This window comes from Alexandromys fortis, unplaced genomic scaffold (assembly GCF_014885135.2).
Source record: "Alexandromys fortis isolate MF-2015 unplaced genomic scaffold, M_Fortis_MF-2015_v1.1 scaffold_55, whole genome shotgun sequence".
NCBI classification, from domain to species: Eukaryota; Metazoa; Chordata; class Mammalia; order Rodentia; family Cricetidae; genus Alexandromys; species Alexandromys fortis.
This window is the reverse complement of record NW_026067936.1, coordinates 10,791,719-10,857,269: the sequence shown is the minus strand read 5'-3', so window position 1 is coordinate 10,857,269 and position 65,551 is coordinate 10,791,719. Positions and strand designations below refer to the sequence as shown.

Genomic DNA, 65,551 nt, shown 5'->3' with positions numbered 1-65,551 from the left:
AGAGAGAGAGAGAGAGAGAGAGAGAGAGAGAGAGAGAGAGAGAGAGAGAGAGAAACTAGGGCACAGTGAAACCACCAAACTAGACTGCTCTGTGGGTAGAAAGAAAGGTTTCTTGGGATCAAACTGCCAAAGCTATCTCAGGAGCTGGGGAGGAGGAGGGTAGAAAGAAAAGCAAAATGGCGAAAAAGGAAGCAGGTTTTCTATGTCAGCAGGATTGGGGTTTTAAACTGACACAGCCTGTCCTCCTCATTGACGGGAACTAGGTGCCCTTGCCCAGAGCTGACCTTCAGAGAAGATTAAGGGTGATTCTTGGTAAACAGAAACCCGTCTTAAGATCCCTTTTTCTGGTAAACCAAGAACCGCGTTTAGGCTTCTGTTGACCCAGCCAAAGTCCTTCTGTTTTGTTTTCCCCAGCACTGCTTTGAAACTAACAGTGGGTACAGCACTTTTAGACTGGACCAAGCCAAGCCGCCCGTGAGCTCTTCCTCTCCCACATCTGTTCACTGTGCGGATGCACAAGGTAACTGGATGCTACCTTCTCAACACAGCAGAGCCTGGCTCCCCGGACCTCTTTCAGGTTGTGCAACAGTTCTAAAATATTCTTCCAATGTACAGTTGGTGGCCTTTGCTTCGTGAAATGGATCTGGAAACTGGAATAAGGCCAAAAAAAATTTTTTTTTTTTTTTAAAAATGGTCTTGGTTTGCCACTGCAACCTGATCTTGTGGTTAGCAGTGGGATCCCTGCCATGGTACTATGTGTGTCTTGGCCCTGTCCTTACTTTGGGGTGCTGCATGTATTTATTTTTGTTTCAGAGCAGACTCTTCCTGAGGTACGTGGCCCACTTTGAGAAATGTGCCTCTTCTCCAGGAAGACCCTTCTTGATCCCAGAGTTGATCGGAATGGCTCGAATAATACGGAAGGAAAGATAATATCGACCTTTGGTGTCAAGAAAACAGTAACTTAGAATCATCTGTTCAGCCAATGAGACATTATTCGGAATATTCCTATCATCCACTACTCAATTCAGAGCATAAGCAATATTCTGCAAATATTGGAAAGTTTATGAATAATATTTTCATAAATTATATTAGTCAGGAAATCCACTATGTACTAATTAAAAATGCAAAGGAAAGAAAGTAAAAATGAAAAGAAATTCTATAAAGAAACAAATACTATACATTTTTATTTATTTTTCCTTAAATGAATACATTAAAAATTATGTTTTGAAGTCAAACCAAATAGTTACAGTAAAGGAAAGGGCTCAAGCACTTTTTAATTTATTCTTCCTATTTCTACACTTTGTCTTTCATCCATTCTGTATAGTGAGGCCACCATGGTCCTTTGAAAGTAAATGCTGACGTAATCATGTCCCATTTAAAATTTCACAGAGACTTACATACATCTTACTGACAGTAAGATCAAGACTTGCTTACCTAAGAGGCTGGAGAGATGGCTCGGTGGTTAAGAGCTGCTCTTCCACAGGACTCTGGTTTGATTCCCAGCACCCCTATGGCAGCTCACACCTGTCTGTGAGTCTTGTTCCAGGGGATCTGATACCTTCTTTTGGATTCTGCCAGGACGGCACGCACATGCCGCAAAGACATACATTTAGGCAAAACACCCATACACATAAAATAATAAAATAAAATTTTAAAAGATTTGTTTGCCCAAATTATCTCCAGAATCTTTTCTCTTCGTTCTGGGTTTTTTTTTTCTTTTTCTTTTTTTTTTCCCTTTTCTTAGCAACAGTAGACATGTCTCAGTTGGGGTAAAATACCTGGAACATAACCAAGCCATATCACCCTTACCATTTGAGTGTGTAGATTGGGAACAATAAAGATGTGCCCATTGTACTAGCATTAGCCACTTTTTGAATCGGTGTGGCAAAATACCTTTAGGCTGAGTTTCAATGAAATTTTTACACTTCATGGCCAGGAGGGCACTGTTGCAGGGGCAGTCGAGTCTTTGGACTCAGGATCTTGCTGCAGTTTGTTCTTACACAAGAACAGCTCTTCACTCAGAACCAAATGTGGGTTAACTTTCAAAACCCCGCATCCCAAAGGCTCTATGACCTTCACAATAGCATCACAAGGTAGACACCTGACACTCAAGTATGAGCCCACGAGGGACATTTGGATTCAAACTGCAATGACAGCCATCATCACTGTCTACCTGAGAACTCTCCTCACCACTGAGATGAATCAGTGTTCTGCTACCACAAGGCAATGAGTTCAAATCCCCAGTACCCAAATAAAACACAGGCATGGGTGATTGTGCCTATAACCTCAGCATTCGGGGGTAGGAACAAATAAATCTCAAGAGCTTGCTAGCCGTCCTTCCTAGCTCAAACAGCTTCAAGTTCAGAGGGAGAGCCTGTCTCTAGGCAATCGGGTGGAGAGCAACAGAGGGAAACATCCTTCATCCTGTGTGCTTATACACAGACATGTGTACTTGTGTGCCTATCACACACACATACATCACACACACAACATACCACATACATGCACTTAACTCATTTCGTCTTCCAGATGTGCTCTGTAACATTTATAGAACGACAAGAGTAGTCCTGTAAAGTAAAGAGCCATTTGTAGTGTCGAATAACACATCTCCCAGTGTACCCACAGGGGAAGCACGGACTTCCTTGAGTCTAGTTTTCTTAAATAAGAATCACCTGTCTATGGAAACACTTGCACTCGTGGGCTGATCAGATATGGGTGGTAACAGTAGAAAACTTAGATAAATTGGCCTCACCTAGAAACAGAATGCACATTTAAACTCTCTTTAGCCTTTGAGTGTGGTGGGGTTTTCTTTTCTTTCTCTGTAAGACTTTTGCAAATGGGTACTTTGCTTAGATGTTGCTTCCTTTTAACGTGGCCTCCCAGAGTGCCTGGCCACTGAATTATCATAAACAAGCCATTGGCGGTCCCTTACTGAAGGTTTTTCTGTTACTCGAGAAATGGCCTGTGCTGGGGAACACCACTACTGTGTGACTCTGTAAAAGCTATGCTGAACCACATGTTATATTGTCAATGGACTTGAAAGCCACGATCCGACAAGATCCTATAGCCTGTGTATATGTACACAGAATGTACTGAGGGTTCTGCAGGCAGTGTTGAGGCCTGTGACCTCAGTGTGTGTGTGTGTGTGTGTATACACACATATATGTGTGTTCATATATATGTATGTCATATAGTTTCCGTGTATGTCTCATATATCATATATGTGTCTCATATATACATATATGTGTGTGTATTGTGTACACACACATGTATAGAGAGACTCCATCCCTCACCTCAGAGTTTCAAAATAATAAAACAAAGTCACCGTAATTAGAGGCCACACACAGGTGTGGACACATGATTATATACCTAGAGAGTGGCTGACACACTACTTATATCAAGTCCTGCTATGGCGAGAAATCCTAACGAAATGCAGTCTCGTAAGGGGGGAGACTATGAGAAAGACACTGTGGTGTAATGTTAGTATAAACGTTTGCTCCAACATTTGCTGACACGTTAGGCTATGTATCACTCAAAGCTACATGACTGCAATGACTCAGACCTCAGTTAAGCTCCTTCAAAGCCATAAGTCACTGTGTCTGACTACCTCCAGACAGGGGAGTCTTGCAAGAAAACTTCACCCAGGTCAGCAAGCCATCAGCAAGTGGGTCTTCTGTTATTGTTTGTTTTTATTTTAACTATGAAGAATTTTAAATATACTTCCTTAAATCAACGCATGTATGGAAGCAATGGGAATTAAAGTCAGGCTTTCATCAAAAAGCACAATAGGAGTAGAGAAACCTACTACAGACCTGCAGGAGACACACTGCCAAGGGTGAGCCCCTTCTCGCTAAGAGATACCATCGGAAGGAAGCTGTTGGGAAGTGCTGAGCTTTGCAGTACTTCTCTGGTCCCATCACTTAGCATAACATCATTTGGTGCTCTGGGTATTGATGTTACATAACATAAACATGCTTATGTAAGGGACTGGAGCTGGGCGCTGATCAATGCCTTCAAAGCATATATGTTTACGACTGTGCTTTCTACAGAGGATGCTATGTCTAATGGCAAGGTATTCAGAATGACATCACAACACACTGTGGATATCTATCTATTTCATGTCCTCTCCTGACACTGTCCCTTCTTAGTGCATGTGTCTATCTGTATTACAACCAGTCCCGAACTCTGTGTATCTATGGGACAAGCAGTTGGTTTGTTTTCTCTGTGCAAAACAAAATTGTCTATACTTGTCTTGCAGGTAGATGGAAAAGGACAGAGATGATGATTGTCCATCTTTTGACCCTTTATGCCAGTTAAGAAGTTCCTGACATGGGTATTCAGATTGAAGCCATCAAGGACAGAGTGTGGCCTGAGATCTGGAACACCCCTGTCTTTGCTTTTCCATGCTCAACCTGGACCTCAACCCACCCCACACCTCTTTTCCTATGGGGTTTCCCCTATCTATCTATCTATCTATCTATCTATCTATCTATCTATCTATCTATCTATCTATCATCTATCTATCCCTTGTCCTTTGTGGTCTAAAGCCTCCGTCCTGTCCTTTGCTGACCTTGACCTCCTAGTAGCCTCAGGGAAAGGATAGTAGTGCCCCACCCAGCATCTCTCCACCTACTTAAGAGGAAGTGTGTTTAGTCTACTGACACAGATATTAGCTCACCCCTCTGGGGCCCATGGGTGATTTCGCCACCATCTTTCTTAAATAAGAAAATAAATAATTAAAACAAAAGATATTACGTGTGGACGTGCATAGTTTCATTTTCCTCTAGGAGTTTATCTCTAGACCAGGACACTCATCCAGAGTACAGTCTCTGTGAACTGAATGGGTTTTAGAAATGATCTCAAAACCCCCACATCACACAGCCTTCCAACAGCTTCTTTCCTGGGTTTCCAGAATCTAAATGGTTTACTGTCATGATTTTCAGTCTTCCTTCGTGAACAGTGTCCGATTCACACCAGCATGGCTGTTGCTGACTTTCCCTGTGCATGAAAGGGCTCTCTATTCTTTTGCATAGATGCGTCCCGCAGGTGGGATTTGAGAATCATAACAAAGCATGCTCCTAGCAGGTTGTTTAGGTAAACAGACACCACAGGTCACTTAGTAAACTCATCTATTTCTGGTCTTATTTGAGCTATCTAGCTATATTTGGAGCCAGATAACTTGGCTAGATCAAATTGAGGGGAAAACAAACACGCAGCTGTTTGGTTACCTCGAATGTACCAAGCTGCCCGGAGAGGCTCTGTCTAAATCTGGAAAGCGTCTTCTGTGGGTGACGCTCGTGTTGATGGGATAGTGAACAATGATAAAACAGGGGCACGTGAACTTCATGACTCTGCTAAGAGCCAAAGGTGCTTGAGTCAAAGCTAGCCTGGGACTGACTCTGCTCCCAGAAGGCCTCACTCTTCCACAACTGGATTAGAAGTATTGTCTTCTAAGAAATATGGCTCTGGATCACTGGTCTGGAACTTCCACAAAGATTAGTGAGCAGAATTCTGGGAGCTCACATGCACTAGGTTCTTTACGAGCTGACACACGAGCTGGGATGCATTCCCGTCGTTCCTATTGCTATCAGACTTCGCTGGTCAAAGCCTTTCTGGCTGTAAGACATTTTATTCTTTTAACGTGTCTGCTTCTGTTTGGTTTCATAAGAGCTGATGAGGTTAAGCTGAGACATAAGAATACAGAAACCACAGATGACGTCAATCCGTGCACCTTCTCACCTAGTGTGTTGTGTGCTGAGAGAAAGGCTGAAGGATTCATGACAGAAATGCACCATTGTCTTCTTGTCTAGCTTTAGTGTTATTATAGTTTTGTTTTCCTTTGCAGTGTTATATTGTATCCATCATTCTTAGGCTGGTTCAAGACCAAACAGTACATCTTATTCATTTTTGGGATATGTGCCCCACTTAGCTTCCATATCCACTCAACACAATCTGGAGTCAACTGGGAAGGCGAAGCTACAATTGAAGGGTTACCTAGATCAGTCTGTGGGCCTCTCTATCGTCTTAATTGATGATTGACCTGAGAGGGCCCAGCCCACAGTGAACAGCACCATCCCTAGGCTGGAGGGTCTGGGCTGTATAAAAAACCTAAAACCTAGCTTGGCGTAGACCTGGGAACCAACCAGTAAGCAATATATATGGAGAGAGAGAGAGAGAGAGAGAGAGAGAGAGAGAGAGAGAGAGAGAGAGAGAGAGACTCTGCTTTAGTTCCTGCCTCCAGAATCTGCCTTGAGATTCCAACTTCCCTCATGGATAGAGTATTATTTGGAAGCATAAGCTGAAATAAACCCTTTCCTCCCCAAGTTGCTTTTGTTGGTGCTTGTTACAGCATCAGCAAGCAACCTCAGACACTATGGTATGAGTGTCAGTACCTTCTCCAAACTCTGGTGTTGCACCTTACTCCTGTGACTTGATGAGAGGGCGGGGCTCTTAGGAGGAACTTAGACCATGGCAGTGAAGCCCTTTGTGTGACTCTGGTGTTTATGTTGGTTAGTTTGCACGTCCCAGTGACAAACACAACTTAAGTGTGAAAACGCGTCCTTCCCTCTATGGTGTCACCCATCCCAGAGGGGAAGTGGGTGACAGATGAGCAGGCCAACCAACAGTGGCAGGAACTAGTGGTGGCAGGAGTCCATGGCAAAAAGAGCCAGTCACACGGAAGCGGGACCAGAAACAGTGAGCAGGCTAAGGGCAGAAGTGGATACGACCTCCAAAGGCTCCCTGAGTGATCTACCTCTGCCACCCAGGTGTGACTTCATAAAGACTCCATCAAAGCCAGCTGAGCGCAAGTATCCAAGAACAAGAGCATGCCAGAGATGTTACAAGTGTAAACTGGTCTTTTGCAGGAGGCATGTAGAGCCCCTTCTTCCTGTGGTCATGAGGAGACACAGCCAGCAAGATGTCATCTATTGACTACTGGCCCTCACCAGACAGCAAATTGGTTTATCATTATTATTATTATTGAAAAATTATGGTATATTCTGATCACGGTTCCTCTCCCTCATCTCCTCCCAGATTCTCCCCCACCTCCTTTCCCATCCAACTCCTTCTTTTTCTATTCAGAAAACAAACAGATGGGTGGAAAAAGCAAAAAAAAAAAAACCCAGAAGAAAACAAATCAAACAGAGGAAAAAAATAAAGAAAAGGACAACAGAGAGAGACAAGGAAACCAGAAACCAGAAAAAGATAACTGAAAGACAAATAAGGTTTTCAAACAGTGCACAACACACGACGAGACAAAACATCTCTAAAATACCAGTGAGCTCACTTTGTGTTTGCCATCTACTGCTGGGCATGCGGCCTCTCTTAATCATGGTTTGGAAATGCAGTAAGACTTGGAGAAAACTTAAGTTTCCTTTGTGAGCAGTGATCAACTAGAGATGGCTTCTGGGTCAGGGGTGGGAGCTTATGTCCAGTGTCTGTTCCCCTCCAACTCCCCACTCAGTTCTGGGACCACATCTGGTTTGCATGTGTTGCCTTGGTCTCTGAGTTGATGTATGCCCTGCTGCATCCAGAAGACTCTGTTTCCTTGGTGTCCTTCATCGTCTCTGGCTCTTAGAATCTTCCTACCTTCTGTTCAGCACAGTGTGGAAGGGGAAGGCTTTGATGGAGACATCTCCAGTAAGTCTGAGTGTTCCAAGGTCATGCACTCACTGCACGCCATCCTGTGGTGGTGAGTCTCTCTTTTAGTTCTCATCTCCTGCAGGAGGGAGCTCCTCTGATGATGGCTGAGTGGGACACTGGTCTATGGGTATAGCAGAATCAGACGTCAAATCTTTAGGGGCTTTGATTTTGGATTTCCCAAGCTTCTATAATATGAGCAAGGTATTTATGTTTTTTTTTTAAAAAAAAATATTTTGGTTATAGCAGCCAGAGCAGACTGAGACATTTGGTTTCCAGGCGAGAAGAAAGAGCTCTTTGTGTTCCGTAATGTCATTTACATTTAAGAGGATTCTCTTTAACTACTTCTTTTTTTTTTCTTTAACTACTTCTGAATAGGAAAAGAGACACAACTTTCTTTTGTCCAAGGCTCTTGAAAAGGCGTGACCTAAAGCAAATGCTGACGTGAGTTATCTGGTATGTTCCTCTACTGGCTGTAGCCCTTATCTTGATTCTTGTCTCTTCTGACTTTCTCAACTACTGTTTTAGCATTAAATCCTTGTCTTGACTCTGATGTGTACCTTTTCATCTCCTGGCTATGAACTGCTATAATTTAGTCTTGAATGTACTTAGAAAAGACCATGGAAAACCTTGTTCCCAAGATTGCTAGGTAGATGAACATTCAAAAGGTAGGGCCTAATAGAATATCTTCAGGTTGTTGAGGGTATGTCTTTGAAGGAAATTCCAGGTCCCTTGTCCCACCTCTTCCATCTTGCTTTTTGGGCATGAGGTGAGCTATGCCCTATCCCCCACCATGATAGCTTCCTAACCTATGATGGGCTGGGATCTCCAATTGCTGTAATGATGAAAGTTGACTAACACACGGACTCTTTTACCTTGTGAAGTCATCAATCACCTCTCCCATTTGAGCAGTGAATTTGTGGACCATCTTGGGATGCAGAGCACTTGGGCTAACCGGGTCACTGGGGCCTTCATACTTTCTTTGCTTGATCTTCTTTCCCACCAAAGTCCCCCAAGCCCTGTTGACCTCCTTCATCTAGCCTTTTAGGCACTCTCTCCACGTCACTCAGTAGTTTATAAATTGCAGCCCTAAATATTTCATGATGTATCCAATAGGCCAGGTTTTTAAAAAGTAATTGTGAAGAAACTGAGAATATGCAAGCGAAAAATGTCCCATGTGCTTAGGGGTCCAAGGGAGGCAGCCCAGCCAGGCTGTGCAATCTTGGGAATGTGTGCATGAAACAAGACCGTGTGGAATAAAGGCAGCACCAAGGGCATCTCCCAGGACATCCGGGAACTTTCCAGAGGACGTTTACTCAGTGCCTATCACCAGGACTAATTATTCCTTTTCAAGCAGGCTGATATGGAAACTTTATTTCTATGTGTGTCTCTTGATTACAGTCACTATCGTGAGTCCCGGCACATCCTTGCCTCTGTTCGCATCCATCTTCTTTCTCGTCGTGACCATGTCCTCAGCTTCCATGAGAAAAAAAAACTGAACAGCCAAGCGAACACGTTTCTCTATGTTGTAGCGAGCTGCGTGGGGTCACACCTGATGGAGATGTACAATCAACTCCTGAGATGGCTAAGGCCTGACCTATGCTATGATCACGCAATGATTATCAGCTGCCTGCATATGCGTGAACCTATGGGCAGTGCCCACCTGGCAGTTCGGGGTTGGCAGCCCATGCCTACTTAAGGGCTGGGAGAGGTTTGCCCAGGGAGAGAGGAGAGAGGGAAAGAGAGAGGAGAGAGGGGAAGAGAGAGAGAAGAGAGAGAGAAGGAGAAGGAGAAAGATTACTGTGAATAAAGTCCTGAAAACTGCTGCAAGAAGAGCTCCGGTGGTCGCGTCATCCTTGCTGGACGAGGTAGGGGCGTGACAATATGTAGTCTCAATTTTTCTATTTAAAAGAAAAATCTGGGCAGATCTGAAGATGTAGTCCAGGCTGTCCTCAGACTCATGATTCTCTTGACTCGGCCTCATGAGCAATTGGATTAAAGTACACACCATCTCAGTCAATACCCTGTTCTGTGTTTTAGGCACCCAATAGAGAGTAGAGAGAGACTCAGATAAAATCCTCAGTAGAATGCGTATTCTTTGGGTGAAGCAAATAGGATAAAAGTATATAGTAACTTGGGAGAGTTATCAAAGATAAAATATGGGAATTAATGGGGCAAGGAAGTTACCAGAGGAAGTGGCATCTGTGCAAAAGCCAATAAAAAGAGAGTGGTGTAATCTTGAGGGTGTCTACAGAATATCCCAGGCAAGGGAGACTGGAAAAAAATAAAAAAAAAAAAACCCTATACAGGCCTTGAGAGGTGTGAAAAATGGGGAGACCAGCAGCAGATGAGGCTAGAGACATCAGGAGGGGGAGCAGATGAGGTTAGAGACATGAGGAGTGGGGAGCAGATCAAGGGCTGACTTTGGGGCACCGTCATGCCTTGGCGTTTTCTTCTGAGCAGGAAGCAGAGGCAGGCTGTGTTCTAAGGAATGTGATCTTGGTTCGGACACTTCAGCTGTCTTGCTAGCGCAGAAGGAAGCGGTGGAAGGCCAGAGGCTGGGGCTGGGTGGAAGGTTCTTGCAGTAGTCTGGGTGAGAGGTACTGGTGACTGGGGACAGGGAAGAGATAGGGGAAGATGAAAAGGAATGAAATTCTGGATGCAGCTTGAGGGAAAATGGAAAGGAATCTCTGGAAAACGAGTAGGTAGTACTAGGAAGGAGGTTGGGATACTCTGAGCAATTGTGACCCCTATGGGTACCCCAACAAATCTCAAATCTTCAAGTTTATGCTAATATTCTTAGGAATGTAGAAAGTATTTCAATATAACGATGCCATTAATAACGTGAAAGCCTTTGCCCAAATTATTAAGGCTTACTTTATATTTTTTCTGAATATAACTTTCTTTATATATGTTTCTACTGGGGATGAAAAATGTCTTGTACCTAAACAATGACGAAATAGTTGTTTTGAGTTTAAGACAAAAGACGCTATTGTGGTGGGCCAGGATCTTTATTGGAGTTCTAGGGCAGGGCCAAGAGGGAAGACTTGACTCAGGATTTATTCTGAAGGTAGAGTCTAGGGATTGTCAGGCTGGCCAGATGGAGGGAGAGAAAGAGATAGAGGGGAAACACTGAGGCCCGGTCTGACTCAGCTACTATGACCAAGTATCAGGGATGAATTAGCTTGTGAACCATGGTTCTGGATGCCAGGAGTCTGCGGTTGGGAAGCCTGAACGGCTGAGTCTCTTCCAGGTTACAGACGGCCCAGTTTCTTCCAATATCCCCACCTAACAGTGTCAATGCAAAAAGTACAGCCTTTGCCTCAAAGGGAATAAAAAGGCTGATTCTGTTACCAAATATGAGTGGCCATGGTCTGAGGACACATCCTCAGGTTGCCTCAAATCCTAGGTTCTAACATGGTAAGAGTTTCATGAAACAGTTACCATACCAGAACAAAGGAAGCTATGAATCAGAAAACCTTTTAAACACATAGCTGGACACACTTTGTAGACAGATTACAGGAAACAGGAGATCTCAACTATAGGACTCAGATGCTCTCTGGTAATATTTTTAGCTTTTATGTTGGTGAAAGCTAGGGGTCTGTACATTCCAAAAGGACTTAATCTAACGGTTCTAAGGATTTTACATTACATACAGGAGTGGCAATAAATGGCTACTCAGGTTTAAGGTAGCCCCCGATAATTTGGATTTAAATCTGCAACATTTAAACTCTCCATTGAAATTTTAGTCATTCAATAAGACTTGTAGGCTAGTTAATGGAGGTGTCCTTCTATCTCCAGCACTGGAGCAAAAACAACAACAATAGTAATACTAGCAGTTAACAATAGAAAGAGACCAAGCAAGCCCTTGGGCCGCCTATAAAAGTTCTGTCACTTATGAAGGCTCTATTGTCACATCCCAGTGACTTCCCAAACTCTCCACACCACCACACGGAAGGCTATACTCCTCCTGAATTTTAAGAAGATGCTTTCAAGACACACCCGGAAGAAAGGGGAAAAAGAGGTGTTCCAGTATGTTAGAGCCAAAAAATAGGTTCTTGGTTTTAACAGGGATGCAGACCATTAGATGGCATCTCTCATTTGTGTGTGGGCTCGTTCAAAAGTTACCTATGGATGCCTTACTCTTGCCAGAGACTCATCAGTGAAAAAAAGGGCAGAAATCCCAGATCCCAAAGGGCTTGTGTTCTCGGGGGCAGTGTGTGTGTGTGCATATGCATATGTGTATGAAAGTGTGTGTTGTGTTCATATAATAGCAATAAGGAAGTATGTGTGTTCAGATGATGATGGTACTGAAGTGTGTGTGTGTGTGTGTGTTCAGGTGATAATGGTACTAAGGAGGCAGAGAATTACCCCGGGGATTCATGGGTAGTAGTTCTTAGAATTTAACTAGCATATGAGGTTCATCACTGGGCTTATTTCTTTTTAACAGCCCAACATACCCATTTGAATATAATGAAATAGAGTAGCGATTACATGCCTAGTGCTCCCGGAGTCTTTGCAAGAGTTAGGGCAAGTGCTTCTCGCAGGGATAGCAAGCATTTTAGTTTGTGTGGTAAAGTGGTCCTCAGACAGGACCACTTTCAGCCTGAGCGGTAAAACGGTCCTCAGACAGTTGTCTCCGCGAGTCACCGGGTTTAGACGTCTGCGCAGGATCACCTCTATTTAACCTGCTCAGGTTGTCCTCATTAGGGCTTTTGCTTAGAACATCATCGCAGCGATCATATACTGTATTTTTAGCATCTTATATAAACTTCCTTACAAATGCCTGTTACATAACAGGCCCCCCTCCCCCCAGGCTTGTCTCCAGCCTCTCCCAGATTTATGGTGGGGGCAAGCAGCTGTGTTGGGGTTAGGGGATCCCTGGCCAGTGGCTGCATAACGCTCATGTCCCCGAGGCTCATCCCACCTGCTCTGAGCAGAGCTGAGGGTGCAGCAATAACGTACAGCTCTCAAAATACGGTCCCCTCCCTTCCAGCCATTCCCTTCTGTTCCGTTTGCATCAGGTGTCATGCTGCTGTGTTCCTGAGCTTGGGAAAACTGTTCCCCCTGCCGTAGCTTTCACATGAGCCTCTCCAGCAAGGCTCCAGGGGTAGAAGGCAACCCAGAGCCACTTTTAGTTTGTCCTCTGTGCAGATGGCAAATAGGAGGCCAGTGAAGCCCATGACCTCCTCCCACAACCCAGGGAACACAGTCAGCACTAAGGTGTCTGGATTCCCTTCCCTAGAGGACTTCGGTCAAGCCAGCGGTCTCTATATCATGAATGAGACTTAGAAGAAGTTGGGCTTTGAATAGGTGTTTCACCTATAGAACCACTATGGGATATGGGCTGATTATATGAAACTTTATGGCTGAGTTTTCAGTGAATTAGCTAGATTCTAACTGCTAGAATGTCATTAACCTGAACCAGATGGACGTGTGTGTGTGTGTATGTGTATGAATGTATTTACGTATGTAGTTAGGGTATGTATGTATATATGATGCATTTATATGTGTGTAAAATTGCACCCAAGAGTGCCTTAGTATATATTCTACCTTTGTGTTATACCCACCCCCAGCCCATGTTCTTTCAAGTTTAAACTCGACTGTCTTCCTTTTTTAACGACAATGTGAAAAAACAAATGGTAAACTCATTGACTGAGCACACAGGAGGTTCAAATCCCCTTCTGCTGAATTGTGTGCAAGAAAACCATTGTGTCATGCCATTCTTAACATTCTAACTATATCAGGAAAAGTCTTGGGGTGCGGCAGTGGGCAGGAGGGATAAGTATGGAAGGACGGTGATAAGCATTTTCCAAATTAGGAAACAGATACGCTTTTCTTCTGACTCTCTTACATAACTGGTCTATTTTAGAAGACAACACTAAAAAAAAAACTGAAATGAAATACAAATCTCCTGACTTTACTACTTCGTTAGCAAAGAATGAGAAAAGTCAGTAGTGCTCAAGGGAAGAAAGGAACGAGCTGCTCTCGAAGCCCTCAGAGGCCTCCTGCCCAGACGCTGGCTGGCAGGGCTCCTTCCTCCTTTCTCATCACAGCCTGCTGGATGAGTCAGAGACCAAAGGCTAGGTTTTAGAAAATGAATGGAGCCACTGATTTCTCTCTCCTTCACGTTTAAGAGGCAGTTGCCTCAAGGGGCATACCCCTTTCGGTGGTACAGAAAGACAGAAGAATGACCTATTACAAAACCAGTGGTTACTGTGTTCAGGCTTCCTGATTCACCAGGAAGCCGTGCTGCATACAAAGGCCACAGTGGAAGCACAGCCTCTTACATAAATAAGTTACATAAATGAGAGAGAACAGGTTATGTAAATGTATAAACCAGCAAACATGAATTATAACCATTCACAAATGCCACGGAGAACAGGATGTGGTTCCTCCTACGGTCCCCTCCCCCCCAGCCTTATCACAATTGTGCCTCTTCACGTCATGCCAGCATCAGGTGTATCTGTCACATTCGTTAAGGACAGAGGGACTCTTCGTCTTATTTTCCGAAGCACCCATTTTCCTTCTGAGAGAAATCTCGTAACAAACCTGACTTAAACTGTATCTGAAAGAAATACGTGTTTATCAGTTTATCATACTTTGTCTAATCATGAATGCACTTAACAAAATGCTTGCTGGGGCACATTTTGAAAACTACCGGGGACAAGAATGAAGCCTAAAAGTGAAGTGTGTGTGTGTGTGTGTGTGTGTGTGTTTGCTATACTAGTTAGATTTTTTTTAACTCTTAAGTGAATATCTAGGCATCTAACTAAAGTCATTGTTCTGCCTGGGCTGTAGTTCCATCCTAGGGGGCTTCCCTAGCAGGCAGGAGGTCCTGGGCTCCATTCCAGAGCTACACAGATAAGGTAAACACAATTGCTCTGCCTGTTGTAACTTAGATTTAAGGCTCTGCTCATGAATGATTCCCCTGTGTTCCCCACCACAGATGATGAGGACGAGCTCCTTGCCTGGCTGCAGTTTCCTTCAGAGCAATAGGAAAGTCTTTGCATTACAGAGAGAGCAGAAGCCTGAGACGTTCTTAACCCTTCCTTCCCTGCCTCTTTTGTTTATTGTGTTCTGTGGAAACTAGTGGCTATCATTAATTGTTAGCTAATTTCAGACAGCATGATCATCGGCTTGCTTTATTTTGAAAATCGCAAGTAAAAACTGCGGAAGGGAGGCAACCGTTTATTAAACATTGTGTATGATACTAGGACAGCGAGAAGATCTTAAAATCTCTTTATAAATCTGACCGCGTGGGATTTTTGTACAAATGTTTCTCTTCCTGTTACCAAGTGTCTGAAAGAGAACCAAAAGCCTCAAATCCCTTCCTACATTAACAATCCAGTACCCTGTGATCAAATCTATAAATATTTCCATTGAGAGTATTAAACTCGCCGCTGTCACATTTAAAGAAACTAACCCATTATATAGGAGCCAAACCATCTTCTGTCGACAAAACTGCAGACGGCTTGCGTTGTAGTGACCTGGTCTCTGTCACTTGGGAAAGTATTTTTCCCCGTTTTCTCATTAGAAAGAACTTTAAGCCACTGTGAATTGGTGTGTATATGTAGGATTTGGAACGCACCTGAAGAACTTGGGGACTATGACTCTCTAAGTGCATTTGTTGGTTTGTCTTACAGTTTAATGGGTTTGGGTGTATTGCACTTTTTAAATTTAAAGGTCGTACACCAAGTACCGGGCTTCATTTAGAACAGTTCACTTCTGTCGTTCGTATTCTTAAAGAACTTTCAACACAAGTCAGCACTAACCTAGCAACAGGAGAAACTCTGCATGCTGGGAGGAAGCGGCCCCAAGACGTGGAGTGTGTGTGTGTCTTAAGTTGTCCTATTTCAGATTTGAGTCTCAAAGTCATCACACCGTGCTTTTGTTGTCCTTCTGCTTGTTCTTGCCACCTTTAACCCCGAGCATCCAGAGTCACTTAAGGCTTCCTACTACCGCCTGGAGGGACCGAGGTCCCTACTCAGGTGCAGCAGGTTTGGGTCCACAGTACTGCGGGTGAGCAGTCGCCCACCATAGAGGCCTGGGGACTGGCCGCGACTTCAGGAGGTGTCAACCGGGCAGGCCGCCCGGCAAACTACGGGCTTTGTTCAGTCACGAGCCAGGCCCTCGTTGTCAGAGAAGCCAATTAGGATCCCCGCTGGGGATCATCTGATCTCTCGTCCCACTCCAGGAGGGGCTCAGAAAGGGCGGGACCGGTGGGCCCGCTCCCGGGAACTGGGCGGCCAGCCTCGCGTCGGGAGGCCGGGCTCGGCAGCCAAGGCCCGCCCCGCCCGGCCTCGCCAGGCCCCGCCCCGCATGCCCAAACCCCGCCCCCCCGGGGGCTCCCCGGGCGCGCGCCGCCCCGCCATGTCCGCGCGCCACGCCCCCCTGCTCGCCGGCCGCGTGCGGAGCCGCGCGCCCCGGAGGTTCCCGGACCGTGGCGGCGGGCGGCGGTGGCGGAGCAGCCCTGCGCGGGCCATGTCTTCTCCGGCCGTGGCGAGGGCGTCCCCGGGCGGGAATCGGGAGGCGGCCGGAGGACCGCGGAGCCGGAACGGGCCGTGGGAAGTGGGCGGCGGCGGCGGCGGCGGCGAGCGGCTGGAGCGCGCGGGCGCGGAGCCGGGACGCTGGGAGCTGCTGCTCCGCCGGGGCGAGCTGCTGGCGCTGGGCGGCCACCTGAAGGGAGCGCTGGAGGCGTTCGCGGCCGCGCTCCGCCGCGGGGCCCCGGCCAGGCCCGAGCGCCTCGGGTCGCTAGTGGACTGCTTGGTGTTCAGCTACCGGCTCCGCCACGGGCTGCGCTGGAGCGCGACTCCCGCGGCGGGCGCGGCCGGGCTGCTCAGCTGCCTGGGCTGCCGGGGCTTCCTGAGCGAGCCGGTGACCGTGCCGTGCGGCCACAGCTACTGCCGCCGTTGCCTGCGAAGGGAACTACGCGCCCGCTGCCGCCTGTGCCGGGACCGCCTGCCGCCCGCAGCCAACGCCGAGGGGACCCCGCGGCCGCCGCCCCTGGCCGCCGCCATCGCCGACTTCCGAACCAGTGTCGTGCTCAACCACCTGGCGGAGAAGTGGTTCCCGGGCCAGCGCGAACGCGCGCGGGCGGCCGGCCGCCTTGGGGAGCTGCTCCATCAAGGGCGCTACCGAGAGGCCCTGGCGGCCGCCTGCGACGCCCTGCGAGCAGGTGACGCGGGGCTGCGGTGCGGGGCCGGGCGAGCGGGGATCGCGGGTGTGGGAGGGGGCGGCGCCCCGGGGTGCTTCGGTCACGGTGGGGATCGCCTGGGAGCCGCAAGTGACGCGGCGCGGGGAGGGGCGCGGACGCGAGTTTCTTTCGTGCGCGCGCGCCGAGTGGGGACCCGGGCCGCGGAGCCTGGGCGCGGGGTGGACGGGTGGGTAGGGGCCGCGGGCTTCCCGCTGCGCGGTGTCCGGGAACCCCAGCCGGGGTGGGGCAGGCATCGCCCGGACGAGGCGGGGCTCGGGGGGTACCGCGTTTACCTTGGTATAACACTAAAGTCACTGGGGCAATTGGAAGCCGCGGGAGGGCAGAATTGCATAAGCTGGGTGGGGGGGCGTTGTGTAACGGGTGACGTTCGGTGGGCGTGGCAGGAGCTCGGCGCGGGCACCGGCACCCAGAGGCCCAGCGGAGGCCGGGCCCGGAGTTAGTGGCCGGCTGCCCCTGAGGTGGTCAGTCAACTTTTACCTGAAGCGTCTGCACGATCGCTTGCTCCTGGAACTGCCGCCACCTGCCTATCTCAGATCCAGCTTCCATAGACTCTGGGTGTGCTCCCACGTACCCCTGGTGTTGGTGGAGAGGTAGCCTCCCATCAGGAGTTTGCCTTACTCACAAGTAGACCTGTGAAGGGAAGCTTTGTCGGTCTTTTGTTTATATTTTCGTCTCTAAGAAGCAGTAGCTTTGTCCGGTCTCCTGGTTAACGTTTTTCTTAAGATGGTTTTAGGCTGCGAAAAAGGGTCATGCAAACTTAGTAAAACCAAAAGTTCCCCTTTAAATATTTGAATTCGTTTATTCTCTACCGGACCGGGGTGGGAGGGGGCGGTTGTGGAGACTTACCCCCTGGGTATTTTACATCAGGGGACCTTATCTAGAAAAGCACACAGAGATAAACATCCAGAGACACCTTTGAGTAGGCACCCCTTGTGGGGGTCGTGTCAGTAAAGACATCTAGTAGCCCTTCCAAGGATGTTGTTAAACAGTTCCTAGACTCACAGCCTCCTACATGAAAGACCGATCAGGCCTAAATGTTAACAGTGCCGTCGTTGGTCACCTGCTGATGGGCATGCTTTGTGTCTGTTGCCAGATAGGAGAAATTACTTATGAGAATAGTCACCAGGAAATCGGTGACACTGGAAATAGGAACTGATTTTAGGTTTTAGGTAAGTTATAAACCTTGTAACAGGAAGTATAATTTTTGTGAGTCTTTTATTCCTATGGAGCAGGTGACAGTAGCTTCAGTCATACCCCTGGAGCTCAGAGCACAGATGGGGCACGGTTTCATTTTCTTCCAGTATCTTCATGAGGAGTAGGCGCTAATAAACTAGAATGATAAACCCAGAACAAAAGAAAGCTCTGGAAGCTACAGTCTGGTGGGGATGACTCTAGCCAGCTGGGTGAATAAAGTCGAGTGGGGAAGCTGGCCTCACCTGTCCCAATCATCAGTAACAGGCTGTGGTCTGACCTTAATGAGGAGGCAGAACTAGGACAGGTGACTCGTCCACAGTCACCTTGGTGGTGGGTCTGAGCCGCCTATACAAGCCACCACCCATCTCTATAGTTCCTCTAAAGGAAATTTTAATGTATATTTCCAGTGAAGGGTTTTTGTTATCTGTATGTAACTGAGAATGAAATTTGAAGCAATATTTGCCTCTAGCATCTGAGGTAGTTATTTGATCTAAGTTAATTCAGGTCCTATGATGGGAGAATAGTAAGTACATTTCCTAAGTAGGGACTAACTTACCATCCTGTGCCCAGTATTGATTCTAGGGCTTAGACCAGGATATTATCTTTAATAGAAAAAGCTGTGAATGCCGAACTCTTGTTCCCAAATTTCACACTGCATGTAAGATTGCCCACAAGCTATGTAACCACACTTTTGCAGGACTAGAACTCAGGTCTCTTGCCTTTTGCTTTCTTAGCTTATTGGCTTATTAATTTTTTTTCTTATTTGTAGCTTGTCAAAAATCAGTAATTCTACACCGGCATATATATCTCAATAGTACTAAGGAGAATAGTAACTTGTATCTTTTGAATTCTTTGTGTGAGATAAAGGGAAAACAGACAAAATGTATTTTAGTTGGTAGATGGCAAATTTGTAGGTTTCATAATTTATGGGCATTAATAAGAGTGGGCGTATAGCTCGAGGTAGCTGCTTGCCTGGCATGTGGAATACATTGCTGTGCATTCCTGTCCTGCAAAACAAACAGCCCACCACAGTTTGTAAGCTACTAGCCTCGCAAATCTGCCCGGACAGTTTGTCAGAGTTGACTTTTTTGGAGTTGGTGAGGTAGCTAGGTAAACATTTGAAGTGCATTTATAATTGTCCAACTGTAGTTATTAATGGTACTGTCAACATTGATAATAAAAAAATCCCTTGCTGTAATTTTTCATGTTTCTTAAAATGACACAGATACTATTAGGGGAAAAAAATCAGTCTGCAGTTGGCCCACACACTACCAAACTTCTCCCCGTCGACAGAAAAAGAAAGCTTGGAAACCCTTGCCAAAATCAGAAGTCCCATTGAGATTACATAAGGTTCTGTTGCGTTGAAATATATTTAGATAACATTTAATCCATTGATCTTTTGGTATTAACTCTCAGATGTTTCATAACTTTCTTCTTAGTATTCAGGGAGCTTATGTAAAAGTCTTTCCTGCACTGAGTCTTTATACTCAAGTCTTTTGAACTGATCCCACTTGGAGCGCTGCTGCCTTTTTATACTGGGTTTTTACACTGGCCTCCCCCCTGTCCTGTGTTCCCCACTTTCCAAAAGAAAGTAACAGAGCAGTGTAATGGACAATTTGAACTGTCTTTTAAAAAGTTGTGTGTGTGTGTGTGTGTGTGCGTTTTTATTTAGCTTGTTTAAGGAAAGGGGACTTTTTGAGCTTTTTGGTGTTTTCATCCATTTACTTTATTGTGTGTGCACACATGGATGCCGTGGTGTGCATGTGGAATTTTCATCCATTTACTTTATTGTGTGTGCACACATGGATGCCGTGGTGTGCATGTGGAATTTTCGTTTATTTACTTTATTGTGTGTGCACACATGGATGCCATGGTGTGCATGTGGAAGTTAGAGGACAACTTGTGGGACTCGCCTCTCTCCTTCCGTGCTGAGCCTGGGTCTGGCTTGGCAGCAAAGCCTTTACAAGATGAGCTGTTTCACCTGCCCAGACTTCTGTCTTTAGTATTAATTATATAGTTCTTGACTGTCGGTAGCTTTATCTGTATAAGTGGGTCCTACAGAGAACCTTCCGAGGGAAGTTGAGGCCTCTAAAGCTAATGATGTTTTATGGCTCGCGACCAAGTTCTGCACGCTGGAAGCAGGCTACCTGACAGAGTCCCCGTACAGCCTCTACATGCTGTGTGACCCGGTGTGTGGCCTGACCTCTCTGTGCTCTGGTTTCCTTGTCTAAAGCATGAGCCGCTGTGAGAATTAACTGAGTGGAAACACGTGAGCTGCTTCAAAAAGTGCTGCAGACAGTAAATTCCCAGAAAACCATAGATAGTTTGACAACATGAGTGCTTTGTTATGCTTGGGTGAACTAGATGAAACTGAAACCTAAGCCTGTGGTTTCAAGCTCAATTCCAGTTTCTGTATACATTATTACCAAGGAAAGGTTAGATCCTGATTGTAGATTGTATGTGTCAGTTAGGAGCAGCTGCGCTATCAGTTTGAGGGGAAGATACTACAGAGATTCAGTTATAAAAAGATTGGTCAAATCAAATACATTCCGAGTATGTTTAAAGAGAATGTTAAGGGGTTTTGCAGTCTTGACAATTCAGCTAGTTTAAAATGTATTTATATCCTCACCGTACAAAGAACCTATCACGGTCAGATATGTGCATTTCATAACTCACAGAATATCTTCATTTCCATCATCTTAGCTGAACCCCACAAAATCCATGCCACTGGGAAGGAAAGCATCTAGCTAACAGGCTGGGGAACCAGAGCCCGAGTTTTAGATGGCTTATAGTCAGGTAAGAACTGAACAGAAAGGAGGTGACTTGGCTCTGAAAATGGAGTAGATTAAAGCATTGGCATATAAGGAATATTAACTCTTCTTGTTGTTCATTCAACAAGTGTTGACTGAGCGTCTTTGATGTGTCAGGAACATATACTATATGTTTTAGGTTCTGCAAATAAGGTAAAGAACAAGATAAAGCCCCTGCCATTATTGTTTTTAATTGTAGCAAAGTAATATGTATTCAAAATATTCAAGAATTGAACTTCTTAATTATTAAATTCTAATGAACTGATACTCCAGTAATTTAGTTAATGGAGGGCTTGAAAGGTCTGTACAGTGTAGTGTCACTAAGAAGCCTGATTATAGTCGCAGTCTCTTTGTTGAAGAAGATGGAAAACCCTGGTCCTATAAATATCTTTGGAGTGTCCTGTTTTAAATAGTACTCTCCATACTTTGCCTGTCTTTTATTCATGAAACAGCAGAGTATACTGAAACGTTGTTGCCTTGGATTGAGAGTTATTTGTACCGTAACTTTTTGTCAAAATTGGTTCTATTTCATTTAAAATAGAATTATTTTAGAGATTGGTTATTTTTTAAATTGTCTATGTGTGTTTGTGCACACACAGAGGCATGTATCTGTTACATGCATCAGTGTGTACCAGTGCCTTCAGAAGAGATGTCAGGTGCTCTAGAACCGGAGCCACAGGCAACTATGAGCTGCCCGGTATGGGTGCTGGACTCGAACCTGGATCCTCTGCAAAAGCAGCAAAGTGCGCTTCTTAACTGCTGAGCCGTCTCTTGGTCCTCCTCAAGTAACGCTTCAGATAACATTGTATAGCTATATCCCGTTTATTTTATTGTGAGGTATTTTCAGAATTGGAATTCAGTTGTCGCAGATTAATTCCCTCGGAGTACTCGAATGTGCGAGGCAGCAGCGTTCTTTAACTTGTCTTTTCCCCAACTCTCGCGCGACAGCTGGTCCAGTCTACATTACTGATCCCTAGAGACGTTTCTCATCTAGTCCACAATTTACGTGGGTAAATGACAAGGTGGAATATCCTTTTCTAAAACACTCATGGAGAGTTAACCCACTGCTTTTGTGACATTCTGAAATCTCTGCAGTGTCGTTACTGCTTGAGTACTTGTGTGCCAGACCCATCTAGGCTATTTTTCTTTCCTTCATATGTTATTTTATTCAGATTTTGAGATATGATTTAAATTTTGGGGATTTTGTTTTGTTTGAGACAGGCTTTCTCTGTGTAACAGCCCTGGCTGTCCTGGAACTCACATGTATATATGTATACTATGCTGGCCTTGAACTCCCAGAGATCCTCCTGCCTCTGCCTCCTGAGTGCTGCCCCCACCATGCCCTCCAGTGTAACTATTTTATAGAGAAGCACTTTCTAGGTGGGGAAACGCAGAATCCAAGAGATAAGCTGTCTGACGGCAATCTGACCCCTCATCTTGGGATCCACACTCAGTTGGGATCTTTCTCCTGTGACTACTCAAAGAGTGATAGAAAAGTTTATATTTTTTGTTAATCATTGGCTATTTTGATAGTTTGATATATCAATAAGAAAGAGAAATATTAAGGCCATCATTGAGGACATGTTGTGCATACATAGAATGTAGAAACTTAATGGTGGGTGTCCTGTATCACATACGGGTGTGTCTTTAGCCCGTTTCGTCCTATTTTGTGTCCATGCCTAAGTGAAGTAGCCTACACAGCTAGGTGATATTTAAATTCTACTGGATTGCCATCAGAATGCAGATCTCTTTTTTTATTGAAATGTCCAATTTAATGTGGCATAAGGTGTTGAGGGTAGGGCATTATCTTCCCATTATATGACTTTATGAATCTTTACCTCAAAATATACCAATAAATATGATAGGTAAAACTGACTCAGAGTTTTATCTGTGCTCCTTGAAAATAATCTCCTTTGTTCTCCTTGAAAAATAATCTCAACACTAGTTTAATCCACAGGTGAAAATGTATAGATAGGGACTGGCCAGTGGGCCCAGCTGTGATTTATTGAAAAATTTCAGAAATCTTAGGACAAAGTAGCATGCTTAGATTTTGAACTGTTTGTTTAATTAGAGTTTTGAAATCATTGAAACCTTTTATAGACTATATACTTTGGAGGTAAATAGTTTGATCTATCTAGGGATAGATGTAACCAGTAAGTTTTCTCAAAATGGTAATAAAATGAATCACTGCTAAGCATATTTTCTGACTACCAGAATGTGCATAACCTTTCCAACTTGAATGTTTTCTATCAAGCACTCCGAAATGATACATTCATGAGAGATTTCTTTCCATATAATAGATAATATATTAAAAATATTTATTCCATAATACAGCTGATCTGTACAGTTCACCCATCCCAAGCCGTCTGAAATTGTTAAGAATAGTGGCACTTTCTATAAAACCCACAGATGGGGCTGGGAAAATGAATTGATATGTATGGTGCTTGCTGCACAAGGATGGAGGCCTGAGTTCTGTGCCCGGCACCCGTGGAGAAAGCTGAGCAGATTAGTTTATACCTGTAGTCCCAAGGCTGGGGAGGAAGAAGGAAACTCCTTAGTTCTTGCTGACTAGCCAGTCTAGCTGATTTGGTAAGCTCCAGGTTCAGTGAGAGATTGTTAAAACTCAGACACGTGGATGGATGGGTTGGTGGGGGTGAGGGGTGGATGGTTGGGTGGATGGATGGATGTATGAGTGAATGGTTGGTGGTGGGTGGATGGTTGATGGATGGTTGGCTAGATGAACGGATGATGGGTGGATGGATGGACAGATTTCAGTATTGAGAGGTTATCGGTGTAATCAAACTGGAATCACAGTTTTTGTTTCTGTATGAAACTAGATGTGGGTTTTAAAATTTGTATAAAGAAATGTGGCAATTTGTAAAGCTATTCTTTATAGATTTTCAAAAATAATTCAGACCAATTTAGTCACAGGGGCTGAAATGGCCATTTAATAACATTGCTGGTTTTTGACACACACCCTGAGGTGGCAGGCACTCTCTGTCTTTACTAGTCTCTATATATGGTTTCCATTGTCATGACTCCTATCTTCATTGAAGAAACCCTCTCTGCCTCCATATAGACTCATGCTTATTATAATACATGATCGGGTCACAGCTGACTGGCCTATCTCCTAGGAAGGGTGAGAATTTTCCCTGGACATGCTGCGACGGTGGTGTACCTGGCCCTGCTGTGATGGTGGTATATTTGGCAGTGCGGTGATGGTGGTGTATTTGGCACCATGGGGAATTTAGAGACTGATTAACCTGAAAACCATGTGACTGAGCTGGTGAGAATCCTGGCCGGTGCACAAGTGGATTCCCAAATTCCTACCATGTGACTGCTTAGAACCCTTCATCCATTTCCTGGAGGAGAGAATAGCTGAGTTATGGGTGATGATGGAGACATGTGATCCTTAGCCCGTCAGTGTTGCTGGAACAGCTGGAACAGGAGCTTGTCTGTCACTAGGTCACGAGTTTCCTAGTTGCCCAGAGTACCACCTGCCCCCACTGCCGCCTCCACCCCAGCTTGCTCTCCTTTCTTGGGATGAAGGTTGCAGCCAGTGCACCTCAGTTTTGGTTTTTGATGGTTATTTAGAGGAGATGTGGAGTGAAATGATTGTGTGTGTGTGTTGAGGTAGTTTCTTTCTGTATCATGTAGGCTAACCTTGAACTCATTTAGTATAGGCTGACCTCAAGTTCCCCATCCTGCCTCAACCTCCCCACATGCTGAAGTTAATAACAAGCACTGCCCTTCCCAGCTTAATTCCTAATTTTCTTTATTTTTCAATTTCTTAGTATGCATTTTAGAACTTTTGCAGTATGCCAAAAAAAAAAAAAAACTTTAAGATGGGTTAAAGAAACAACTATAAGATTCTTGCTAATGTTGTGGGTCCCTGAAGACAGACACAACGATGAGGAACCATGGCTAGAGAACTCCTTCAGCCCATGTCGTGCATGGGCAGCTCGTCTAGTTTCTTTAGCTAGCTGTGCAGCAGAGTTTAGCTGTCTGATGACGACAGTACCAAGTGCAAGAGGAAATGAGAACTAGACCAAGGAGTTCAGATGGGTCGGATCTTAGTGTTTCCCATAGGTCACAAAGCCCTTTCGGAGCCGGATCCACAGAGTAAACGTGATGGAGAGGGCACTTATCTCCAAAGGGAGCCACTTTCAAATGCTGTGCGCATACAGTGAAGGACCGCAAGCAGTGTAGCACGGCACGTCTTCCACGTGTCAGTCCTGTGCTAGTTTCTCATTACTAGCAGCGTAGAGGTAAACGGCAAGAACGCTGGGTTGAGAATCTTGAGTCTGGCATTCCCAGCCTGGGCAAGCGACATGTATTACAACTAGGGTCTCGTGCGTGTTGGGCACGTCCTACAGTACCAAGCTTTGCCCCCAGCCCTCTTCCCTTTTTATTTCGACAGGCCTCACCAAGTTACCCAGGCAGGCCTTGAATTTGAGATCATCGTGGTTCTGTTTCCCTAGTAGCCGATATTACAGGCCTGAGCCCCAGGTCCAGTCTCATAAAAGTGCATTTATTTCAGTGGTGGTGCGATGTCTCAGTATGTGCAGTGCAAGTGTGAGGGTTTGAGTTGGAATCTCTAGTAGAAGACTCAGGTAGGAATGGATGCAGCACCGTGTGTCTGTAATCCTAGCATTTCTACAGTGGGAACAAGAGAAACCCTCTCTTTAGGAAGAAGCTGAGAACTTGATGTTTGAACTTGTCCTCTGACCGTCACATGGGTGCTGTGATATGTATACATCTGTTCTGATGCACACAATTTTCTTTTTAAGTTTTAAAAGCTCAGTCATAGGTAATGAAGTAAAGGATATTTGTCATTTGCCCCAGATGACAGCGAGCAGGGGCCAATCCTAATGATATTCTGTAGCAAGGCAGACTCCAGTGGGAAACATCCTGGGAGGATGTTGGAGCTGAGTCATGTTGGATGGAAAAGTCATCCGAAGAAGAGGGCTCCGTAAGGGATAGAATGACAAGGAAGGAAGACTGAGCAAAATGAGGAGTCAGGACAGAGAATGTCATCCACTGAGCAGTCCTCTCTAGTTGGAAATTGAAATGGGGGAGGGGTGATAAGAAGAAAGGCCGCAAGAGGCAGGGCCCCCAGCAACACCTGTGTCTTGTGGATGGTGAAGATGCTAGTGGCAGGAGAACGCTGGCGTTTGTAGTAACCCTGAAGAGAGTCTAGAAGCCTAACTTAGGTCTACGGGCAGAAGGGAGAAGAGAGGCTTGGCAACGCTGAGGATAGCTTTGATTTGGGGAGGCGGCATCAGCTGTATCACTAAGAGAACAGTGAGAGTACTTCTTGATGGCGAGCAAGCTGATTTGAGGATAGCTATAGCAGGTGGACGGAAGTACGATTGTGAAGTTAGGCTGGGAATTTAAGACTGGGGGCACAGACCCTAGAGGTCGATAATGGCAAAGACTAGCTCTGTGCCTGGTCCTGGTGGCAGGAAGCAGCTAGGTTATGTCAGAGTTCAAGACCACCACACCTTTTTATTTATTTATTTTTGGCCAGGTCTCACTATGTAGCCCTAGAATTTAGCAGGTAGAAAAGGCTAGCCTCTAATTCAGGGTCTTCCAGACTCCCAAATGTTGAGGTGACAGGTGTGCCCATGCCAGGCTGTAAGAGCCACAGCAGTTGTCCTCAGTGTGGTTAGCCTGAACTATATCATCCCAATGCCTCACTAAACAGAGTGTATACATAACATGCCAGGCATGTGCTCGGTGCTGTGGGCTCTGCAGTAGGGGACTATGGTGCCTTCGTGATGTCACAGGTGATAAAGCCCTTTGTTTACTCTGGTGTGTGTTCAAGTTAGAGAGCAGGTGCTTCATCATGGTTGACTTTCAGACTTGGGTTGATGGTGAAGATTGCTATTTTTGGTTGGCTTTCTTGAAAGTTTATCTGGAGAGTGAACATTCTGTGTGTTTGAGTATACAAAGGGCCTGGAGTGGTGTGCTTGGCTTCCTTGTAGAATTGAATATGGGACGTGAGCAAGTGGGGTGGGCCCACTCTCTTCAGAAGTGATGGAAGTGTAAACTCACTGGCCACGCTGCTCGAGTCATTTAGAGTAATTATTCCATTAACATTTGACCTACAAGGAGCTGGGCAGTGTTTTAAATTCTGCACTCCTCTCTTAGAGTATACCTCCTCTTACTCGAAGTACACCCAGTTCTTAGGGCTGGGTTTGGGGGCTTAAGCAACTGAGTGTTTGTAGAGAAGATTTGGCCCCTTTTCCACTCTTGTCAGAATGAGGACAGCTTCTGCTCTTGTTTTATAATGGTATTTATGCATCGTGACTAGGAGGGCCTGGCACTGGGTGGCTTCATGGTGGTGGCAAACTAGGGCTAACTGCACTATACATGACTCCAACCAGAACCATGTCTGGCTGGAAAGAGGCTAGCTTATACCCCTCTAGCCCCACCACCGTGTTCCAGTAGTATCTACCATCTGGACCCCATGTGCAAAAACCTCGCCAACTTCCCCAAACTGCCAGTAGCTGGAGACCAAGTGCTCACGGGAGCAGGAGGAAGCCGCTTCACATTCCAGTCCTAGCAGGTGGATGGGAAGATCTGAGTGTGTACCATGTGCCAAGCGTGTGATAACTTGCTGTAAACATGTGGAAGTAGAAGAAGCCCACCAAGGGGTCCAAAGACAGAGTAGGCTGTGCGTCCACTGTGAACCCCTCTAGATGGGTCTGTGCCCGCTGAGATAGCAGGAAGCCCCTGAGCTGTGATGAATTTCCCACTTCCTGGATGCTGAGATTTTGCTACTCGCTCTCTGGCGGTGATGGCCACACAGTCTGTTACCCAGTCAGTGCTGCTGGTGAGCTTCCTCTTTAGGTTGTAAGGTGCCCAGAGGCAGGTGGAGAGTGTAACGGATGGAGCTTGAGCACTCACAGATTCAAACTGTGTGCTAGGACCTCTCTAGTTCTTGGTTGATTCATCACTGGGCTTTTTAAATTTCTGCACAGTTTTGTTCAGAGATCTGTTTTAAGTTATTGCTCTAAGAAGAAACATGGATTTTTTTGTCATGTCCTTTTCAAAGTACTTTTCTCAGGTCTTTCAGAATTGCATGCCCCAAGTTTGGGTCATAGTCGCCCTTTCTTCCAACTCCTCCCAGATCCCCTTCTCCCTCTTTTGTGTCCTTTTTTAATTCTTCCACCCACCAAATGCCGTCATATGGTGCATGGAGTCATGGATGTGTGTGACCTTACACTGGAACATGGTTGACCTACCCTTGGCAGCAGTCTTAAAGAAAATGGGCTCTTGTCTGCCAGCAGTTGCCAAGCTCATCCTCCGCTGGGGAGGGACTTGATGGCCACCTCCTCTCTCCGTGCTGGCTTTGCTCTGGCTTGAGGATATATGGGGCTTGTGCATGCTGTCACCACCATTGTGAGCGCATTTGCGCAGCTACCATTTCTTGTTATTTAGGAAGTATTTCTCATGAAATATTAATTCAAAGTGTTTCACTGGTGTAGAATTGAGGGAACAATATCATTCCAGTTCTCAAGCCTGCTGCAGAAACTTAAAAGTGCCTAATTGAGTTGTTAAAGTGGGGGCTATCTGTAGAAAACATTGGCTTAAAAACTAGCGTAAACCAGGAACGGGCTATCGGGTTTTATTAAATGTATTTTTGGAGGCATTAAGAGACATTGTGTCCTTTTTTGCAACAAATGATTTATTTTATTAACATAAGGTTTTGAAGGCTCAAAATGAATAGTTTTAAAAGAAGGCTCAGCTGAACCTCATCAATAATTTATTAAATTTTTGCTTAGATTTCAGCTGACAGTTTGCCTGTAGAACTTAGTTACAGTATTAGAAGAGGACAGCTAAGTGCTGATTGGATAAGTTTGGTTTCTGAGGCATACGCATAGAGGACAGTGAAGGAAACGGAGGTGACTTCCCGGAGCTCTTGAAACTAGATGTGTGTATTTAGGTAAGAGTCCTCTGTGGCTGGGAATGAAAGATTTGACCACAGCGTAATTCTTTCAGTCCATTCCCTTTAGGGTCAGAACACTTACATCCTCATAAGACAAACCTTGGTCACTTCCCCACGCCTGTGGAACTTTCCTCTGAAGTGGTTTTGTTTGTTTTTATAAACAGTAATTTACAAGTTAAAAATTCAGGGGTGAGGAATATAATTATTTTCACTTATAAAGTCTCAAAAAAGGCAAGTTTTCTAAACTGGCAAAACATGACTTGAAAATCTTTAGAGGGTACTTTTTTTGGGGAAAAAGTAGGTTTCTTTCTTTTCTTTTTGGTTTTTTGAGACAAGGTTTCCTTGTGTAAAATCCCTGGCTATCTTGGATACACTTTGTAAAACTGGCTGGCCTTGAACTCACAGATATCCACTTGCCTCTGCCTCCCAAGTGCTGGGATTAAAGATGTGCCAGCTAAAAGTAGTCTTCATACAAGTAATTTTTGTTCACAAAAACATTTTCAGTATTCCTAATTATAATTCTCACCACTAAAATAATCTTATGATAAGACTTCTCTGTTCAATTTTTGACATAAGAATTGTGTTGCAGGAATGCTATACTTGGTTTATAAACTTTAATTTGGTAGTTATTGGCTTAGGAATCACAAATCATCACTTTTTTTTCTTTTTATTGAGCTCTACATATTTCTCTGCTCCCTTCCCCTTCAACCCTCTCCTACGGTCCCCATGCTTCCAATTTACTCAGGAGATCTTGTCTTTTTCTACTTCTTATGTAGATTATGTCTATGTATGTCTTTCTTACGGTCCTCATTGTTGTCTAGGGTCTCTGGGATTGTGACTTGTAGGCTGTTTTTCTTTGCTTTATGTTTAAAAGCCACTTATGAGTGAGTACATATGATAATTGTCTTTCTGAGTACATGTGATAATTGTCTTTCTGGGTCTGAGTTACCTCACTCAAAATGATGTTTTCTAGCTCCATCTATTTGCCTGCGAAATTCAAAATATCGTTTTTGTTTTTGTTTTTTCTGCTGTGTAGTACCTCATTGTGTAAATGTACCACATTTTCCTTATCCATTCTTCAGTTGAGGGGCATTTAGGTTGTTTCCAGGTTCTGGCTATGACAAACAAAGCTGCTATGAACATAGTTGAGCACATGTCCTTGTGGCATGATTGAGCATCCTTTGTATATATACCCAAAAGTGGTATTCCTGGGCCTTGAGGAAGGTTGTTTCCTAATTTTCTGAGAAATCGCCACGCCACACTGATATCCAAAGGGGCTATACCAGCTTGCATTCCCACCAGCAATGCAGGAGTGTTCCCTTTACCCCACAACCTCTCCAGCATAAGTTGTCATCAGTGTTTTTGATCTTGGCCATTCTTAGAATAATATTTTGAGGATTAGCATAGTAATCTTTCTAAAATAACCAGATCCTTGTGAACTGTTTCTTTCAGAGCCTAGCGACCTGACTCTCAAGATCTACAGAGCAGAGTCCTATGCTGGCCTCCAGGAGTTCAAAGCGGCCATTGAGGATCTAAACGCGGTTCTCTTTCAGCTTCCCAACTGGCCCGAGGTAAAGTGACTTCACATCTGTATGGGTTTCAAAGTGCAGCTCTGAGGGACTTCAGTTAGAGTGACGAGTCTTAACACAACGTGTGGTTGGCCTCAGATGGAATACATAGTTTGGAGCTAAGTCAGTGATGTGTTTGCCAAACAAGCTTAAAGGCCTGAGTTCAAGAAGCCTCAGAACCCGTATGTAAAACCAGGTGTCTTGGCACAGGTTAATAATCCAAGTGCCAGGGAGGCAGAGACAGGCAGAGCCCTGGGGCTCACAAGGTGGCACCTGAAGGGTGCCATTGGTTGACCTTTGGCCTCTGTGCATACCTGCCTACACAAGACCACATATACACAAAAGAAAATCATTTTTGAAAAGAAATATATATCCTCCTAGAAATTTAGTTAAGTATGTTAAGCCAATTTTCTTATCAGGAAAAAAAATAATTCTTAAAAAAAAAACAAAAAGTCTAAAACCTTTCTCAAGTAATTGCAAGCAATTTATGACACAGAAAAATATTATGCATATTTTTAAATAAAAATTTCAACTTGCTGTATTGTAAGATGGATTCAAGCTTGACTCCCCGAGTTTGTGATGAAAAGAGCATGGTACTTGAAGCTGGGAGATTCTGTGAGATGATAGGGTTGCAGTGGGGTGACTGGACAGTGAATTTATACAAGTTGGCTGTGCCTGGGAGGATTTTAGAAGAACCGAGGGAGGTGTATAAGATGTGATCCATTTACCATTCTCCTGAGTTGCTCTCCTGGTCATTGGCACAAGACAAATAGCGGTAAGACTTAAAAAGGACAATCTCTCTGGCATTTTCATTGAAAACAGTGTAATAAGAAGTATAGTTTTCATACTGGAGAGATGGCTCAGTGATTAAGAGCACTGGCAGCTCTTCCAGAGGACCTGGATTTAATTCCCAACATCCATGTGGCAGCCCAGAATTTTCTGTAACTTCAGTTCTGGCTTCCATAGGCACCAGACATGCGTCTGCTACACACCCATACTGTAAGCCGAATTCCATATGCATAAAATAACCCAAAATTATTTTTTGAAAAGAAGTGTGATTCTCTTCACCAATTGAAATGATAGCTAAGAATGGATGTGGACAGTATTTAGCTCCTCTAAAACGCTGTTTAGTTCTCATGATCCTGCGGCTCATAAGATCACTTCCCTCTGACCATGTAAGATGTTTCCAAGCTGCCTGCTGTGGAAGAACCCGCACACTGAATCTTTGCAGAATTCATGTGGTTCCTAGGATTCACCTATTGTAATAGGACTCGAATTCATATAATGGAGAAAAGTAAGATTCTGATGAGTCTGTGTCTATAAGTACTTTCTTAAGACAGACTTAAAGAGAAAGATACATTCCGTAGTTTCCAGCACCCATGGGAGGCAGTTCACACCACCTGTTAACTCTAGTTTTTGGGGATTCAGATGCCCTCTTCTGGCCTCCTCGAGCACCTGTGTACACACACACACACGCATGCACAAATAAAAGATGAATAAGTCTTTACATCAGTAATCTCTCAAGTGGGGATTATCTCTGGTCTTGAGAGACACTGACTGCTATGAACATTGGTTTATTCACTTTGAGGCCTCAGTTTCCCCACTAGCATTTCTTCGGAGTAGCACAGAGGCTTTCCCATGCATTGTCCTTCTCGGTTGCAGAATCCAAATGTCTGAGAATCCTTTGTTTGTTTCCTGAGTGGTTTTGGCCAAGAGTTCCGTGCATAAAGTTTGGTGTGTGTGTGTGCTTTGTTAAAGGTCTACTTCAGGAAGGGGAAGGTTCTGCAGGACGCGGGGTTCCTGGGCGATGCTTTACAGCTCTTCCTCCAGTGCTTAGCCCTTGATGAAGACTTCGCACCCGCAAAGCTACAGGTAGAAAAGGTAATGCAGTGTGTTTGCCAATCGTCTGTCGTCTAAGCCAGGCTGACACCCACAAAGCTCCTTATAAAACAGGGAGACAAGGGATGCAGGGAGGATTTTATCTGAGGAGCAGTGGGACAAGCATGCTTTTATCTTCAGATACTGAGTTCTTGATGAAACCAATGAATTCCATTCACAGATATTTCAGTTTAGTAGCTTAGCTTACTAATACAGATGCTTCCAAATGTAGGTTCAACATCCCTAATTTGAAAATCAAACACCAGAAACTTTGGGGATGGAATGCCGTGCCTTGTGTGAAAAAGTTCGCATGTGACTGATTAGTCACAAGAGCACTGAAAACATGATACAGAGTTACCGCCAATGCGTACAAGGTGCTGATGGACAAGTTTTGTGTTTAGGCTTGTGTCCTATCCCCAAGCTATCTCTCCATAAATACTCCAAAATTGTCCAGTCAGAACCAAGCTGGTAGTCCCTGTTGGGAGGTGTTTCCATTCTCCCCCACTCAGGAATCTCAGGATCTGCCTGTGCCTTTCACTCAGGCCTTTTTCCTCCCGTGGTTGGTGGTCGTGTTGCCCCGTCAGCTTGTTCTGCCTTGATTTTCTCAGCGCTCCGCACATCTCTGCATAGACTGTCCTGTAGAGGCTGACATGGCTGTTATTTTAGTAGACAGTGAGGACTGGAAGGAGTGGAGAGTGAGAGACAAGAGTTCCGTGATCAAATGACTTCAGAAGGAAGACTGGATCAAACTTAGTTAGATGTCATCATGGAAAAAAAAGGCAAAAAAAAAAAATTAGCTCTAGTCGAACTGACACAGCATATGAGAAGAGGGTCTTTGGAAAATTCTTTGAGAAAATCCTTTGATTTAGAGTCTATAGCCATGTGACCTCAGTGCTCACAAAACATGCCACGTCACTTATCCTTTGTGGTGTTAAGAGTGTGGCCTTTCATAAGGATCACCTGGGTCTATGTCAACTACAAGGTGCCCTGAGCCCCATCTCACAGAATCAGCACCCCTGGAACTGGGGAAATAAATTTAACAGGCCGGTGTGGAGAGCTTTGTGTGCCCTGAACTAGGAGAATTTTGAGATTTTTTTTCTCGATCCTCTCCTACCTTAAGAATCCAGCAGCGAGGTATACACATACCTTCTAGCCCAGCATCTTCACAAACCTTGTCCTCTGACCCCATGTCTGTTACCATTAGCTCTTGGTGAGACTACAGACACTTAAGGAGCTTGAACTTGAACCTTGTACCTTCCATGCTGGTGGGCATCCTCCTTGTTGACAACGATAGTCTATAAACCGTGGAGTACTGTGCATATAAAGTAGGTAATGTTCAGTTCAGTGAGAGTTTAGGAGCGGCCACAGCAGTGTGACAGCGCCCACCCCGTCTAGGCTTTTCCCAGCATCCCAGAGCAGTCAGTCCCCACCTCATGCTCCCAAGGAAACTGCCACTGGGATTTCTGTCCCCGCCGGAGAACTCTGCTTATTCTAGAATTTTGTGTGAGGCATGCGATGTGTACTCTGGGTTTCCATTTGCTTACATACTCTATGTGGGAAGTTTTTGTTTTTGACCCACGTGTCCCATTACATGAAGACACCACAGCTTGTGGTTTTCAGTTGGTAGCGGTCTTCATTTGCTTTGTTTCTGTGGTACGTGGTGGTGGTCGCGGTGTTTGTTTTACTGTTTCAAAGCATTTCATTGCAAATACCTGGGAGAGGAGTTGCTGAGTTCTAGGGTAGAGATGTTTAGTGTTTTCTTTTTTTCTAATTAGAAGAACTATAAATGTGTATGTGTATAGATTTTTTTTTGATGTTTTAGTTTTTTATTAGGGCTCACACTGAGTGTGTCACGTGAGAGCTCTTTACCAATGAGCTTCTTCTCCAGGCCCTAGGTGGCTTTCTAGTAAGTGGATATTGAGCATCTACAGACTTGCTCTATTCACACTGTGTTTATTTCCTTACACTGATTTGTGGATAACCAAATTCTGTGTGTTTGAGCGATGGTACACCCAAGAAACCCAACCCTGCTGCACATAGAAATATGAGTTTATAAAACGCCTTTTTCTTTCAGCCAGGCATTCCCTCCATCTTAATAAACCTGTTTATTTATGTGAGTGACTGGCCTATATTGCTCACTGGACCACCCTGAAGATTCTGTCGTGCAGCCAGCTCCATTTAAACTCCTAGCTGTCGCAGGGCAGCTCTTTGCTCCCTAGCAAGTGCCCAGCAGCACAGGCCACCATATGTGTAGCTGGTCAGTGACAGGCTAAGTTCAATGTAAACACGGGCACCTTTAGCGTTTTGTGCTTGAGTCCAGGTTCCTTGGTTCACACACAACACCACAGTAGTCAAGCTCCAACCTGAAAACACACTAGTGTGGACACCTCAGTCTCACTCACTGATAGACTAGTTTCTGCTTCTCATAAAATCCCTTCCCTTTATCATCCTTATGTAAAAAGCCAGCCTTTCCCTTGAGTGCCTTCTGGGCCACTTTATGTCTTCCTTTCTTGCAAAGGTTTGACTCCCCCTCATTTTTTTCTTGAAGTGCTATGATCCCTGCCGAGACATACCTTGGTTTGAGAAACTTTAAAATATGTTTATTTTTCTCCCTGATCACTAAAAATAATGCCTGTTGCTGCAAACACCTTCCAGAATTTGAATAGGTAATTATGTTGTCATTCTTCACCAGATAGCATATGTCTTCTGTTATACCTTTATATTATTTCTTACAGACAGTATATGTCTTCTGTTATACCTTTATATATGTCTTCTGTTATACCTTTATATTATTTCTTACATACAGTATATGTCTTCTGTTATACCTTTATATATGTCTTCTGTTATACCTTTATATTATTTCTTACAGATCTTGTGTGACTTGTTGTCGCCTGACAACTTAAAGGAAGGCCTGAAGGAGTCTTCCTGGAGTTCCCTACCATGTAGTAAAAACAAACCTTTTGGTTTTCCTGCAGTAATGGAAGAGCCTCACTCTCCTGGTGAGCTCAGCCTGAAGCAGGTAAGGGGTGGAAAAGATGACCGTTTGCTCTGTACCCCAGCCTCCTTACAGCTAAGACCCCACTTTCTCATGGTCAAGCACTAAGACCTGCTTAAGCGTGTGTTGCCTATCTAGTTATAGTTACAGGATCCTGTCTGCAGCTGTTGACTTATACTAAAGCTTGGTATGTAAAATGTTTTCTCTTTGCCAACCATTTTAGGTCACTTAACTGTCAGAGAACGGACAGTGTTTTAGAAGACGCAGGTGGCTGTAAATACTTTATCACTGACAGAAGTCATTCCCCTGCCCAGTATTAGAGCTAAAAAGTTTTATTAAATGAGTTAAGATCTCGCTTCCATGTTTCTTTTGGGCAAGAAGAGTAAATGGAGAAGAGCCTTGCCTCACCTTTGTTCATGTGTTCTGTAGACGGAGCGGCCAGAGGGGGCCCCAGAGCCTGTCACAGGGAGTTTAAATCGTGCTCGGTCAGCACAAGCCATCAATACCGCAGCAGTGCCTGCCAGAGAAGATGGTTTAAAACGCGTGTCCTCGGAACCTTTACTGTCCGCTCAGGGAAGAGGTGTCCTGCTGAAAAGGAAGTTGTCTCTCTTAGAGCAGGACATGCTTATTAATGAAGATGGGAGGAACAAGCTGAAGAAGCAAGGTGGTGAGGCTTCCTCTCTGCTCTCCTCCCGGTAAGGTACTGATTCAGGATGGCTGTTGAACCTTTTCCCTAAGTAGTAAAACCCTGTCTGTTTCTTCAATAGAATCTCCCCGTGAAGACTGTGTGTTTTCGTTAGCTTATGGTGACATCCCAGAAGAATTAATAGATGTCTCAGATTTTGAATGTTCTCTCTGTATGAGGTAAGTGTATCACATTTTTTTAAAGATGACTGTATTGATAGAAATGTCATATAGCTAAAGGTAATGTTGTTAAGATAAAGTCGTGATATTGGTTAAAGATCAGAAGGTAGAATCTTACTCCTAGGTTTAGCTTTTTACACCTTTGAGGAAAGAGATCTCTGAATCTCAGATTTCCAAGTGTGGACAGTGAGGCAGTGTTTGCACAGCCTGTACCTCAGTGTAGAGTGAGCCTGGTTGGTCAACTAGGAAAAGAATGTGGGAAATTGTAATGTACTGCATAAGAATACAAATTATGTATTTTATGTATTGTCCTCATAGTAACCATCTAGTCCTCTTAAAATAGCATGGAATAAGATTTCCATTATGTAAATATTTATGATTCTGACCATTAGAATCATTTGAAAGGACTTCTCTCATTTCCATGAATTATGGTAGACTTGCGGGTTCACAGCCTGTCCAAGGCCTGGGACTGGCCATACTAGGCTGAGCATAAGCATCTGTGAGCTCCTCTGCAGGTCTTTTCATTCTGAAGCTCAGTTTCCTTATCCAAGGATGACACCGTATGATTTCTAAAGCATATACAAATCTGGCAGTATGCTGGGAAAGCCAGAGGGTTATCTTTATGAAATAATTATAGAATAAATAGTTTTCTGTACTGAGAGTCATATCTGATATTACATTCTAGTCCTTCCTCAGTCATATTTATTATGTTTTCCTTTTGTGAAGCAGGATCTCACTGTGTAGCCTGTGTTGGCTTTGAACTCATGTTTGCTCTACCTCATCTTCTAGAGTGCTAGGTTAAAATGTTAGGATTAGGGCTGGAGAGATGGCTCAGAGGTTAAGTAAGCGCACTGCTCTTCCAGAGGTCCTGAGTTCAATTCCCAGTACCCACATGGTGACTCACAACCATCTTTAATGAGATCTGGGACCTTTTTCAGGCAAACAGGCATATAGGCCGGAGGGAGAACATTGTATATTGAATGAATAAATAAATAAATCTTAATAAATCTTAAAAAAAACCTTCTTTCCCTAAATTAAATTTGAAGTTACTATGCAAAATGAGTTCATCATGGCATCTTCATACTTATGTCTGTACAGTTTGCTCAGAATGTCCTTTTTTAGTTTATTAAGCAAGACTTTTATCAAACTATGAAGGACCATTTTTAATGAGTCTGTATAAAAATCTGATGACCATCAATGGCATACTTTATTTTACTTTATTTTTTGAACTGTCTTTGACATCTGCATTTACTTTGAGTTTGCTTTCAAGGCTCAGTTTGGATTGGCCGCACTCAAGTGTTCGGTGGCCACTGGTGTCCGTCTAGTGGTCGCTGCAGTAGTCAGCACGGTTCTAGGCCCCTGGAGCATGCTTCTGTTGGTGACGATCTGTCAGAAGGTTAAGGAGAGCACAATATACTTAGCATTGCCCTCTTCCTACTCCCCTGCCCCCTAGCTTGGCCTCCCTCCTCCTCTAAGTAGAGACGTGTGTTGTGGTCCATTATTAACAGACGTGTATGGCATGAAAGCTAACTTGTACTTTTTTCGATTTCAGGTTGTTTTTTGAGCCAGTAACAACCCCTTGTGGACATTCATTCTGTAAGAATTGTCTTGAGCGCTGTTTAGACCACACGCCATATTGTCCGCTCTGCAAAGAGAGCTTAAAAGAGGTTTGTATCTGTTTATTGGCCTTAAGTTTGACAGCATGGTTTGGTTTCTGTTCAGCCACAAAAAGTGATTTTCAAAGTGACTCGCATTATACATTCTGTCTGACCAAGTACACACTGCTTATTACCCATTGTACTAACTGGTTTTGTGTGTCCGTTTGGCACAAGCTAGAGTCATCAGAGAGGAAATGCCTCAAATGAAATGATATCCAGCTATAAGGCCTTTTCTCATTTAGTGATCAGTGAGGGAGGCCCCAGCCCATGTTGGGTGGTTCCATCCCTGGACTGCTGGTCCTGGGTTCTATAAGAAAGCAGACTGAGCAAGCCAGAGGGAGCAAGCCAGTAAACAGCTCCTCTTCATGGCTTCTGCATCAGCCTCCAGGATCTTGCCCTGTTTGAGTTCCTGTCCTGACTTCCTTCAGTATGAACAGCAATGTGGAAGTTTAAGCCAAATAAATCCTTACCTCCCCAACTTGGTTTATGGTCACAGCAATGGAAACCCTGACTAGGACACCATGTTGTTTAGGAGGAGAGAAATCCAGAGTTAGGAAGAGACTAAAGGCTAAGCCCGTTCAGCTGCCTGGTCAGGGGAAGGTTCGGTTTTAATGATGACATTATTAGGGGAAATTCTGCTGGTCTGCATCTCACCCAGACTGGGGGCCTGTTCCAGAGCCCTTACCACCTGGAGCAACTGACCTGTAGAGTCTTCTGCGTGTAGAAATGGTCCAGCTCTCCTATCCAGTTAGGTGGCCGGCGGCCACATGTAGCTACTTAACTGGTGGCTCGGGTGGCTGAGGGTTGAGTAGTAGTGGTTAGTTGATTAGTAGCTTCTAATCCCAGCACTTGGGTAGCTGAGGCAGGAGAACCTCACGTTCGAGGCCGGCCTGTACTACACAGTGAGACCGTATCTCATAGAAGCAAGCAGCACTCCCAACAACAAAAGCGATGTAGAGACTTGATCTTTGAAAGCAGACAAAACAAGAATTGTTTTGAGTTTCTGAAATAAGACAAGTGCATTATTTTCTTCATCCACATCTTCCTTTTACTTCTTAGAAATTGGCGTGTATTGTGGGAGATGGCAGGGCCCAGGCTGGCTGCTGCCAATAAAACTCCTAGCAGGGCAGTTTCTACACAGGAGCTTGGTTCCAGTTGTGTCTCCAGTCTTCCGCACTGGAGCAGAGGCCCAGGCAGTTTTCTTGTGTAGCTGCACGAACTGCAGGCCTCCCCTCACTGATTAAATGCAGTCAGAGTCGAGTGTGTCCGTTCATACCAGAGGCTTTGATCTCCGTTAAACTCTTACCTGCTTTATACAGTAGACAAGCATCTGCTGGAGTGTGAAGTAATTCTGTCTTTCAGTATCTAGCGGACAGGCGGTACTGCGTCACACAGCTGTTGGAAGAGTTAATAGTGAAGTATCTTCCGGATGAGCTGTCAGAGAGGAAGAAAATCTATGATGAAGAAACGGCCGAGCTCTCACAGTAAGTGTCTTATTAAATTAGCTGAGATTATGAAAACAGCAAGAGAGCCCTTCCTGAGTGAGCAGGATTCAGCCAGTCTTGCACAGACGTGTATCGTAACCAACTATTGATCAGGGTTCCTGCCTTGAGTAGATGGGATTGAGGAAGTGCAATCAGGAGAGTCCAGGTGTTCTGTGGAAAGTCAGTGCTGCAGCTCTGGAATGAAGCAATGTTGGAGGTCATAGAGTAGGTAGAGGTGAACTAGGTAAGGCAGATGGGAACTAGTTTCCCTCATCCCAGAGCAGGAGGAACATTTGTCCGCATTAGCAGGCATGTTAACAGGGTTCTCACCCTTTCTAATGCTGTGACCCTTTAATACAGTTTCTTGTGTGGTGGTGGCCCCCAATTATACAATTGCTTTTGTTGATATTTCTTAACTGTAACTTTGCTACTGTTATGAATCATAATGTAACTACCCATGTTTTCCAGTGGTCTTAGGCGACCCCTGTAAAGTGGTCATTTGACCCACAGGCTGAGAACCATTGGGCTAGAGACTTGGAATGGGATGGGAATGAAACATGATGGGAAGCCTTAGAGATCAAACCCTCAGTAAAGATAGCAGCAGGCAGAGCATGCAGGTTGGCAGGAGGACGAGGAAACATCCAGAGGCAACTTGGGTGCTCGCAGCTGTCCCCACTGCCATGGACCGACTTGAGCTGGGTATGTTTGCCTGCTCTGATACTGCGCACTCTTTTTTTTCTTGTTCTCTTTCCCTGAATATTTTTGCTGTTTTGATCTTGGATCTTTGAATTTCTTTGCTGGGTTTTTAATTTCTTAACTGTTTCCATCACTTCTCGCGACTGAACACTGAAGAACACTGCTAATTTTGTGTGTTGTTATTCCTGAGGAACTGCTTGCTTCTATTGTTTTCAAAAAACAAGTAGAACATGCTGGATTTCTCAGTCTTAAAACAGAAGGAATTATGCGTGTGCCCTGTATTTTCCCAAGTGTGCCCACAGAAGGCTTCCCAGGCTAGTGGCTCTCAGCACAAAAGCTCCTGGCTCTCTTTTACAGCCCGCCAGTGATTTGTCCTCCCACGAAGCTGATGTTTTATTGTGTAGTTTTATGATAGAAGATATTGAGATGAAAACTCTGCCTCCTTTTGATACTCAGCAAGAAGCCTAGATTAGAGAGCGGAGGTAACACTACAGATCTGGAGAGAGTCAGCAAGTGGAAAGCCGAGAGTGGTGGCCAGAAGCTGGGGACTTCCCTGCTTGCTAGCAGGGCTGTTTTTTAACTGGGCTTTCCTGTTGAGCATCGCGTGTCCTTAGGCTATTAGTGGTCACGTGGCAGCAGTACTAAAGGGAGTGGAAGAAAGCAAAGCTGTAGCTGTGGAATGCGCCCTCCATGACCTTACCAGAGCAGACACTTACTCCAGCAGACACGGGACCATGCTGGCTGCATTATCCCTCCCTCCTCTCCACAGTGCTGGCACACTGCAGCCCTGGGCCTCCTAGTGGGCAGCCTGGCCCTCCATCTTTGGCCACCCCATGCTTTGCCCATACTCTCCTCCTCCAGCTGCCAGCTTCCAGCCACTCCCCACAGTGCTGCTGTGAATATCCCTTTCTGCACCTAAAGGGTTTCTAAAAGGACAATTCTTGATCCAAAGAAAAATGAACATTTCCTACCTTAAAATCCCGTGGGGTTTCTGCTGTGCAGGTGATAGGATACGCATCTCTTCTTCCGCTCCCCACAAGGCCAGGCTTTCTCATCCTTGCCACCTGGGCATTGCCCTTTGCCCTCTCACTGTTCACAGTCTGGGAGAAGAAAGGTGACGTCATCTAAGTTACCTGAGAGAGCATTATTTTATCTAGTTATCTCTGTTGATAGCTTGAAAACACCATGCTTAAGAATTTTTGTCCATTTTAGGAGCCCATTTTCTTCTCAGTGTTCTGTGATAAGAGCTGTAACTCTGTCCTGTGCTGGAAGTATTTTTAAACAAGTTCTTAATGTACAATGTTAGTTATGATAAACTTCCTTTTGATTCTTAAAATAGTTCTATATGATCCCCACTGTTTTAGCATTGAGGCTTATGAATAAGAGGAACAGAGAGGCAGCAGTGTGAACTTGAGGAAGGGGAGCTGCCTCCTGTTCTAGCCAGGATTGGAGAGCACACACATGCTTAAAATAGATCTTGCTGTTGTTTTGCATCCATTTTTTTACTGTTGTAAGCCTGATATATTTTTGCCATTTGATTTGGCCTATAGCAATGAAACTTCTTTTCTTTCAGCTTGACCAAGAATGTCCCAATCTTTGTTTGCACTATGGCCTATCCCACTGTGCCTTGCCCTCTCCACGTATTTGAGCCCAGATACAGGCTCATGATTCGAAGAAGTATACAGACTGGAACCAAGCAGTTCGGGATGTGTGTCAGTGATACACAAAACAGGTAGGCAGACTCTTTGTGACCTTTGACGTCTTTGTTTACACTGGATCTTTGTTTGTGTCTGGATGAGGCTTCACACACATTTGCTCAAACACTGGTTTTCTTTTAGTTTTGCAGATTACGGTTGTATGTTACAAATTCGAAATGTGCATTTCTTACCTGATGGAAGGTCTGTGGTCGACACGGTTGGAGGAAAGCGGTTCCGAGTCTTAAAGAGAGGAATGAAAGATGGATACTGCACCGCAGACATTGAGTATCTGGAAGATGTTAAGGTATTGAAAATGTTCTTTCTCGGGTGTGTTCTGGGCTCCCGCATCCTAGGGCTCGGTACCCACATGGAGGGGAGGTTTTCTGGGCACGGAACCAGTTCTAGTCATCATTGCTGCTTTTAAGGATTAGCTCCAGTTGCCTTCCCTTACCTCGATCTCGAGTCATCTGCTCATTCAGGAGAACATGGGGATGAGAATCCGCAGCCTCCTCATGTCCCAGGCATCCCAGGCAGTACTGTGTTCACAGGAACCGCTTAACAGTAGCAACTGACTAAATTGCACTTCTAGGTCATCGAAGTTTTAAGTTTGTCTTTACCTTATTTGATTCATTAATAATTACAATTATTATCATTCATAGATTAAAATTTAATGTGAAAGTAAACACAAAATTCTTTCATGGTTGCACTGTGTGTTGGGATTTTTCCTATGTCAAAAACAATCTTAATTATAAAAGTAAATACAACTGGATGCTACTTTAAAATGGTAGGATGTCCTAGATAAGACATTGCCAGTGTATATGTGCTGCTGATAGCTTTCCTAAGGAAGATTGTAGTGACCAACATCTTTCTACCGGGTCGATATGGCCTCTCAATGTTGTCAGGACCTAGTTTACCAAACTGGAATTGTATCAAGTTGAAGCGGTTTCTATGGGAAAGGCAGGATAAAACATAGGTCTTACATTGTCACTACTCACTGATCTGTTTCGGCCTTCATTTCAGTCGACATTTCTTGACTGTTGGACTTAGGCACCCTCACAGAGAGTCCATGGAGTTCTCACAGTTAGCAGCCAGAGAGAGGAAGTAAGAGCGTTTTGTTTGCCAGGGATCTAGGATGTGTAACAAAAGTGATTGACAGCTGACTGACTCCAAGTGCTGTGTCTTGTCCTTGCACCATGCTGACGGCCTCTGTGGTGATAGTCTTGACTTGCCTGGTGTTGCCCGTTCTCTCTCAGAACGATGTCATGCGGGAGGAGGCAGAGGCAGGCAGGTCTCTGAGTCTGAGGCCAGCCTGGTCTACAGCGTGAGCTTCAGGACAGATGGGGCTATGTAGACCCTGTCTCAAACAAACAAAAATAGATGTTATGGGGGATACTTTGCACTGTCAGGGAAGAATATTGAATGCATTGAAAATTGATTGATGGAATTGTTTGTAAAAGACTGTGTTCTTTGTAAAACTTTTGAGCCTACTTTAATTTTAGGCCAATTTGTATAATGATATGTCACATTTTATGAAAAAGTCCCTTGCGTGTATAACTGAATATATATGGCTGAAAGCTCCTATGTAGGAGACTATTGCATTGGAAGTGTGTTTAGAAACTGCTGCCATGTTTTGGAGACAGGGCTCGTCTTTGGCCAAAACAATGTCTAGGGATTCTTTTTACCCTTTCATATATTTTGGCTTTTTGCTTTTGTTTTTGTCTGTTCTGTTCTGGAAGATCTCAATTTTATTGTTTACCTTTTCTTTTTGTGGTAGTAATTCTGTTTTCTGTAATGTCTAATGAAATTTTAAGCTCCATTTAATTGTAGCAATGTCCTTAACCTTAAACTTGCTTTTGAAATTTCTGTTTGCCTCTTGGCTGGTTTTGTTTTTCTCTCAGACATAAAGCTTTCTACCATTTTAACATTTTTAAGCACAGCTCATGGATATATCGTGTCATGCAAATCATGACTGATTTTAATGCTGAGTTTCAAGTTTTAGTTTCTTCGGAAGTCAAATGAGTGGCCTTTTATGTCTTATGTCTTTTGTATTTCAAAACCTCCCTGAGTCCCTTGGTTGTCTTGTGTTTGTCATCCTTTGAGACATGAAAGTCTGAGTCATTCTGCTTTTTAGAAAATATTACATTCATTCATTCATTCATTCGGTGTGGGGACAGGGGCACTCATGTGCCATGGTGCTTGTGTGAGGTTTAGAGGATGACTTTTAGAAGTCCGTTTTCCTTTTCACCGTGTGGGTCCCCAGCCAGGTTGTCAGTTTCTGCAGCATGCCCCTTTACCCAGCAAACTATCTTGCAGGCACTTGCTTGCTGTTTGTTCAGATGAATTAATGTGCCATAACAGAGCCCATCCAGGCACACAGCCAGTGGGACAGGAGCGCGGTAGAGCCTATAAAAATGCATGAGTTCCTTGACCTGTGTTCTGTGTGTCTCCTGGCTGGAAGAAGCCTTTCATCTCACAGTCACCATCTGGGCTCCAAAGGTTCACAGAGGAGTTCATGGAGGGGCTACAGCTTTTATGGTGGAAGCTGAAAATTGTATACTCTGTTCTCTGCCTTTTGGTTTGCCAATTTTGGGGCAAGTATTTTTGCTGCTTTTTGTTTCTGTGTTTTGACCCAGTTCTCTCAAAAGAAGTGTTTATGGCTGCCCTTTTAATACTGCTTTCTTCCATGTGGTTTGTACCCTAGGCAACCCATTTTTCTTCTTATTGAAGTAACTGTTTTATTCCAAATCTGTGCACCCCTTCAAACCAGAGCTCATTGTCCACCATACTTGGTTCTTCTCAGGCTGTCGGTCAGGCTGCTGCCTGCTCTCAGTGGAGATCAGACCATGCTCTTCCCGGTGACTCCCAAGAGGACTCTGTAGGGCGGAAACACCAGCTGTTATTGCATGAGGCTGTCATGCTGACAGTCCAGCGCTGGTGTGGACATTCCTCCGTTCAGCGGTGCTTTTTTGTGTTCTGTGTGGTTGATGATAAGGGCTGGAAACTGGACCCAGAGATCTTACCAGCCATTCTTTCTAGATTGAGAACGGAGATGAAATCCAGAGTCTGAGAGAGCTTCATGACTTGGTGTACTCGCAAGCCTGTAGCTGGTTTCAGAATTTAAGAGACAGATTTCGAAGCCAAATCCTTCAACACTTTGGATCAATGCCTGAGAGGGAGGAAAACCTCCAGGTAAGATGTTGCTACCGACGGTCTCACTTTTTCATAAACCCAATAACTTTACACGTTTCCTTGTTATTTTCTTTGATCCCATCTTTCAAATTACAAGTACATTCTCTAGAGCACTGATACCTACTGGCCACAAGGAAAGAGGGTCTCAGGGGGAGGAAGGGCTTGTGTAAGGATTTCCAGAGGGGTGAGGGCTTTCAGATGGAACACTGGCCACCATTAAACTGTGGCTGTGAGGCCACTGTACTTCCAAGCCATCAACTGCCACCTTGACCTTTGAGAAATGTATGGTTTTCCATCTTTTAGAAACTGCTCACCTCTCCTTTTATCCCTATGTCCTATGCACCGCTTCAAGTCCCTCTTGTCTGTCTGTGTTTGACATTTCTGTTACCATAACTATCGTTCTTAGGGTCCACTCAAGTACTGGGGTTGATGTAAAGCTGAACCTAACTAGTAATGTGATTCAGGTACCCTCCATGCACGGAGCTCTGTAGGAGCAATTGCAGACACCATGAGGAGTTCCCTGCCTTGGGGAATCCAAGACCCACGAGGAACCAAGGTTAGGCACAGCATTTTGAATTGAATCAGCATATTATGGTTAGAAGATAATATTGCCATAGTAGAATAGATGTATAAACATCCAAAGATCAAGCAATCATAGATCCCCTTGTGAGGCACCATCTCTCCTTCCATCCTTCAAAGGTTAGTCTGAGCCTGTCAAATACCAGTGATTCTCTCTTCCTCTGAGGACAGGACCCATGCTGTGTTTAGTGTTATGCCATGGCTTTGCCCATTTTGGTGTTGAATCTGGCCAAACAGTATAGAAATGGCTTTCATAAGACAAAGTAGAAAGTACATTTAAACTCTTTAGAAGGTATTTCCCCATTGCCCTCACTTCTGCCACTGGTTTCCATTAATGATACCTTAGGAGTCAGGGAAACAAGGCCGCCACTGAGTGGAGTCCAGGAACGAGAGCGCTGTATGATGGACAGTTAATACAGCCACTGGAGGAGAGGTCAGTGGGAACCACTCCAGAGGTCAAACAGCATGCCACAATGATGCATCTGGAATGGCAGAACACCGGGCTTCACACAAACTTGTGAGGAAAGTGCTACAGTTTGAGGACCCCAGGGAGTGCCCATTTGTCCGTCAGCATCAGTCAAGTGGGTGGTTTCCTAGAATCCTCTGGAATGCCGCCCCTACACACACACTTTGGAAGTGTTTCTAGAGAATAATGACCTCTCTTTCCAGTTTTGGCATGTGCTAAGAGTGCCATTGGCCTGGCTGAGTCTAACCTGGAGATGTGGAGGATAGGGTTCTGGGAAATGTTGTCTGGGACACAGAAGGACATAGACATAGAGCAGCCAATGATGGAGCCATCCTGTCTGCACTGTCACGGCTCCTTTGTTGTTCTGAAAGTTGGTGTCTCGTGCTTTGTGAACACCAGCACAGTGAGCAATAGGCAGGCTCTCAAATCCTCTTGCTCCTGAAATGTACAGGAACTGCCTTGCCAGAGACATGTTAATCTTTCAAATTGGGAAGCCAAGTTTTTTTCTTCTTTTTCAGGATTCTAATTTTTGAATAAAAATTTCAAGTATCAATTAACTTCCTGCAGTGCTTTAAATACCAAGGTTTGGCCCCGTGAGGCACTTGGCAGGACTGGGGACATTTGACTGTTGGATGGAGAGCTGCTGTTGATGTCTATAGTAGGTGGAAGTCACAGGCACCTGCCAAAGGGCTGCAGTCAGGACTGGAGTAAAATCCTAACTCCGTAGCATGGGAGCTGAGAGACCATGGGTGATTGATTACATCACAGTTCCCAGCTTCAGTTCCTCAGTGTCTGTGGGCTTCATAATCCCCTGCTTTATATGATGAAGAGACTTGGTAGCACCTAGCATGGTTACTTTGTAGTGTTTACTATTATATTTTCTTAACACTCTGAACTATTTTTGGTTTTAGGCGACCCCCAATGGGCCTGCGTGGTGTTGGTGGCTGCTGGCAGTCCTTCCTGTAGACCCTCGGTATCAGCTCTCCGTACTGTCAATGAAGTCTCTGGAAGAGCGGCTAACAAAGATACAGCATATCCTGACTTACTTCTCTAGAGACCAATCTAAGTAACGAACTGCTTGGATCTTCCTTAGCTTGCCCTTAGCCCCAAGGCTGAGAGCGGTTGGGTCTCATTTTAACGTCACCCTAATCTGGCTCCGTCGATGGCCAGATTGTCCGCTGCCTTTGCACACCCAGTGCTGGTGTAGAAATTAAGGAAACTCTTTTTTTTCTCCAACCTCCTGAATCTCGTGGATCTGCAAATGAATACCTTCCACTGGGTCCTAGACCACTAAGAACTTGCACAGAAAACACACACTAAATGTGTGTTAAACCTCTACGTTGTGATGAAGTTGCACTATGTACCCTACTCTAATTGAACTAAGTACTCTGTGTGGATGCTGCGTGCCTGTGTGCGTGTGCCTGTGTGAATGCAAGTGTGTGTGCATATGTGTGTTTGTATGGGTAGTGTGTGTGCTTTTACTCTGGCTTTAAATTTTAAAAGACAAAAAAAAAGCCATAGAGAGTGAACTTGCTGAGGGTCCTCTATTGCCCACGTTTACAGCGGTAGTCCTAGGCGTTTTCGCAGATCGAATTTGCCTCAGATTTCTTTGTCCTGATGCTTCTATTTGCACAAGTATATCAACAATGGTACAGAGTATCATTCTTTGTTGTTGGAAAACCTGCTCTTGCTGAACTGTCTTGGCCATTGACTCAGACACAGTTTCCTATTTATGTAAATCCTTGTATCCCCGCGGCCGCGGCCGGCAGGCAGGGATGCTGTCTAGAGCCAGTCTCCAGGAACAGCTGCAGACCTGACATGGTACTGTGCATCCATTCATAAAACACTTAAAACTGTGAAAATATGGTTTACATTACAATGTACATAAAGGTAGATGGAGAACTCGGTTCACCCAGTTAGCTTGTACATTCTAGGGGGCTTTTCACATTAACTGCCCGCCTCTGTCATTTAGAGTTTGACGTGATAACTTGTATTTAAGGAATTAGATAGCGTATAAATCCGTCGAGGATCTGGGGGAGGAGGAGCTTAACGTAGAACTAAGCTTGTAAGGTTTGTTTTGTTTTTCCTCTGGTCTCGGTGCCAATGTTAGTTATGCCTTATTCATATCCCAGTTAGAGTACCGTGCTGTGACATGGTTATATCCATGCTGCCCTACCTACCCTTTGGTAGTTATTTGTTGCAGATTTGTGACTGTCTCTATTATCTTTCTTTTATGTAAGTAATTTGTACAAGTTTCTTAAAATTTTTGCTTTTGCTTATTTAATTTTGAATAAAAGCTAAATTCATAATACTTTTTCCCTTAAATTGTAAAGTAATGTAAAAAATCAATACAGGGACCAAGATATATATATATGAACATACATGTTTGGTTTCCTGTTTTGTGGCATGAGGCTTAAGTTGTAGGTTTTTTTGGTTGGGGTGGGGGTAGTGTTGTTTGAGACAGGGTGTCTCTACATAGCTCTGGCTGTCTTGGAGCTCACTGTGTAGACCACATTGGCCTAGCACTCACAAAGATCCAATTGCCTCAGTCTACTGAGTGTTGGGATTAAAGGCGTCTGCCACCGCCTCCAGCAAGTTGTGGTTTTAAAACACTTTATAAACAAAGAATGTGATGTCTTGAGGGTTCAGGTCCAACAGCCTTTGTCTATTGTTTTTTAACCTTAAAAAAAAAAGTCCCTATAGGATAAAGATAATTCTTTTTAAATACGCAAAAAAAAAATGTCACTAATGAATTTAAAATTTTAAAGATAAAATTCTGTCTACATTCTTGCCCATCAAGACTCCTTGTACATGCTTGGTCATTGTTGTCCCCACGTCCTTAAGATTCCCCCCACCCCCCATACTGCTTTGGTTTTGTTTACAGATAAGATTTCACCGTGGCCCAGGCAGATGTCAGATCTGCCACTCTCCTGGCCCAGACTCCAGCTGCTGGAATTACAGGTTCACATCCCCATGCCTGTAAACCACACCTTCGGGGTTGGCTGCACCTGTGCAGGAAAGACTCAGAAGACCCCACTCAGACCCACAGTTAATCTGGGCACAAACATCCCCAGAATCTGTTGGCACAGGTCTATAACTCAGCTGCTCTGGAGGCTGAAGCAGGAAGATTTTGAGTTTAGGCCAGTGTGGGCAACTTAGTCTCTGTTTGAAAATTAGCATGAGCCAGGCCCTGGCTTTGATCCCTGGCACCATTAACAAAGAAGAACGTTCACAGAAAGCAGCCAATGAATGGATAATAAATTACCCAGTGCTCCCTTATTAATAGTTATTTTATCATTACTAGTACTTTATCAATAGTTTTGGATTGTTAAACTTTCTTGTAATTAAAAATACTGCTAAGTGCCTACTAAAATGGGAATGTGTGTAAATGGTTTACCTCTATGTTTCTCAAAACACCAGACAGTGAAAGTAGTCCCCTGGTGTTAAATCCACATGTTTAATGTGTACACGTGTGCTACACACGAAGGTGGGCTTTGAATGGTTTCTATATGTGTATGCATACATACACCAATGGAAGTGTGTGGGCCTTGTCTATTATTCTGGTTTTGTGGCAGATGCTCTATGGCAGTCTATAGACTTTTTTAAGTCTAACTTTGTTTTCTTTTTCTCATCATATATTCTATATATCTTATCAAAAAGGAAAGCAAAGAAACAAATTTGTCTGCCTTATCACTTTAGGTGCTTATGTAACATCATAGGTATAATATTTTTAGCTAAAGTGTCTAGGTTGCTGCTTTTTACGCCTGCCTGCGGTTTAATTCTTCTGGGTCTGACTCAGATGCTTCAGGCCAGGGGACTGTGAATGCCACAGCATTTTCCTTGTATTTTGCTCCCGAGACTTGTGGGAGTAACGAGGATTTGTTCACAAACCCCACTGGGGGCTCTCCAACTGCTCCAGCAGTTCAGACAGATTTAGGGGGTCAAAGACTGACCTCCGAACAGAGCTGAAATAAGTGCTTACACACTGATTGTGGGGACAGTCATCTGCAATCTCATCACTCAAGATCACAAGTTCAAGGATGACCTGGGCTACATAGGAGACTCTATTTTAGAAGGGAAGGAAAAAAGGTTCCAGTTGAGGAAGGAGATTATGGATGAACAAATCTCTGCCTTCTCCCCAGATTTCAATAATAATGTAAAGGAAAGCAATGAAGATGGCATACGATATCAGAGCCTCGAGAACTGGCATGTGCTTTTGAGAATATCTAGGTCTAAGAGAAAGCTGGCGTGTTTGGCCAGAGGAAATCATGGCTTTGAAGAAGTGGAGAACTAACTGTAGGCCAAGTGCACATAGCTCAGCCCCCCTCCCACACACACATTCTCAGAGATGATCTTGGCAAACATACTTAGGGAATGTTGGTGTGAATTTGAACTTGTCCCCCACCCCGGCTGTGCTGTAGACAGAAACAGCAGTTGGGCCGGAGAAGATTCTCCATACCTTGCATAGCTACTGATCTCCTGTGGAATCAAGAACCGTGACGCAGAGATAAGTTACTAGACTACCTCACATTGGGCAGTATGTTCCCAAATGTCCCATGGTCAGCATAGCTGGACTACCTCCACGGGACCAGCAACCCCAGATGGCTTATCTCCAGCAACAATGATGAGGGAGGGACAGGCAAATCCTCGACGTTTAAAGATAACGAAGACAGCAGTGTGCTGCCGTCAGGGGATGTCACAATCCTCCCAAATATGAGAGAACCAAGAAAGTTCCTCAATCTCCGCCACCATTAGGGACTTCAGTAACACTCAACCAGTGAATTAATCAAAGTGAAGTCTGTCGCTGAGCCAAATAGAAGCCCGAGTGCAGATAATGAATCCAGTGGAGGATGGGGCAAAAGCCTTTCCCATCATAGATGTAGAGTTCAAGAGAATGAGAATAGGAGTGTGAAGGACAACTGAGACGAATCATCATTAGAGGAAATTTAATGCCTGGCTGGCTAGGAGAAATTTCTTACTAGCAGAAGGAGAGAAGTAACTTTCCATGAGCCTTGTTGAGCAACATTCTTAGGGACCAGATCCAGCCACATAATCAACTGAAGACAACAGCGATAGCGATACGTCATCTAGCATTGACCAGTGATGAAGGACACAAATTTAAGAACGTGAGTTTTCTGCATAAGCCAATGTTACTATGACAGTCTTAAAAAAAATTGTTAGGGTTGGTAAGACAGCTCAGCAACGGCACTAGCCACCAAGTCTGCTGACCTGACTTCAATCCCCAGAACCCATGTGGCAGGGAGAGAGACTGGCTGCCACAAGGTATCCTCTGACTGCCACGTACATGCTTTGGCACACGCACACTCATACACAAACACACACACAATTATAAATCAGTAAACATTTAAAAACTGTGTTTCATCGCAGCAATAGTAACCCTAAGACGTGGGCATCACAACTGCCCTCAGAAAAATCCTGTAAGGAAGGTGTTCGAATACAAGCGAGGAGCCGGAGTGTTGAGTATAGTGATTATCTAACTGCCTGAGGATTGTAGGGCTGCCACGTGGTCACGGAAGCTTTGAGTCCAGGCAGCCTTGATCTGCCTTGCTGCCACATCAAGTAATCAGATCGGAATGAGTGTTCCAAAGTGATTGGTGGCATAGGCTTTACATGTGAAGGGTGCATTCTGCAGTTATGGAATTAGGATATGTTTGGGAAAGGCTCGAGAGAGATGCGGCCCTGTATTTTGGGAAGCAGGGTAAATTGATACGCTCTTTAGACAGCGATAGTTCATAATGTATCAAGATCATTAAAATGTCCATACTTTGGAGCCAATAGAGTTTGGGTGGGGTTGGAGTAATTTAAAGGTAAATAAGCCACATGCATGATAGGTGGAATATTTTTCAATGGCTCTAGAACAGCAAAGACAGAAATAATCAACAATTTAAACAGCAAAGAGAAACTTAAGTATTCAGTCGGGACTAATGAACAAAAATGTGTGACTCAATTTTGTTATTATACCATGGTTACCCTGCAGCACCTAACACAGAGATTAGAAGCTGGGATGCAAACCAAAATGTAAGGATGTATTCTTGTGTAATTTGGCTTCTCTGTGGGAAACCTAGCCCTATGAAGGTAACTGGGAGCTAAGATCGAGACTCGTGTCTGAGTGTGCATTGTGGTCACTGGTAAGTTCACTGTCTTTGAGGTACGTCAGAACTAGATGGCTAAGAACTGAATGCCCATATGCCCGTAACAGTGACTTTGGTGTTATGGCTCAGTAATAGGATATATGAAGAGAAGTCAGTCTGAAGACATTATAACAATGAGGATGCTGAACTGTGCAGAGCAGGACATTCTTACAGTTAAAATGTAGACAATGGACAGAATATTAAAAATGAAATGAACTGACTTTTTAGTATGGCATTTTTACGACCTAATTGTCCTCAGACCTATAGACTTTTCATAAGATTATAAAGATTTTTGTAACCCTAGCTGTCTTGGAACTCACTCCGTAGGCAAGGCTGGCCTTGAACTCAAGAGATTTACCTGCCTCTACCTTCCAAGTGCTTGGATTAGAGGTGTGTACCACCACTGCCTGGTGAAATGCTGTAGCTCTTAAGTGGCTGTATGTCAGAGGATGTCACTTCCTGTGACAGGAAAGGTAGTGAGAATCAGGTTCCACTCCCAGATTCCCCCTTTTCAAAATTAAGAGTTGACGACAAACACAATGTAAATCTCCAAAAGGACCAGCAGTATCTGAAACAAGAGGCAACCTTGGCTGCTGTAGGCAAGGCTGCCAGATGGCGCTCTGGAGATGGTTCCTTTGAACATTAAACAGCTGTGTACTACAGGGCGGGAATACAGAGGAAGCGGACACGGAAAAAGTAGCACACATAATCTGGGATTTAAGAGGGGGAATCTTGGCTTTGGTCTGCAGCACTTTACTCTTGGGAATCACAGGTAAATGACAGCAGGACAGAAGAGCATGCTGGGAAGGTTTCAATAGTTACTGTGCAGCCAACACCCTCAGCTTTGGTTTTCAAGACATCCAAGACACTGGCGCTGCTCTGGGCTTAGCCTGCAGCAGTTACTAAAGTCCCCGCAGATGAGGGAGCTCTGTCTAGAGTTGGATAAGAAGTGGAGAGATTTGAGTTGCAATTTGAGTTTTGCTTTTTGTTTACATGTCTCAGAAGCAACTCTTGCTGTTTTAGGAATCTGTAGTCAGGATGCAAAGTAGTGATCTTTCACACTGCCATCTTAGAGCATCGTGTTGAGATGATGATTTTGTCCACATGAGAGGCTATATGTAGGATAGGCCCTGTTTGTGTGAAGATCTATAACCAAATTTTCCATACTGTGCGTAGGTGACAGGGTAGTTAATTGAAATGTTCGTATCCCTCACTACTGAGTTGCTGTATGCCCGTAATTTATATAGCCACTAATAAGCTTTCTGAAAGTAGATATCTCAGTTTTACATTTCTGGCCTCTGGAAGTAGCCTGGCATGATACAGGGAGACCGTAATGGTAGCTGTTCTGTTTCTTGTTAAAAACTGAGCCAGGTGGTCATGGAACACGACTTTAATCCCAGCACTAGGGCAGAGGCAGGTGGGTCTCTGAGTTCAAGGCTAGCCTGGTCTACAGAATGAGTTCCAGAACAGCTACACAGAGAAGTCCTGTCTCAAAAAACAACAACATTATCACCACCATCATCACCACCACCACCATCTAAGCAAGTGAAAGATTTTGAGGAAGGTTTGAAATGATGAGAGAAACAAAGCCTATGCACTCGTGATGAATAAAACATTTCCGAGATCTGGGATCTTAGGGAGAAAACGGGACCCCTTTGTGTCCCACAGGAGAATATCTTAATTAACAAGGCATTAGTGAGTGGTGGCTGGGAGTCTAACTAAGTAGATGGAGACCATAGGTTGCAGTATCCATTTTGTTTCCTGTGCTTCACACCCCAAGGACAGTGTAGAAGCAGAGTCAGTGTTTGATGTTTTGTTAAGATAAAACGACAGGAATGTTTGATTCACACTTGAGTTTGGGTCCCTAGGCTCAGATCCTCTGTAGTTATGTTCAGGCACCAAGGGAAGGGGAACAAAGGAGCTGGGTTGGAGTGGTAGGGGGTGGGGTGGTGGGCACCTCAAGAGAGTATTAGGCAGTAGGAACCAGGAGGTCTCCTGGCTGGCGGAGCAACAGAGGATCAACGGGATCAAGGATTCTAGCATAAGCTGAGATCTCAAACCTGGGAGAGAAAAACAAAACAGTGCTGGCTTGCAGAAGATAGCGGAGATGAGATTCTAGCAATTTTCTAGCCTAAAAGATTGTTTTTCAAAGCTAAAAATATTTTTGTGATAGATAAGATACACCCTGGAACTTGTCATCACGTGGAAGAGGCAGGAGGTCAGGAGGGAAGGTTGCTTGGGAGATTTTGCTTATTTCCTCCTCAGGGAACCAGAGATAATGAGGGACGCTAGGACACAAATCCCTCCCAGAGGCCTTAGGGATCCACCACTCTGTACCTTCCCTTGTGATTAGACAAGGGAGTTGCCTGGTTTCTGTCCTAAAAATAAACACAAATAACTGAGAAAAAAATCAAGGTCTCCTATGCTTCTCATGCTGATAGTTCTTTGTGCTCTCAGGAATCCACTCAGGGTTCTATGGGTGCTAAGGAGGAAGCTGGAATCATGTGCTTTCTTGCCCATAATCCTCTCCCCCATCATTGGCTATGCATGGCTGCTTAGGCATTCGCACTTCCCAAATTCTGTCCTGGGACCTCAGAGAAGAAAGCAAAGGTGGAAATCGGGAATTCAAAGTGTTAACATCCTACAGTCGGGGAAGAGGATGTTTGCAAAAATTCTTCCCGCTTACACAGTTGTTCCGATAACTCTCATATCTGTGACCCCACTGAATTGAATGACAGGGTCTTTCAAGTCTCCCAGCCTCATGAAGATGGGGGTACAACTTTATCTTCTGGAAGGCCCAGTTGAGTGCTCCACAAATTGTATCTACTAAAAACATGTGGGGTCAAGTCCTCAGACATAAAGACTCTCCTGGATTGAAGATATCCCCATTGGCCTAGAAAGTTTGAAGCTTTTCTGTTTCCCGATGGCTTAATTACATTTGTTATTGTTGTAATAAAACACCTGAAGGGCAAACCCTGTGTTCTTTAATAATACTTTATCTGGGATGAAAATCTATTTCATGAGTAGACACATTATCAAAATCTACAATGTACATCTAGAATTCTGATCACTTCTAAGTTATCACTACTTACACTTACATGTGTACACTCAAGCCGGAAGAAACGCAACCCAGAAGGAAATATTCCTTCTTTTAGAGCTTCGTTGCCAAGGAGATAAACATTTATAATATGTAAATAAAATATACACACTTCCTGTTTCAAAGAAATGTATCATGGGACTGGAGAGATGGCTCAGTGGTTAGGAACATTATTAGCAACTCTTCCAGAGGTCCTGAGTTCAATTCCCAGCACCGACATGGCGGCTCACAGCCATCTGTAATGGTATCCAATGCCCTCTTCTGACATGCAGGTGTACAAGCAGATAGAACACCATATACATAAAATAAATTTTTTTAATGCCAAAAATAATAGACTTTCAAGTATTAGACATATGCCCGTAACATTCTTGAAGGAGAGTGGAGTTGAAATTTATTCTGCTAGGTACATGGAAGTGATTCTATGTCATTTTATTCTAAACTGTGTCTAAAATATTCTGAAAAGTGTCTTTTGTCATTTAAATTTATAATAAAAAATGTATACTCAACCCAAAAGTAGACAGGGAAGAGCATGGTCTTGGTTTTGCTTTAGAGATGTCGCAAGCAAATGTGTTGGCACGAGAGACTGCCTATTTCAACTGTTCCCTCGGCCCTGAGTTATTCGGGAAGCCCCTCCCCACATCCTCTGTCCTCTCCTTTCTTAGGATGATCTTTCCTCTCTCCTTGTTCCTCTCTTCTCCATCGTCCTAGTCCAGGGCAGGAGGAAGTCCGACGCCTCGGCTCTGACCTCAGCCGGCCGTTGTTTCCCACCTATCCTAAAATAGACTAAGGGTCTTCTTCTTCGCCCTGGTTCTGTGGCCCCAAAGCCATGTTCCTTTGCCCTAAGTTGTAAAATTCTGGTTATCCTCTAATGCTGAGCAAAAAAAACACCCGTTCCCGTGTCGCACAAACGTCTCTGCCCTCAAGCAATGTGAAATCCTCTTATCCACTTTCCTCTGCAGCTCTTTACTACCTGGTCTGATTATAGAGTTCATCCCACTTCCTAGTGGGCGTGTCCCTCAAGCCCCTGAGCTCTGCCACCGGCTTGTGGTGAGGTCAGCAGAGGGTGGAACGTGTGGAATGGAAGAAGTTAGGACAGGGAGGCCTGCTCTTGAGGGAGATGTGGCGACCCAGCCTCTTCCTTCTGCACTTTTTGTTTCCCGGGCACCATAAGTGAGCCATTTCCCTCACTCACGCCCTTCTGCAATGGCATTGTCGCCTGGCCACACAGCAACAGGACCGAGTGCTTATGAACTGAAAACTATGAGCCAAACAAACTTTTCCTCCTTGCAAGGTGATTTGTCTCAAGTAGTTTTATCCCCGTGATGAGAGGCGAGCCCCAACAGGTATGATAATTACCTCGACATATATTTACATGATTCCATCAAATTTCAAGGTGGGTATTCTCATCTCCGTGGAATTTCACTTGGCCGAAGTCAAAACTCGATAACAAAAAAACCACAAGCGGAGCCTTCGTCTATAATAATTACACCAGAAAAAAAAAAAAAACTGCGATCTGTGCATAATTGAAATGTCTTCTTCACTCCTCAAGATTATGAAGGAGAGCTGAATGAATCTTAATTCACCTGGCCTCGATGTAAGGCAGAGCCCCATGAGTCAGTTACTCCAGGAAGCTAAGTCAGACTCTTCCAAGGGAAGACAGGAAGGCTGGAAGGAGGGAGGAGCACGGGAGGGAGGAGGGAGGACATACTCACCTAGGAACAAATAGAGCATGAAGATCAATAAGAAACAGCAACACACAGACGTATCGGCAAGCAGTGTAATTGTTAAAACACTCCAAAGGAAGAAAACAAGACGGCATAACAAAGGGCGTTTTGCTTGTCTTTTAAAGGCTTTAAGAAATCCTGTGCAAGACAGGAGAGTGAAAGGAAAGTGTGCCTTTGGTCTCAAGAACTCTTCCATGTCAGTGGGCGCGAGAACACAGCCATGCATTACCCTTAGTCTCTCGCCATCAACCCCAGCTGCCACCAAGAACAAGAGCTCCACGGGAAACCAGAAGTGGTGCTCCGAATGTGGAAAATTAAAACCTTGATAGTCTATTAATTTAGGAAATTAATATGCAAAACGGTGCGATCACTTTGGAAAATTCTAGAAGTTCCTTAATCAGGTTAAACAGGATTCTCATGGGACCCAGGAGTCACAACCTTCCAGAGAGGTAGCCATCTCTGCATAAATATGTTTTCATAGACCTGAAAATTAGGCGAATATTAATTGTTTGTTTGGGAGTCGCCAAGATGCCTCAGCAGGCAAAGATACTTGCAGCACAAGCCTGATAACCGAGTTTACTACCTGGAGCCCACAATAGAAGGAGGGGTTCAAAGGCTGTGCCCTGGCCTCCACAAGCATTGCCATGGTACATGCATGCCCCCTCCTGTTTCAAACGCACATAAACACTACTACTAATAAGAAGATAATAATAATAATATTTAAATGCATGTCTAACCTTGTAAAAACCTGGCAATTAGTTATCTAAAGTGGCAAGACCATTTATACTCCCTTTAGTAATACAGTGCTTGGCTCTTTCCATCAACTGCTCCAAGTGCTTGCCAACACTTGTTTTGTCTGTTTTATTTTAGCTGTTCTCAAGCGTTCTCCGCATGGTTGTTGGATCGCCATCTACGGCTCCTTGGTGCCTATTTACCGTAGGCATCTTTTATGCTTATCCACTTTCAAAAATACTTACCCAAATCTTGCTCCTTGACGTCATTTGTTTTCTTACTGAACTCTGAGAATTCTTTAAATATCCCAGAGAGGACTCCTTTGTAAAGCATACATATTTAAAATTTTGGTGAAGTTCTATTTTCTTGTCTGTCATCTGTCTGTCTGTCTGTCTGTCTCTGTCTCCCTCTCTTTATATAAACTCTGCTTTTCATATCACATCTAAGAAGACTTTACTTTCTCCTGGGTTGTGAGGACTTTTCTGTTTTCTTCTAGATGTTTGGTAGTTTTGACTTCACCTTGAAGTTAGTGATCAATTTTAAGCTAATGCTTGTGTGTGAGGGTGTTTTAGGGTTTCTTTTGCTGGGAAGAGACACCATGTCCACAGCAACTCTTATAAAGGAAAGCATTTAATTGGGACTGGCTTGCAGTTCAGACGTTTAGTCCATAATCATCATAGCAGGAGACAAGGCAGTGTGCAGGCAGACATGACATGTGCTGGAGAAGGAGTCTGGATCCACAAGCAACAGGAAGTGACTGAGACATACTTTCTCCAGCAAAGCCATACCTACTCCAACAAGGCCACACCTCCTAATAGTGCCACTCCCTGTGGGCCTATGGGGGACGTTTTCTTTCAAACCACTACCATCGGGGAAGTGCGTGTGTGTGTTTCATGTGTGGCTGTCTTCTCCGGTTTTTACAGCTAAGAATACAATGCCATAGTATAGGTAAAGCCTATTTTTTGTTGTTATTGTTGTTTTTGTGTGTATATGGGGTGTGTGTGTGTGTGTGTGTGTGTATATCTATGCGCATGCCCCATGGGGTCCACATGGGGATTCTGACTCAGTTCCTCAGGGTTGCAAGGCAAGGGCTCTCCCCCACTGAGCCATTTCCCCAGTCCCTGGGTAAGCTTATTTTGGCTCAACACTCTGGTCCATGGTTGAGGGCCTACATTCAAGATGGCATGAGATATGCATGGCAAGAGATGGGGAACACATACGAGACTGAGCCAGACTGGCTTCCACAGCAGAGCCACTCTCTAGATAACCCATTGTGCTACCATTCTCTCGATCACGTGACCAGACTCACCTATGGATGAAGGCAGAACCCCAATCACCTCTTCAATGTCCCACCCTTGCCCCCTGGTCCCATTTCTGCATGTCCTGATGAGAATTCAATTTCAGCAAAATTTTGGGGGAAACAAGTTATATTCATCGATAGTTATTGATTGGTTTTCCATATACCATTGTGGGGGAATTGATCAAATATACTATATCTAAGTTACATATGTTCAGTTCTTCCTTTTGGGGTGTGGTTCTATGGGTTTTTACAAACACGTACGGTCATAGAGCCAGCTTCAATGCCAAGATGCTGCTGCTGTTATTTACCAGTCCCAAGTCCCTCTTGAAATGTGTTCCCCATCCTCCCTGTACCTGGAAATAGCCATCTGTTTTCTGTCCTGTGTGTGTCCCTCATTCACAGTGCTGTAAGCAGCAGCTTCTGCACCAATGCTGAATGTGGTTCCCCATTTAGCACGGGGCCCTTGAGCGCCATCCAAGGCTCTGTACGTATCCGTAAATCATTTGCTTGTGTTTCTGAGTAATATCCTGTTGTACAAAAATACCATGTTTGTTCATTCATTCCCAGGTTGAAGGGCATTTGGGCTATTTTTAGTGTTTAGCTTTGCTGACTAAAGCCGCTTGCTGTAGGCTGAGCTGCTTTGTCACTCAAAATTTCCATGTTGCAGTCTTAACCCTGAGCATCTGAGAGTCAGCTCTATACAGAAATGGGATCTGTGCAGTTGTGGGTACGTTAAAACATCTTCAGAGGTCCCTCTGAAGAAGGCATCTTTAATCCAGTATGATGGCTGCCACCCCATGGAGATGAGAGGCCACTGAAAGGCAAGAGCAGACAAAGACCAGCAAGCCCTGTGACCATAGAAGCAGAAGGGCAGAATCCACAAGCCTAAGAATGTCAGGGTGGACGATTCTCAAAAGGATCAATCCTGGGGGTGGGGCGGTGGTTATTTCCTAAATAGAGAATAAGAGACATGAGAGAGATGAGAGGGATGGAGGGGCGGCGGGGGGGGGGAATCATTTCTGAGAGGGGGGGACAGGGATGGGGGAAGATGAGGAGGGAGCCACAGAATGAGAGAGAAAGGGAAAGAGTTGGGGGGGGAGGAAGAGACGGACTTTGGACTTGTAGCCTCATCCTATGAAGGAATGATTCTGTTCTTTGCAGTGTTTTCTTATGGAAGCCCTAGAAAGCTCGGTTATAATTTCAGACTGGTGACAAAGACACAGCCGTGAGGAGGAATGCAGCGAGACCATGCACTGTAGCTGACGGTAGGGACCCGGCGCTGGGGGATTTTTCAGGAGTCCAGGATGAGCGGCACCACAGACTCTGAGCCATCATGACTTTGGCCCCAGAGATGTTTCCACGAGTTCACTGAGAGGAGTTGTGAACTGTGAGACAAGCAAGGGCAGCCTGTGCCCCTGCCCCACGTCAGAGTATCCGAGGGGCTCCCATAACCAAGGTGCCCAGGAGTCGGTCAACCAATGCCTGGAGAGGCTCCGACTGCGTGGCTTTCTCACTATCGGCAACCTCCTCATTGTGTCAAGATAGAAAGATGACCGGGTGAAAGATGCAAGAATAAATAAAGAGAAAGTTAAAAGAGAAGAACAGATTTTACAGGAGAATGGAATTTGGGGAGGCCAACATGTACCCGTATCTTTATTAGTATAATGCAATCTGGTCATTAAGATATTTGGATTCTTACGCAAGCTTTGCAAGCGACTTTTGGCAATATCTCAAGGTTGGCGTTTGGCAACAGGAAGAAAACTTAGGTCCTTTAGATAAGCTAACAAAAACTCAGGTCTGTGGTCCTTAAAATTACTTGTTAGAGTCTGCCCTGTGCCCGGCCCTCACACAGCTGCTTGGGTGTTAATGTCACTCCTTCGAAACTTAGTTTAGTAGGAAAATAGATATATCGCGCAAACATGCTCAAAATTCCATGAGAGCTGGGAAGCAGTGGGGGCTATGAGCCAAGAGGCAGGGCTGAACAAAGGCTTCATAAATGATAAATTATGCAAACATCAGTTCAGGAGGGTTCTGCATCTGCATTACAGCACTCAGAACGATTATGTCCAGATCTGCTCATTCGCCTCACATTTCACTTTTCTTAATAGCTGACTAATATTCCATTATGCAAATATACCACATCTTATTATGGACATCTGGGCTGCTTCCCTTTGCTGGCTACTGCAAACAGAGCGACCATGAATATGGATGAGCAAGTTTCTCCATAGTAGAACACACAGTTCTTTGGGGAGATGCCCTCAAGCGCTATAGCTGGATCATATAGTAGATCTATTTCTAGCTCCTGGAGGAAGCTGCACACTGTTGTTCCATGAGCCTTAGGGACATCTTGCCATGCTGGCCATCGTTGTGGTTCATGGATGGCACAACAGTGCAGGCAAGAGGCTTTCGGGTCAGATCCAGCTCAGAGCCTCCAAGTCCTGCGGCTGAAGTGGACACCAAGGACAATTTCCTTACAGGAATTATGTGTCCGTGATCTTAAATATAAATTTAGAGTTCAAACGTGGGATGTTTAGACAGAAATCAGGCATCATGTTTTCCTGCAAAGAAAGGGGAATTTGTGGAGTTTCCTTTTGGGATCACATAAAGTTTTGTCAAGAAATACCTATTCTTATTTTCTCTGTTGAGTTAGGTTGGAGATTCATTTAACTCCCAGATTTCCAAAAAATTCTCTTAGAACCAATGCTGCGCAGAATTGTTTTCCCTTGTAGAGACACGAGCACCACCTAGTGGCGCTGATGATCAACTGCAGAGTACAGTACTGAACTGAAAACCTTATTCAAGCCTGTGTAGCTTGACCGGAGACAAAGATGTGAAAGACACAGGCAGATTCAGGGTATGGTGGCTCACACATTTAATACCAGCACTTGGGATACAGAGGCAGGCAGATTTCTGACAGTTCGAGGCCTGCCTTGACTCCATGGTGACTTTTCAGCTGGGGAGAGCTAAATGGTGAGAGCCTGTCTCAAAAACAAACAAAAACAAGATTTACTTTTCTATGTCTAGATTTGGGTTTTCTTTCTTGCCTCCAACTGCTAGCAAAAAAAAGGAGGGGGATTTAAAGTCAATGACAAACTGTAGACAGATTTTTCTTTGGGCGGCCAGCTTGCAAAAATGACACGGAGACTTATTATTAATTACGAAAGCTCAGCCTTAGCTCAGGCTTGTTCCTAACTAGCTCTTACAACTTAAATTAACCCATATCTTTTAATCTGCGTTCTTTTACGTGGCTCGGTTACCTTTACTCTGTATTGCCCACCCTGCTTCCTCTCCATCTGGCTGGAGACTCTGCCTTTTTCCTTCCCCGGAGCTCACTCTGTTCAGAAGTCCCTGCTATGCCTCCTACCTGACTATTGGCCACTCAGCTTTTTATTAAACCAATCACAGCAGCACATCTTCACAGAGTGTAGAGGAAAGTTCCACATCAACAAACACCAAAAAGCTGGGTCCTAGAGATGTGAGGGAGGGCGGGCCATGCTGCTCTCAGGGCCCGGATGCGCTGAGATTAAATGGTTATTTTTGTTACATTGTTTCTTTCAACATAGCTTCAAATAACAATGTATCCTTTAAAACCGATACAGATTAGCAAAAAGCACATAGTCTTCTCATTCATCCTCACTGTTCCTGTGATCCAGTCCCATTAGTGGTAAACAGCTATCCATTTAGACAAGTTTTTAGATCTATGTGGCTTGCTGGAAGATTATCAATTAGCTAAACTGATAGAAAATTGGAAAAACACAAACGCAGCAGGAAGTGCCAGTCATATGCCCCACTTTCTCATTTGTATAAAATGTCTCAATTGATAAAGCCAAAAATGCTCCTACATGCATTAAAGATCCCAAATGCATAGCAATTGATGATAACATCTGAATAAAAACCAAACGGTCAACCGCACGCCCATTCTTACGGGATCCTGGATGAATGAGTCGCTTGTCAAAAAGAACCTTTCATGAGTCTCTGGTCTTAAAAGACTTATGCCTGTCTGTCAAGTAGGCAAATGCCAACAATTCTTTCTTTTTGCTAAGGCAATACTGTTGAGTAGGTACTAACTTCAGGCTGACCAAGGTTATACGTTCAGTGGTCTATTGTCAGATTTTCATTCACTTGTACCTCTTAACAAGTGTAAGTTCAGATTATCCTCCTCCTTTATTACCTCATGATATCTGTTCATTTAAATTTAAGTCATCCTCCCGCAAGCTTCTCCAGTGCCTTTAGTTTTGCAAAGCACACCGGGACTGCTCTGGTTGGCGCAATCTGGGAGTTATCCGTTCCAGGGCTGTTGTAAAACTCCAGTTGCTTCCCTGAGCTCCACCACGCAATCAACATCTGGTACTGTTGACCCTCCCTTTCCACAGACCCAGCCAAAGAGGGATTACAGGGCCCGCCCACTGCATTTAGTGTTTCTAGTCATTTAAAGACTTGAAGCATATGGCAAGGTGTGTGTAGGTTATATGCAAATAAATGACATTTTTCTAGAAGATGCTTGGGTCATATTGTGTGTATGTGTAAGCAGTAGCCAATTGCTTAGAGTACCACGAAGAAGGAAGAAACAGAAAACCAAACTGGCCCCTCCCCAGACTTAACATGTGATGGACAGGCATAGCCCATCAGTGGCAAAAGAGACGGGCCTGTGTTTAAAATGACTAAACTACTTTGCTCTCCCTTGAACAAAAACATGGTCTTAGAGATGGCTGGTCTGTTTCAGAGAACACTGTTTTCCTTATCACATTAGGAAGAAGACATTTTTTGCATGTCTTTGGAGTCTCAAGCATGAAGGATAATCCTTCCTAATACAGTCATGCCTCTTGCTTAAAGGTCAAGACTCATTCTGAAAATGCATGGTTAGGAGGTTTTTGACACATCATCGAGCATGCTCACATAAACATAAGTGGGGTTGTCTGCCTGCACCTAGTCTCTAGAGCAGACCTCGATACCCTGGGGCCAAGGTGAACAGAGCACCATGAAATTATCTCAAGCCCAGAGGATGCGATGCAGTCAAGGGAGACTGTCGTCCGGGTGACACAGCATCCTCCTTCGCACTAAACCTGTTTCAGTAAGTAGACGGGATACACGGAAATAGAAATACAGTGAACGCATAAACCTGTCACATAACCGTCTGCCACTGTCAAGTGTTCTGCTCTGGAGATTTGTATTACTTGAGTCGTAGTAGTGGAGGCTTCCGCTGGCATCCCTACAGACGTGTGAGGAGCACCTATCAACATCAGTGTGTGGTATTGATTCATCAACTCCATAATGATCTTCTGCAACCGCACCGTAGACATAGTTTGCAACTGGCTGAAATGTTACTAAGTAGTGGTGCGTGACTGTTTGTAGATATGATTGGATTCCATTATGGCTTAGACATACAGAATTCCCACAGAAGGCTCATGTGTTGAAGATTTGACACCCCATCTGGTAGCACTCTTTGGGAAGTTTGGGAAACTTGTTGGAGGAAATAGGTCACTGGGGACGTGTCTTTGTAAGTTACATCTCATCTCAGCCTCCTTCCTCCCTCTCTGCAACCTCCACTGTTGCTTCTCTCTCTCGCTCTCTAAATTCCTGGCTACCACGAGATGACAAGCCTTCTCAGCCACAAGTGTCCTCTACCATGATGCTCTGCTGACTTTCACGGCGCTAAGGAACCACAGACCAAACCTTCTGAAACCATGAACGAAAACAAAATGTTCCTTAAGTTACGCACACAAAGCACTAAGTCAAACAGATGAAACGCCCCCATAAAATAAGTTCCCTAGTCTATAGGATGATAACGTAAGTATATTTCATGGTTTGTAACATGTATCTTGCAGGGACACAGAGTGGATGCATAAAGCATTGTTAAGATTGACAGCATTCCTGGAACAAACGTTAAGCTTTCAAGGTGACCGCTTCAACTGTCAATATAATTTGGGGTGCGATTAGTTTAGCAATCACTTCTTCCCTCACATCCTGCAAAGCGCCATAAAAGAATCTAATGAGATATGGCTATAAAGAAGGGCGCGAGTCGGGCAGAGCAGCAGCAACACAGGATGGCGTGTGTGGATGCTCCGAGGTGGGAATTAGTGCAGCTATCTGGGAGTTGAAAGGAAGCCCCAGAAACAGAGTTCGAGAATCTGAGAGCATGATCTGAGGAGGAGGTGGGAAAGGAACCCCTTGAGAAAAAAAATTCCATTTAGTGAGCAATTTGATTTCTCTTGCAGACAACGGCGGTAAATGTATTTACAATCTTTAACACATGCTTTTTACCAGTCATAACACAGACTTTACCTCCCGTACCCACCCCAGGTTTCCTATATCACAGAGCCACAATGGAAAGAATTGACGTCATACAGAATTTGATACCTATCCTCTATGCCCCATAGGCTCTTCCTGGCCCTTCTGTAAAGCCCTTAAGAAAGCTGTTGTCCACGAAACTGTAGGCACCACTGTACTGAATTACAAGAGGAAAGACTATACAGTTCCTCTCCTTCCAGAGGCCACTGTGTAAAATGACATCATTGTCTCCTAGACGCACTCCTGGTAGTGCTAAGCATAAGAATAATAAGACTGGGCAACTCCCATGAGGCTTGGCTCTCCTCTGGAAAAGGAGAAGTTGCCGGGGTGGGGGTGGGGGTGCTCCTCAGACTATGACGGCAGCTCAC

General features: G+C 44.5%; 1 protein-coding gene across 3 annotated transcripts; it reads left to right on the top strand.

The window, feature by feature from the left end:
• The first annotated feature begins 16,025 nt into the window (after positions 1-16,025).
• Positions 16,026-48,201, top strand: Lonrf1 (LON peptidase N-terminal domain and ring finger 1). 3 transcript variants are annotated; one of them, XR_007592589.1, is made up of 13 exons: positions 16,026-16,819; positions 30,269-30,387; positions 32,143-32,265; positions 35,132-35,281; positions 35,687-35,924; positions 36,025-36,121; positions 37,674-37,788; positions 39,142-39,263; positions 41,533-41,691; positions 41,798-41,960; positions 44,693-44,845; positions 45,310-45,401; positions 46,802-46,939. XR_007592589.1 is itself a non-coding variant. In XM_050146744.1 (12 exons), the coding sequence occupies exons 1-12, from the start codon at positions 16,126-16,128 to the stop codon at positions 46,958-46,960; spliced, it is 2,289 nt and encodes a 762-aa protein (XP_050002701.1). In that variant the 5' UTR covers positions 16,028-16,125; the 3' UTR covers positions 46,961-48,201. The 3 variants fall into 3 exon arrangements, 2 of the variants coding, with proteins under 2 accessions (XP_050002701.1, XP_050002700.1); XM_050146744.1 differs by lacking the exon at positions 45,310-45,401 and having other exon boundaries at positions 16,028-16,819; positions 35,687-35,921; positions 46,802-48,201; XM_050146743.1 differs by lacking the exon at positions 45,310-45,401 and having other exon boundaries at positions 16,028-16,819; positions 46,802-48,201.
• The last annotated feature ends 17,350 nt before the right edge of the window (positions 48,202-65,551 follow it).

What these genes read in the sequence shown, in the direction of transcription:
- Lonrf1 (XM_050146743.1), top strand. Translation starts at nt 16,126, where the DNA reads ATGTCTTCTCCGGCCGTGGCGAGGGCGTCCCCGGGCGGGAATCGGGAG. An exon ending in AGCTTCCCAACTGGCCCGAG is followed by an intron (nt 30,388 to 32,142) that starts GTAAAGTGACTT and finishes GCTTTGTTAAAG; the next exon opens with GTCTACTTCAGGAAGGGGAA. An exon ending in CAAGCTGAAGAAGCAAGGTG is followed by an intron (nt 35,925 to 36,024) that starts GTGAGGCTTCCT and finishes TTTCTTCAATAG; the next exon opens with AATCTCCCCGTGAAGACTGT.